We start from the raw sequence: 60,948 nt of genomic DNA, 5'->3' as shown, positions 1-60,948 counted from the left end.
GATTTATATAATTAGAAGTCATTATTAATTGCATCGTCCCTTCAGACACGTGCATACACTAGTTATAATATATGCATGAAAAGAGTCTTAAAACATACACTATGAATGGAACAAATACTTGATAGAATCGAGTTCTTTCAACTCACACCGTGCCATCAATCGAGTTCTTTCAACTCACACCATACCGTGCATACACTAGTGATTAATTTGATGAAAAGAGTCTTAAAACATACACCGTGCCATCAATCGAGTTCTTTCAACTCAATGGAACAAATATTTAATTATCTACAAAACTTACACTATGATTTAAGATGTTTGTATGACTTGTCCAATTTTGTCCAGTCTCACTGAATGAGAAAAATACTTGATAGAATGAAGCGTTTTTTAAATGTGTGATATATCTGTCTACTTTATCAAAATACTAAAAAATAGATCAAGATTTATGAAAAGAAAACAAAATATGTGTTTTTAAAATTGGTCCCGCTTACATGCGCACGATTAAATCATTGCCTAAATTAATGATTGTGTAGAATCATTATTATTTATTTATTTTGAGTGAATGCCTTTTAAAAATTGATCATATTGAGGGAGGGAGGCCCTTGCCGCAATAGTAAGGTTGTTTTATTATGCTGATAATAATATAAAATAAAATAAATCTATTATAATTCGAGTGTTATGGATTCAAATCATAGAAATAATGGGCTTGTTTGGTTTGTTTTTCATATAAAATGTTGGGAAAATTTCTCTACGAACAAATTTATAGATTCATCAAACCAAACAAAAATTTTATTTAGTTGCCTACTTTCCAAAATAACTTTCTCTCTCATACACATCAAATTAATCACTTTTTGTAAAACTCTCTTCCCAAAATAATTTTCCACAACCATTTCTGAAAGAAGGCAAACCAAATAAGTTTTCGTACTTTTTATCTCAAAAACACTCTAGAAACACAAACCCAACACACCTCTTTAAATACTTAATAATACGCATGCATATATCTAATCTTTCTATAAACTCTGCCATGATTGTAATCTTTGGAATTGTCACAAACATTGGTGGCCAAGTACTCCTACCTAACCCACGTTTCACTCACAAGATCCACCATTATTTTAAAGTTGATTTCAAAAGTTGAGATGTAAACGTTTCCCCAAATATTACAAATTGAATATTCAAAAGTTGATTTTAAAATAATTCCAAATGACAACAAAAATTCAAATAGTCATAATTTTCAATGAAATACAAATAGTTGGTCGTAACAACGAATGATGCATAGCTAAATGAAACACAACATTGCCTACATAAGCTTCCTTTTTTATTACAGTGACAATTCAGAAAGTCACATGGCAACAGTGAATTCACTGATTTACCTTACAGTGAGCATGCCCTTATTTTGTCCGTATATGCAGATGGATTGTCAAATCATGTGACTTGGTGCACAAGCTTTGGTTTTCTCGATTTTTTTATTACAGTGACAACTCATCTCTTATTGATATATGTGAGATTCTCAATTCAAAAAGTCACATGGCAACAGTGAATTCACTGATTTACCTTACAGTGAGCATGCCCTTATTTTGTCCGTATATGCAGATGGATTGTCAAGTCATGTGACTTGGTGCACAGGCTTTGGTTTTCTCGATTTTTTGCTCGATTTTTTTATTACAATGACAACTCATCTCTTACTGATATATGTGGGATTCTCAATTCAGAAAGTCACATGGCAACAGTGAATTCACTGATTTACCTTACAGTGAGTATGCCCTTATTTTGTCCGTATATGCAGATAGATTGTTAAGTTATGTGACTTGGTGCACAGGCTTTGGTTTTCTCGATTTTTTGCTCGATTTTTTTATTACAGTGATGTTAGAATTCAATGTATAAAAAGAAATAGAGAATTGTATATTGATTGTTGAATGTTATTTATTACAAATGGTGAGGGGCTCCTTATATAGGAGATGTAGTGGAGTAGGTGGTAGTAGGTGGTAGTGGTAGGTGTGTAGTAGGTGGTAGTAGGTGGTGGTAGGTGTAGTAGGTGGAGTAGGTGATGGTAGGTTTTAACAGCCCCCCGCAAACTCAAGGGGGATAGAAACTAACCAACTTGAGTTTGGAGAGAGTAACAAAACAAGAAAATAATCTGAAAAATAAAAAATGGATAGGAGACACTGTATGGTCGTGTCAGACCGTTGTAGAAGACTGTATGGTTATGGCAGACCGATGTAGAAGACAGTTTATGGGGTCATGTCGGACCGTTGTAGCAGACAAAGTTGTGACAGCTGTTGTGGCAGTTTACGGAGTCTTGCTGGACCCTTGTAGAAACTAACCGGAATCAATGTCGGGACAGTTTACAGAGTCTTGTCGGACCCATGAAGGAGCTAACCGGAATCAATGTCGGGACATTTTACAGAGTCTTGTCGAACCCCTAAAAAAGTCGCACCCTCAAAAGGTGTTGTGACAGTTGTTGTGACAGTTTACGGAGTCTTGCTGGACCCTTGTAAAAACTAACCAGAATCAATGTCGGGACAGTTTACAGAGTCTTGTCGGACCCTTAAAAAGTCGCACCCTCAAAAGGTGTGCCCAATCTGTCAAAAGGCGTGCCATCAAAAGGCGTGCCCAATCTATAAAAAGGCGTGCCATCAAAAGGCGTGCCTATCAAAAGGAGCACCCATGTTGTCGGCGAGCGCCGAGAGGCGCATGATGCGCGTGTCTGCCTCGGCTATTTAACCAAGGTTGAGGCGGAGGCTGTGCAAACCAGTCTGAAACCGCCGAAAATCCTTTGAAAAAACTCTTCCGTTTCTGAGAAAGAGATTCTGGAACACTCTGTTGCCATTTTGTAACCAACCCTTCTCTGAAACACTCAGTAACCCATAACATGGCCTCGTCTTCCCGTTCAGCTACCTAGAATATGGCCTCTTCGTCCCGTGGTCTGCTCACTCTCTTTCCCGACCTCAACGAGTCAACAAGAGAGATAACTGGTGCGGTGGCCAGTGAATCTCAACCAAGCGCCTCTGGTTTTGCTCCGTTGAACTTTCCGATGTGGTCGGTGGAGCAAAAAATGGCGGTGCAAACTGATATTGAGGCCAATCAGTATACTTTGAAGTCATGTGTGGAGACCATGACGGCGGTCACAAACCTGTCGCACCGGCTGCAGAGTAGGACAAATGAGGTGCAGCAGTTAAACGCCCAACTGGCTCTGCTCCAGCGCATGTATAAGGATGCACGAGCAGAGATAAGTGTGCTAAAGGCTGAAAATAAGGAGCTGAAGCGGAAGGCCACCGTTATGTTCCGATTTGGAGGTCCGCCATATGCTGGAGTGGAGGAGCAGGGTGGAGTGATCGTGCCCAGTGGAGTGGGAAACACGGAGGCAACACTGTCAAGGGCCGCCCAGGACAAAGGCAAGAAGAAGAGACCGGCGGCAGAGTAGAGAAGAAAAATCCCGCCGGTGGATGTGGTTTTGGTTGTTTGTTTGTTTGGTTGTTTTTTTTTTTTTATGTAAAATTGTGATCGGGGTGGATCCCTGAGATGAATAAAATATGGTTTGTTGTGCAAATCTATATGGTATAAATGGAATTTGAAAAAGATTAAAAATAATGTGAAAGAAAAATGAAAGAGTGGGAAAATAAGGAAAGTGGGTCACGTGGTTTCGGGGCCCACGGTTTTGTTAAATCCAGGAATGGTGTTTGAAGTATTTGTTTGTTTTTTTTTTTTTTTTTATATATATATAAAAAAAAATATATATATATTGTATATATTCTAGTGGGATGAATGATGGGTTGTATGAAAAGATGGGAACAAGCCCATGTGGGTTAGGGAATTGCGATGATAATGTTTTGTGGGTGGTGGAAAAAGTAAAGTGAAAGAGTGAGATGTGTGGGTGTTTCCGAGAGATGAAGAGAGGTCTAGCTTGTCTGTGTGTGTCTTCAAGAGGGAGTTTACTCTCTCTTACCCTCCATCTCACAGCAGCCATGATAATTCCAGAGAAGAACCGTAAAGAGATCTGCAAATACCTCTTCCAAGAGGGAGTTTGCTATGCGAAGAAGGACTTCAACCTTGCAAAGCACCCAGAGATCGATGTTCCAAATCTGCAGGTGATTAAGCTGATGCAGAGCTTCAAGTCGAAGGAGTACGTGCGCGAGACCTTCGCTTGGATGCACTATTACTGGTACCTCACAAATGATGGGATCGAATTCCTCAGGACTTACCTCAACCTTCCTTCTGAGATTGTGCCCGCTACTTTGAAGAAGTCTTCACCATGTTGAAGAACACCGTCCTCTGGTGCAAAGATTTCGGAATCGAGTCCCTGGTTGAAGAAGATCTGGGGACTGAGCTCGATAAGGTGGTTTTCATGCATGGATTTGACAAAGAAGGACACCCAGTTTGCTACAACGCTTATGGGGAGTTTCAGAACAAGGATTTGTATCACAACACCTTTTCTGATGAAGAAAAGAGACAGAAGTTCATCCGATGGAGGATTCAGTTCTTGGAGAAGAGCATCAGGAAGCTTGATTTCAGCCAGCTGGGCTAGTGATAGCGTGAGCTGGTGGCGCAAGGCAGCAGCGACAGCGGTGTTGAAAATGAGTTGGTGTCGGTGTATGTGTAGAGTTTGTCAATAGTGGGAGAGGAAGATGAAGTTACAGCAATATTCTTCAAGCAGTATTCTTCAAGAGGGGTTTAGTAGCAACGGAGTCAGGGTATGTGTAGAGAATTTTAGCGGACTAGGTTGAGGTCTGCCGGGCGGCCAAGGCGAGGTTGCCGCCCGCCGGTGAAACGAAAAATACTAAGTGCTTAACCTTGCTCTGATACCATGTTAGAATTCAATGTATAAAAAGAAATAGAGAATTGTATATTGATTGTTGAATGTTATTTATTACAAATGGTGAGGGGCTCCTTATATAGGAGATGTAGTGGAGTAGGTGGTAGTAGGTGGTAGTGGTAGGTGTGTAGTAGGTGGTAGTAGGTGGTGGTAGGTGTAGTAGGTGGAGTAGGTGATGGTAGGTTTTAACAAGTGACAACTCATCTCTTATTGATATATGTGGGATTCTCAATTCAGAAAGTCACATGGCAACAGTGAATTCATTGATTTACCTTATAGTGAGCATGCCCTTATTTTGTCGGTATATGCAGATGGATTATCAAGTCATGTGACTTGGTACACAGTTTTTGCTTTTCTCTATTTTTTCATTCTAGTGACAATTCATACCTTGTTCGTATATGTGGGATTGTCATGCAGAGGCATCTTTCTAAAGCCGTTCATAACCAACTATATAAACAACTAAAGGTGAAGACACAATCTTACAACTCATTTCGCCCTACGAAATTATCATTCATTTGTTTTAAAAAATTAGCATGGCTACACGATTCATGGGAGGGAGTGGGAATCGCAAAGGTGGTAGGAACTTGCAAAGGGATGACAGTTCACGACGAGGAGGGGGAAGGGGACGTGGCGATGCTGAAGGCAATTCATGGGAGGGAGTGGGAATACCTGTTTTAGATTATGCTTTGTGGTTATCGTGATAGGTTTGGGAAGCGACATTTTTTGATGCCCAAGTATTATCTAGTTCAAGGAGGTTCATGTATGGATCCATCAGATAATCAAACAAGATATGGTTTAGCAGATGCTAGACTTCTGAAGTGGCCCGCACTATTTATAGAGCGAGTGCAAATGGAAAGATTATGTCGGGAAAATTGACTGAGGGTGCCAAAAGCATGTTCTGTTGAGATCCAAAAGGAAGATCCTGATAATGTTGATCGACTATGTGAAAGACTGCAACGTGAGATTTCTCAAATGCGCTGTAGGTTAGCCCGCGATATGCAGCTATACATAGTTAAGAAGGATGCCCAGAAGAACAGAACAGAGCCAAATGTTGCGGCTATCAAGGGTATCATGGAGGATCCTGAACTTGTCTCTGACGTTAAGCTTTCGGATTATTCAGACTCTGAGCAACCTGCCGATTTAAGTGCGAATTAGGTGTTAATGTCTACACTTCGGCAATATTAGGTCATGTATTAATATGTAATGTCTGTGTTAGACTAAGTGTTTCCGTAATGAGTTTGTCAGATTGTCTGCCTAATATTTGTCTGTCTAAGTATTATGTTTATGTATTGTGTGTTCAGTTTAGGGTGTCTAGGATGTATGTATTGTGTGTTCAGTTCATAGTGTCCAGAATGTATTTTTGTGGGAGACTTATGTCTGTACTACCTATGTAACTGAAAACTGTTACATTTGCAACTTCAGTTATGTTGTTTTCATGCCTGTATGAGTATTTAGTAAATTAGTGACTTCGTATATTATGTATTAAGTTTTATTACAAAAATGTTGATAAAATTTATTTTAGGAGAAATACACATTCTCTTAACTTGTTCATCTTCTCAATCGTGAGAACCCAATAATGTAACCATTATTCATTGACAAAAGGATTTTTTTTTTTTTTTAATGAAAACGGCTAGAAAATGGTTTTACTAAACCGGTTTTCTGAATTACATTATCACCTTCTAACCCAAAACAAAGATAAAATAAAAAATATATATATTTAAATGAAAACGGCTTTAGTAAAGCCAAAATAAATTTCTGAATAACACCTTCTAACCCAAAACAAAGACAAAAGAAAAAAATTAAAATTTAACATGAAAACGCCTTTAGTAAAGCCAAAAAAAATTTATGAATTACATTATCACCTTCTAACCCAAAACAAAAAAAAATTTACATGAAATCGGCTTTAGTAAAGACAAAAAAAAATTCTGAATTACACCTTTTAACCCAAAACAAAGACAAGAAAAAAAAAATTAATGAATTACATTATCACCAAAACAATGACAATAGAAAAAAAAAATTAACAAAAAAAAAAAAAAATTAAATGAACACTGAAAGCGTGGTTTCAATCCACGCTTGTTGTAGTGAACAGTGAAAGCGTGGTTTCAATCCACGCTTCTTTTAGTGAACAGTGAAAGCGTGATTGTAAATCACGTTTTCTTCAGAAAATGAATATGCACAGTGAAAGCGTGGTTCTAAACCACGCTTTCTTCAGAAAACAAATTACACGACATGCACAGTGAAAGCGTAGTTTGGAACCACGTTTTCTTCAGAATTTTTTTTTAATAAAAAGCGTGATTTCTAATAGCGCTTTCACTGTTCAACAAATTTTCGGCCCCAAACAGTGAAAGCGTGATTTGTAATAGCGCTTTAGCCTAGTTTGGGAATTCCGTCCAAACTAGGCCTAGTTTGGGAATTAAGATGATAAATTGGCTTAATATGGGAAAAGCCCCTTCGATAAGGCTTTATTTGTTTTGATTTAAAATATTTTATATAATTTTCCCAAAATTAAATTAAAATTTGGAATTTTTTTTTAAGATCCTTAATATTGAGATTTTATAAGATAAATGATATACAATATTTTCATAATAATTAAGATCCTTCAACATATCTACAGGAAAATTCGATTCAAAGAAATTTTGTCTGACTCGGAAAAATTTTGTCCTGACTCAGAAAAATTTTGATTTTCACAGGGGCCGAAATTTCTCTGAGTTGAGTGAAATTTCTCTAAGTTGGACAAAATTTTTTCAAGTCGAATTTTCTCTATGAAAATGTTGACGAACTTTAGTTAATAAAAAAAATATTTTAGACCTCTCCTATTACATAAAGTTAGAGAAAGATGTTTTACTAATTTTTCCTTAAAAATTTTGATATTCGATTGATAGTTGAAATAATTTATTTTATTTTATTTTATTATATGCATTGTGCATAAGTAAATACAAAATTACCATTTCACCTATGAAAAGATTAGGGGAGAGTATGAGCATAGTCCGGTTTAGATCAGTTTGGAATGAAATTAGAAAATGAGAACCAATTTCATAAAAATTAGAATCAAATCAAACCATTAAAATCATGAAATTAATCCGAACCAACCTATTTAAATACGGTTTAATTCAGTTTGGAACCACGGTTTCACTTCACAAAAAAAATAAAAATAAACAAATAAATATATAGCATTATCAAAACACAAAAAAAGAAGTCAACTTATCATAAATTTTAAAAATAATAAAAATGTATCCATCAAATAAACTACTTTCATAATATTCACTAGTTACGCAAAAAAATAATATTAAACAAATATTGTTCAATATTAATCTATCATGATTTTTCAAAACATAAAAACATGTATATTATTCTACCATTAACTTAACAAACATAATATTTAACAAATAAACATATATGATTTAAGTTATACGGTTTAGTTCAGTTCAAATTTGAAATCCTGGACCTAAGTCCAAAACCAATCCGCGGAGATTGGTTCTCCAATTTTTCAAATCAAAACCGAATCACAAATTAAAAATAACAAAACCAAACCTACTGAATTGGTCAACTGGTTCAATTTGTGGATTTTTTCAATTTCCTTACTCAACCCTGGGAAAGATTAGTGTGCTTAAAGAGTCAAACTGAAATTGAACTTCTTAAAAATTAACTTACGAAAATTATGAGAGTAATACTATACAAATAAAAAATTCATACATAATGCTATGACTTATTGTGGACTTTTTACTTCAAACAAAACATCATTAAAAATAAATTTATTTATAATAATGGTATTGCCACATCATTTTTGTCAAGTTTTTTGTATGAATTTTATGTAAAAATATAATTTTTCAAATTATAACAGTAAATCATTTTAAAAACTATGGCGAAAAATGTTTTACTTATATTTTTTTAACTAAATAATAAAAATTTTAAAAAATTATTTTAAGAATACTTTACATTGAAATAAATGAAACTTAAATAACAAATTATTATGTAGTTATAATCAATTTCAGCATGTGTATATACATATATAGTAATTATAAAGTATCTTGAAATAAGTAATTATATTTGATATCATTGTTATTGATAATTTTCAAATATATATATATATATATATATATGTTACGCAAAAGTATCACTTAATCGGGCAGTAGAATTCCTCTTTTTTTAACTAGTAAAATTTAGCATAATGGTAACACTATATGATTACTAGAAATGAAATATAAAAACAATACATGGGTTAATATATCTTATACTGGTAATGATATACATTTAACAATCATTAAACTTATAAAAGCAAATGATAAGTTTTATATTATTAATCTTTTTCTTACTAACATAAATTGTTGATTTTAGAAGGAAATTAATTTTCCCATTCTTCCACTTTTAAATTGAATTCACTAATTTTAATTTTCTTGAGAAACTAAAATTTTTTCAACTTCCTCTCCAATTATCTTAATTCAAATAATTTGAAAGCATCTTCTTCTATAAATATGTAGAGAGTTTGAAGTCAAATTTTTAATATATTTACCCATACATATATAAAAAGAAGAAGTTAAAAATAAATAAATAAATTATAGAATAGGAATTGTAATGTGATTTTATATGATTTTCTAGTCAAAATTATAACCCATTCAAAATTTTATAAAATCTTAAATCCGAATGCAATCCATGTCGAAATTAACCATGCTCACAATTAGCGTTGCATACTCCATGGTAACATCCAATTAATGTTTAACTAATACTTTACTATAATTGATTCCATTTTTACTTGATATTATAACTTTTGATTTGATTTGATTTGATTTATTTATTTTACTGGGTGGGTGGTGTTGTTTCTTCTTGTAAATTGAATCTGTTAAAAATTCCTCATGATCTATAAGTAAATTTATTAGTATATAACTTTAGCAATTAAACATGCAAACAAAATATATGTGAGAATTAGCAAATAAAAAAATAATAACCTGTTTAAGTACTAGCCAAAAAATCAAATCAAATTGTGATTATATATATAAAAGGCCTTGTTTCAAATTGTCTGAGTCCTGATAACCCTCCTACTCAAGGCACACAAAAATGACAAGTTAAGAGCAAACCACAAACAGTATCCAAACTTAAAGCAAACAACAGAATACTACTATCAAGAGCAACACAGAACCACCACCAAACTCAAACCAAACAATAATATTAGGAAATGAAATTGCGGTCACCTGAATGAAGCCGCCAATGTTTGGCATAACAACTTCCAAAGCCTAGCAAAGCATTCATTCTAGACACGTAGACATACGCATAAAAGAAATGCTAAATATCGTCCTTCACTAAAGATACTAATTTTTTTTTTTCATTCGAAAATATTTCTGTTTACACAAAGAAAGCTATAACAACAAAACGCAGAAACAAAAGATTTAAAAAAAAGAAAGAAAGAAAGAAAGACAAAAAAAAAAAACTGCGCCTCATGCATGCATATTAAAATGTCAGAGCATGCGCCGTTGCTTGTGACATATACCTTTTCCCTCCCCTTTTTAGTTTTTACATGAACAAAAAGAAACCCTCAATCAGATTGCTGGCTGCAGACCAAAGAAAATAACAGCAATATTACATGAAGGAAAAAAAAAAATTCCTGCATTTCTAACTGAATTATATTTAGGAAACATGGGTCGTCGCTAATCTACTGTCTGCTGCACCTCCTTCTCTAACATTGACGTCCCCTTAAAAATCGTCAGCTGGAAGCGCCTTGTATAATCCAAAAACTGCTCCGGACAACATATTTATAATTGTTAGTACTTATTCACTGGTTGGCTGCCAATGTAAATATGGGACACAAAGAAGCAGTAATAAAGTCAATACTCAATTGGGCCTACAAAGTAATCATTTCTGTAACAGGCCCTTTTCCAGACAAGCAATCAAAGGATTAAGGTAAAAAAATATAAAGAATGGAAAATATCATTTTCATTTTTATAAATAAACACTATACTGAAAATCAACTATGAGATGCTGCTAGTTCTTTCATCTCTAGCCATTTTAAAGCTCAACAAAATCATGTCCCAACAGTTATATGAACTTCAGGCCCATTCTCATTACACTCGCCCATATCCTTCCCTGCAAATTTTTCTCCTGTCTTTCTCCCTGGGTTTCTCTTTTTTTCTTTATCTCCCGCGTATCTTCTCAGGTAGCTTGCTATATTTGGCCACCACATGTTTAACAAAATTATTATGAAGACTACACTAAATCAATTTGAAATCATGGAACAACCTTTGATTTAATGTTGTTGTATTTTCTTCTGTTTTTTAACGATTTTTAATGGCTTTAGTGATAAGATTTGATTTTCTTTGTTGAGTAGAATTGTTTTGAGAAGGTTTCCACAAGTTTTTAGGATTGTCTCTCTCTGGTTCTACGCCACAATCTTTAAAAAGTTCCGAAAAATTTCACTCTATGGAGTTTCCGTTATTAACCAACATGCTACATGTTAGGTACCTCCTCATGAGATGTATAGAACTGTAGAGAATCGATCATTAATTCCAGAGTTGAAGCAGTTGTGTCAAAAGGTTGTCAGAGTGCAAGGAAAGAATTCCAAACAATGTGAAGAGAGAAAGACAAGGCTTGGTAATTAACAGGATGCGATTTATCAATAACTTTTATAACTATCCTACGTCATCTGAAACCACAAAATCTTTGTCCAGCTCTTAGCCAATTATACAGTGGAAATGAATGGTCGTAGCCCCAAAGTTTATTGTCATTGTCAATGAATTGATGAAAGTAATTAATGTTTTCCAGTGCAGCTCAGAATTCATTTCTGTTTTGCTTTCAGTGGTTTTCAATCTCACATAGAACCAAGATTTTATGAGTATGAGATGAATGCCAAGAGAAACTAACTTTGACACATTTAAGTTGTAGAAGTGCCCTTACCCGTTCATCGCTCATCTTTCTGAAGCCTAACTTATTTTTCCAGATTGATTCAGCTTCCTCAGCAGCAGGAAGCACGATGTTTTCGACATTCAGCGAATACAATAGCCTCTCAATACACGAAAATAGTGCCAGGAAATAACCCTAAAGATAAAAAGATATCAAAATAACTTTGTGAGGCTTAAGGGATATACTATCTCAAAGATGGGAACATAAACAAGGAATGATTCCAGTTGCACAGACCCTTTAATGAATAAATATATAAATAAAAAGAAAATTATATATCTATAAAACTAAAGAAAAAGTAAAGACAAGAAAACCTCGCTAACACAAACAGCTAGACGAAGGACTTATATGCTCAGCATCAACACACTTACTTTTCCTTGATGTTCTCTACTTGTAGCTACCAGAGGAAGCTCAGCAACCTCTCGTCCAAAAATCCTCAGAAGGCCAGCAGATACAACAACTGACCTGCACATGCATTTAAGCATGAAATGATTAAAAACAATATTAGAATATAAAACTAATAACAAAACAGTGGAATAAAATAAAAAAGTAAAATTAATAAAACGCACAAAGCAACTTTAAAGGGGGGAACCTTACTTCACAATTAAAACGACACAATACATTCCACCAAATTCTTGCCCATAAATATTTCCCCTGCAAAAGTACAAGATATTGCATTTTAATAGGCTTGGTAGATTAACCAAAGACATGAAGATATCATGGACATTTAACAACAAAAGAGGGCATAGGAGCAAAATGACAACAAATTGTTATCAATACGTCAACAGCAAAGGTTTTTTCCGCCAGTTAGCTCAGGTCAACAGCAACAATACAGTATTTGTACAACAGCAATCAATGAAATAATAAACAATAGTAACTAAATATGGGTGATGTTATTATACATAGAATCCTATACATTATTAGTCCAGTGAAACAAACATATAATCCTAAACACGGTTAATCCACTTAAACAACAGTTCCATAATCTGAATTGGTATCTTAATGTTGATCATCTATTCATCTTACTGGCAAAATCAGATCCCCAGTGATGCAATAGAATAATCTTAAAATGAGTTAAAAAATTGAGTACCTATCAAAACTGCATATTTGTACAACTTTATAATCCTATGCTCACAACTAATCACTATTTTGTGAATCAGCTCTTATAACTACTGAAGAAAACAATCCACCCACATAGAACCTTCTTTTCCCTTATTTTTCACTTCCCAAATTTTATTAATTGTGGCCAATCCTTGCTTGCTCCAGATTTAACCATATGGTCAATCATGAAAAGAACATCAAACACATCATGTGAGTTCAACAATCAAAGGCCCATAAAAAAAAAGGTTTGTCTGATTTCATGAGCACAAAGCTCCTTTTTTTCCTCTCAAAAAATGTATTTCTTATGACAACTTGTTAACTGATTAAATCCTTCACCTTGTTTGACATCAATGCGTTAAAATAGGGAGATGAAGAAACTTTGCATCCAGCATTTGCTATATCATTAGGTATCTCCAGTACTGAATAAAGCATACATTAGGGCTGACAATGGGTTTGATTTAATCCGACCCCGACCCCGACCCAAAAATCCGAATCCATTTACAAAAAAGTGACCCAGTAATCCAATAATCCAAATAAGTTTAATCCAATTATTCAACAGATCGGATATGCAAAAATCTGATCCAATTATTCTCAATTTGAATGAAGAAAACACAAATTGAAAAATAAAATAAAATAAAATAATATAAAATTGTAGCTCAATAAATAAATAAATAAATGGATCAGATTGGATATCCGAAATTATCAGATTCGGATTTGGGTGATCTATAATTAGATATGGGATAAACGAGTTCATATCGGATTCTTTTTGTCTTAATCAGATCAGATTCAGATCTTGACAGATCCAATCCGAATCCGATCCATTTACATGCATACTCATATACATCATCACTCCTGAAAGAAGTTTATTTGTCAAAGGGCTTAACTATCTTCTATATGGCTTAAGTTTTGATAGATATACCCTTGAGATGAAGAGCTACAATAAATACAATGAGTGATGATGATGCCTTACCCATAGACCATGACAGGTATAAGATCCCGACCAGATTTTGCAACAATAGGATCAAAACATTCCTGCCGAAGATGGGACATGTAATTAGGTTTAACCCAAAAAAATAAAATAAAATAAAAGACAATATAGGATAGCAAAAGAGTTATATCTTCATACAACTGCCATCCAAATTAGAATGTCTAAGCAAAAGAGAGAGAGACAGAAAAAGAAAAAGTCTGGAACCAGACCATCCTTCGACAAAAGTCCATCTAAGAAAAAGCACTGAGAAATAAAATTATCTAAATGCCTCAAAGTGGTCCGTTTCTTCTAGCACGTCAATTAATCAAGTTCACAACTTTTACTCTAACATCATGCTCCTCTTCAAATACGAACATCATAAACAAAATTGTTCCAGAAGAAGCAATATGAAACAGCAGTAAGCAAAGACCAATGATTCACATCCATGAAATATGTCCACCCAATGAACCCTATCCCAAATAGTTGGAGTCAGCTAGATGAATCTGTTTCATCATTCTACCATGTCAAGGGTCATGAAGCAGTCGTTGGCTGCGTTTGATTTAAATGTAATACTTCGAAGATGTGGTTGTGATATGTCTTCGTAATTAAAATTGTCAGCTGCATTTGGCTTACATGTGATATTTTGAGGATGTGGTTGTGATATTTTCACGTTTATTGAGATAAAGGGGGTGTTTGGGAAGGATTTTTTTTTTGTTTTTTTCCACTAAAAGACAAATTGGTTACAAAACCAAAAAAAACAAATCCAAACAAAATATCATATCATACCCCATAATCATTTCACTTTTTTTCTCACAAACATCACATCCAACCATAAAAAAACCCAACTATCTTCCCAAACACAAAAAAAAATTTCTCTAATAATATCCTACAACTAAAAAAAGCTACAAAAAAACCCACTTCCCAAACACCTACATAATGAGTTTTGTCTTGATAATTAAAACTCGTTCGCTACGTTTGAATTAATTTTGAAAGATAAATTTTTAAAAGAATTTTTTAAATATGAAATTAAAAATAATTTTGTAGTTTTGATGGTTAGAGTTTGGGAACCCGGAAGGGTAGCTCAGTTGGTGAGGGGAGGAATTTTTGGGACGCGTTCGTAAATCCAGACGTCCTGAGTTCAAATCCCACTAAAATCACATGCTACCATGTTTTCCCTTAAACCAACATTAACTTTGATCTTCCCAGTTCCCCTTCCATTCAGCATTTCCCTCAAATAGTACAGTGCCACACTTCCTCACAGGTATAGTTATTGGTTTTAATTGCAGATGATCAAACCATCTGACACAGTTCTTTTCAATAACATCCCAAACTGGGCTACTTTCATCTTTCATCATCTCAAGAATGTGCTCGTGTCTGATTTTGTACGCTCTTGTCTTGCCATGCGACCATATCAATATCTCATTTCACACCATGTTAATTTTATAGATATGTTTGCCCAGCTTTATGTGCCTTAGAGCATGGTTAGCCTTTTCCTGAAGCAAAACAGTTTCTTAACCAATTGGAGACTACCCATGTGAAACCGTACACGTCAATCTACTACCCTATGCATGGGGCATTAAAAATAAGATGAAACTTTCCAAGAATCACACTCATTATGGTTAAACAAGAAGTCATATACTGGTGACTTTGTATTTCTTTAGGCAGACAACGAAAAGGACTAAATTTCAAAATAGCTTTGCATTGAACAGAAACAATGTCAACAGAATGACAGGGCTCACTTTTAGTAGCTGCATCAATGCAAACTATACTTGTCACAAAAAATTACAGAGGTATATCCAAAGTAAAAGAAAAGCTTGAATATGCAGTCCAATTATAAAAAGAGTGGGATACAACAAATGAGAGTTTCAACATGCAGAAAAAGCGGGTAAATGAGAAAAACAGAAATCTTTCTGACCCATCCCTGTCTATTCTCAGATTGAAAATAAACATCTAGTCAACAACCTAGCTTACTATCATCCGTAAATAAATTTAAGACAAAAGGAAAAAGCAGCTACATTATCCAAGTAAATATGATTGAAAATCATTAAAGCCGGACATTTCTTCCAAACACTCCTTTTAGTAAATTTGATTTCTGTGCATCATACAAGTCAAACAACTGGTATGGATTGAAAAATTGAGATTATATAAATACAAATAAAAGGGTACTAGACGAAAAACTTATGAAGACAAGCAACCAAAATCTAGATGGACAAGATAAGAAAGTAAATCAGACAGATTTTAACAACTTTCAAATCACATTTTACAGTTGCTCATAGCTGGCTGAAAAATTCTACATGGAATTAGCAAAAACTCACTCTAAAAATTGCAGCAGCCCTCGGTAGTAGTCGCAGATGTTTTGAATAACGACTTTTCCCACTTGAAATCCGCCACTGAACATCATTTGCAGCTCCATCAGCAAGTCCGTTCTCTACATGCTTCATGTTTATAGCATTTGAAACTGAAGCCGGAATCATCTCCGATCCACCTAAAACTAAATTCTGTAGTGCCACATGGATCCTATCACAGTCATTACAACAAAACCATTTACCCTTGGGCAGTTCCTGCACGAAATGTGAGAAATGAGATACTAAGTCACTGCATAAATAATTTTATATAAATGTCAAAAGCAAAAAAAGATTCAGAAACTTACTTTTAAATCGCATCGCCCACTTTCCCGCAAGCAAGCAACATGGTACTCCTTTTCACACTAAGCAAGAATAAACATTTAGATTAAGACAATAAGAAAGAAAACGCATATGGACAAAAAAGTGCAAGAAAAAAAAAATGCAAGCCTTACTTGGTCACAGATCATAACAGTCCGTTCATCAAATTTTGTAACACTAAAATCATGAGCCCTGTAAATGTAACAAAGAAGATCGGTGTTACTAAGACGTATAGAAGTGAACATTGTAGTATTACAGTATATGATAATTTGACAACAATGATGAGAAACCAATATTTTCAAATAACTGAAAAGAAACAACACTATATTCTACGGGCCGTTCTCAGGTTTTGAGGGCTAGGAAGCTCCTTTACTATAAACTTGCAGAGTAACTCCAAATCCCCAAAATAAATGAGAATATTTCATGCTATACACAGCACAAAATTTTGTCACTAACAAAATAAGTCCCATTGTTTCCATGAACCCATATGCTTATGCATTTCCTCCTCCAACGAACTCATTAACCAAATCTTCTCCATTCGTACTCTTTCCATTAAGTGGTTACTAAACTACTATAACTCTTGAGTCATTATAACTAATTCGACCTCATTGTTTCACTTCTACTATTATTGCGCTTCATCTCCATTATGTCCAAATCTTCATTATTGCTTCATCATCATATTCAATATCTACAAGGTCTTATAAGCTTGTGACCTTGAAGCCAGTAAGGTTGAGTCTTTGTAACAGCAGTGCTCAAGAAAAGAAACTCCAGAAAACAAAATAATTGAATACAAAAATGCAAGAAAATTCAAGGAGAAAAAGACAGTAATTGCTGGCCTTTGCCAATCCAAGCATGTTTTGAGTTGATTGAAAACCATGAATGTGAGTCTAAATGAACAGACAACAATAAAATGGACCAGAAATGAAATTAATCCCCAGCAGACATCACCTACACGAAAAACTAATCTTGATAAACTAGACTTTACATTATGTAAATCTGTATATATTTACAAATCAATGAAGCCATGGGAAAAAGCCTCGCAAAGGAGGACATCAAACACATAAAACTGCAAATAGATTTCTTAGGATAACAATAGGGGTGCAACTTGGGTGGACTCAACCCGAGTCCAACCCAATTTTTTTTAGGTCTTCGGAAATATATTTTTGAATTCAGTGCGAGCTTAGACAGAAATTCATAAGCCCAAATTAAATTCGGATAGGGCTTGGACACTGGGCAACCCAATGCCTGAATTATATATTTCAAATACATAAAAATTATTAGCTATTAAATGATGTTAAAATTTTATGGACCATTACATCATACTCACTATATATTGTTAGAATTTACCATCACCTACCACCAATTTACCATCACCTACCACCACCTACTCCTCACCTACTACACTCACCCTCTCCTATATAATGAGCCACTCACCATTTGTAATAGATCATCACACAACATACTATAACATTATATCAATCAATAATACATCTATTGTAACATGGTATCAGAGCAGGTTTAAGAATCTAGTATTTTCGCTTTCCCGGCGGGCGGCAACCTCACCTTAGCCGCCCGCCGGACCTCAACCTAGTCTGCTTGTTTTTTTTTACACATACCTTCTTCCATAATTAAGCTCTTCTCTGCCTTTACAATGGCTGCCAACGAAGACCAAGCTTTTCCAGACCCATCCTCCACACAGACCACAGACCAGCTCATATACACAAGAGATGCTTGATATCTCTCTCTCTCGGGGTTGGGCTCGGAGAATCATCCACTCTATTATTTCCACCATCCACATCCATCTTTTCCTCCATTTTCCTTTCCCTGTGTTCAATATATTCAACATATTTTGGAGCTGAAACTTCAATTGGTTTCTTGATTTGTACACCATCTGCCCATCTGTACTCATACTTGGGGCCTGCAGTCATTGTAGGACAGTTTTCTGGAGTGCAGAACTCTGTGAGGGTACCATACAGCAAGTTCACCTGGTTGAAGAAGTCCACAGTGTTGACAGCCAGCCATTCATTAGCGTCCTCCCCTGGAGGAAGTCTTACTGCTTCTCTCAGATTTCCACTACCTAATGTTGCATCAATGTGCTTTCTCAGCTGTGCCCCCTTACTCCGGGCGAAATGTCCTTTGGTTCCTGCCCAGACCGAAGAGACTCGTGGATCTAGAGAGAGAGAGAGAGAGATGCATGTGTGTATGCGTGTGATCTCTTCATCTCCGAACCAGTTCATGCCAGAGAGAGAGAGACCAGGTGCAGAGAGAGAGAGAGATGACTAGCTTTTCACTTTTCAAAGAGACAGAGGTAGTGGTTGAAGAGACCAATATAACTCTGGAACCAACCCATGTGCACTTTCTTTTATTCTACTTTTTGATCCATCATTCCACCACCTCCCTTCTTCTTCTTTTTTTTCTACACCATCTTTTTGTCCCACCGCCCAAATTTTATTTTTTAATTGGTGCTCTATTTTTATTCATTATTAATATTCATCATCACCATGCTTATCATTTCATCACTATCTCCATATTTTTTTTTATTATTCGATTCCCTTACTTTTCACCAAAAAAAAAAAAAAAAAAAAAAAAAAAACATTCATCATTCCACAAACTCATTTTATTCATGTCGGGGCTCACCCCGATCCCCATTTTACATAAAAAAAAAAAACAAAAAACAAAAAACAAAAAAACAACAAAAAAAAAAAAAACCAAAACAAAAACAACAAAACAACCACACCCACAGTGGGATTTTTCTTCTCTACTCTGCAGCCGGTCTCTTCTTCTTGCCTCCGTCTTGGACGGCCCTTGACGGTATTGCCTCCGTGCTTCCTAGACCACCAAGCAAGTTGCCTCCTCCCTGCTCCTCCACTGCAGCATATGGCGGCCCTCCAAATCGGAACATCACGGTGGCCTTCCGCTTTAGCTCCTTGTTTTCTGTCTTTAGCACACTTATCTCTGCTCGCGCATCCTTATACATGCGTTGGAGCAGAGCCAGCTGGGAGTTTAACTGTTGCACCTCATTTGTCCTGCTCTGCAGCCGGTGCGACAAGTTTGTGACCGCAGTCATGGTTTCCACACATGACTTCAGAGTATACTGATTGGCCTCAATATCAGTTTGCACCGCCATTTTTTGCTCCACCGACCGCATCGGAAAGTTCAACGGAGCAAAACCAGAGGTGTTTGGTTGGGGTTCACTGGCCACCGCACCAGTTATTTCTCTTATGGACTCGTTCAGTTTTGGAAAGAGCGTAAGCAGACCACGGGAAGAGGAGGCCATGTTCTGGGTAGCTGGACGGGAAGAAGAGGCCATGTTATGGTTGCTGAGTGTTTCAGAGATGGGTTGGTTACAGAGTGTTTACAGAGTGTTACCAGTGTATCTCTCTCAGCCCACGAAGAGTTTTTCAGAGGTTTCAGACTGGTTTGATTTCCACATGTTCTCTCAGCCTCCGCCTTCATTTATATAGCACATGACGAAGAGGCCGACACGCGCACTGTCGATCACGTGCATCGCCGCGTGTCTGGCGCGCCTTTTGATGGCACGTCTTTTTATGGATTGGGCACGCCTTTTGATGGCACGCCTTTTTATGGATTGGGCACGCCTTTTGATGGCACGCCTTTTGAAAGATTGGGCACACCTTTTGAGGGTGCGACTTTTTAAGGGTCCGACAAGACTCTGTAAACTGTCCCGACATTGATTCCGGTTAGCTCCTTTATGGGTCCGACAAGACTCTGTAAACTGTCCCGACATTGATTCCGGTTAGCTCCTTCAAGGGTCCGACAAGACTCTGTAAACTGTCCCGACATTGATTCTGGTTAGTTTCTACAAGGGTCCAGCAAGACTCTGTAAACTGTCACAACAACTGTCACAACATTGTCTGCTACAACGGTCCGACATGACCCCATAAACTGTCTTCTACATCGGTCTGACACCGCCATCCAGTGTCCTCTACACCGTTATGACACCACCATACAGTGTCCTCTACAACGTTATGACACCCCCATACAGTGTCCTCTACAACGTTATGACACCACCATTCAGTGTCTTCACCAATGGTCTGACACGACCATACAGTGTCTCCTATCCTTTTTTATTTTTATGTATTTTCTTGTTTTGTTGCTCTCTTCAAACTCAAGTTGGTTAGTTTCTATCCTCCTTGAGTTTGCGGGGGCTGTTAGAATTTACCATCACCTACCACCAATTTACCATCACCTACCACCACCTACTCCTCACCTACTCCTCACCTACTACACTCACCCTCTCCTATATAATGAGCCACTCACCATTTGTAATGGATCATCACACAACATACTATAACATTATATCAATCAATAATACATCTATTGTAACATATATCATATATACAAGTTTATTGATGCTTTTTCAATGAAGTTAGCTTATTTACCACCAAAAAAAAAATCATATATTCAAGTCATATAACACAAAACCCTATGCTTTCAATCTCTCACTCAGAAATGGCAAAGACAGCGACACATCAGTTCTTCAATTCTCATCCATCCCCTCTCTGTCTCTCTCTCATCATATAAATTATCTGTTTTGATGTTATTAATGACTTTACCCCCAAAAAAATGTTAATACGGTCTAACTTTAACAAATTAATCAGCCTAGCTGCCCAAAAAAAAAAAAACTCAAATTTGTGGGTAGTTCGTTCAGACCCATCCCAAGTTCAATTTATTATGCTCAGGTTGGACTTGGGCAAACAAGTTCGGATTGCAAGTCGGGCTTGGGCAACTTTTAGCACAACTCGGACTCGACTTGGGGAACCTCTCACCTGATCAAACCAGCCCAAGTTGCACCCGTAGATAATAGCACTATACAAAATAAATTAAAGAAAATGTAATCATTTTCATAGATTACAAGAAGAAAAAATTAACCAGCATTCAATTGAATGGCTACATTTATAGCAACCAACCTGCAAATAGCACAACCACCACATATTTCAGTTTCTGGTGCTTTAACAACTCGTCTCAAACGAATTATAATAGATTTTCCCATGTTTGAGGACTCCCCTGCACATTTTTTACCCGAACCACATTGATCTGTACAATAAGGACAGTGCCAATCGCCTTTAGGGGCACATTGTAGATCCAAACAAACTGCAAAAAGCCACAATGGGACCCAAAAAAGAAAAAAGAAAAAGAAGAGTTACACATTAATAAGAGAAACATTTTATATCACTATAGGCCAGAAACAAAAACTTATATCAGATAAAACATTACCCATAAGTTGGATACACAACTATAACAATTTATAAACATAAATTTTAAGCATAGCATTTGCTATTTAACTCTTTCAGGTCGGGTAATATGAAAACAATAAATTGATCTAACCAGCTTGCCAATCATTAATTGACTACTAAAAATAAAGGATAAATTACAGCCAGCAGTGCTCTTCAAAGAATAGTTATCAGACCCACATCAAAGCATAACCAATCAAAAAACAACTCATTTGTTCAACTATAGGGACCATAGGGTCTTGCAACCAAATGAACCTTCTAAGAAAAGCTATGACACCGACACTGACGTGTAAAACTAATCAACAGCCAGGTCACCGGCTCAACTATAGGGTCACACAACCAAACTGTTACATGCTCTATGTGCAATGTTTCACTTTTGATCGTTTCAATAAAAACAAAATAAGGTTATTTTTTATTCTAGTTTTGGTGTATAATCACTACAATGGTGCAATAAAATTCTAATAACTTCAACTTATAAACAAATTAGATATCCCTGTGGTGCAATATAAAGATGAAACCACAAAGTACGGAATGTAAAAAATAAATAAATAAATAAAGCATCAACCATAACAGTACAAAGTATATCTACCTCCATGAAAAGCCCGAGGGCATCCATCACAAATAATCAGATCCCCTCTATCTCCACATACAGTACACATATCATCACTGCTGCCAGTGGCCAGATTTTGTCCATTTGCCAATGACAAGGCTATATCATGAAGTGTCAATCCACTAGAAGTATAGATGTTCCGATATCTGGAAATAAACAACAGAAAAATGTTAACTCATCATATTATAATAACAAAGACCAATCCAATGACAAGTTTTTAGAGTCTACTCACGGTTGACGTCTAGCAGACCATCCAGCATGAGCTTCAAACTGTGAAGGACTAATCTGCGCACAAATAAATTAATCTTATAAATGTGACACACATGAAGGAAGGGATCCTAGAACTTAAGTGGTATGTAGGCATCAGGCCAACAATTTTACCTCAGTGTCACAACAACTACAGACAATTCCATTTCCTTGTTTGTAGCCCCCAAGTATTCTCTGCAATGAAAAAGAAAGTATATTTAAAAATAATAATAATAAAATAAATGAAACTATCCAACAAAATAGAAACGTATCACCAAAAGAAAACATATTGTAAAGACAACCTGTCCTTTTGAATAGTAAGCCAATTCATCCCCATCTGGTAGTCCATTAGGCTTGAAAAGTAATCGATGCAGATCATTATCCCTACCATCAATGTGTGAAGATTTCAATAAGACTTCAAGGTGAGCCCCAAAAAATCAAATAATTATAAGCAGAAGCTACCAAGAAAATCTATACAGTTGATTGGGGGGAAAGGAGAACAGCGAGAGAAAATCTACCTCTTCTTAGTGCGACCTTCAGCAGTTTTTTTCTGTTGCATGCTTGGCCTGCACAAGACATTTTGAAATCACTGATAAAGAGAGAATGATGCATTTTGTTTTTCAATAATCAATTCAATGATGAACAATCTTGAGTGCTTCAAAATATGAAGTTGTTAAAACCTACGTTACCTAGAGCATGGATCGTTCCGGTACGTGGAACGGGAATGAGAACATGGTATGCCACATGCTAAAAAATGTAGTACGATAGGGGTAGACTTGTATATATCACGCTTAAGAATTTAAGTTACTTTAGAGTACTTTTCATTTAATTATTAGGCATCCAAGAAGTATAGTTTTTTTTTTTTATTATTATTTTTTTCATATAACAAAACATTTGTATGAGCATTATGACTCATTTTTTTATGTTTTTGTCTTGTCAAAACTTAACTCACCTTATATTATAGTTCATTATGTTTTATTTTTTTCCTCCTAACGTAACATTTAAGGAAATATATTAGTTAAATTTATGGGATCGCTTCGGATCACTAAATTTATCATTTTGAAACGGAGGTGTACCATGGTTTGGAACGTGTGTACCAATACGTTATTCGCTGAGGTATTAGCATTTTCTACTAACATAGGTTAAAACAAAGAAGAAATAAAGAAAAACAAATTGAAAGAGAACCAACTTTTTAGCCACCCGTTTCCGCCCTGCTGGTGTCACCATTATGCAGGTTTGCTGTTTAAAAGTGATATTCTGAACGTAGGAACATGAAGTAGGGCTAAGGCTGTCTTCTATCAATTGACCACTGCAATTAAAAGATTTAGTTTAGTGATGCTGTTAGCTTTGAAATGATAATCTACAAATTAATGGCTTAAGAGTTGAGCGATTCATCAAGCAGAAGGGTTCTGTATGATTTTATGAAGCATAGTCTTTAATGGCCTCTAATAGTTCCCCCACAAACCATATTCTCTAAAGCCTTGTTTGATTGCCAGAATAATTTGGAAGGGGATAATTGAATACCATGAGATTGTGGTCGGGATTGGGGAGATAAGTAATACCATGGGATAATGGATGAGATTATATATGTATATGGAATTAGTTGTAATATGTTTGGTTAGGGTGGGATAAAGAGATAATAAGATTATCCTAACCATTGGATGAAGGAGGGAAATAATCCAGAGGGGCTAAACCAGCCGTTTGGGGTAGTATTAGTTATCGCCCCATTTAATCCGCTATATTGGGGATAAGAAAATCCAAAGAAGCTCATCCTTGGACAGCAAAAGGCGAAGCAAACTGTCACGCCCCAATTTTCTAAGATTAATTAGGCGGAAACTAATTAACCTAAGCGTGAGGTTTGGTAAGAAATCTCATTCTTATTCATTAAATTACCAGAAAGTCCTTTTCCTTAACAATTTTCTTTACTTTCCTAAAGTTCACACGAAGCCTTTATTTCAAGAGATCGTATAACTGAAGAAAAAAATGATAATACCAATGATAGAAACCACAAACCCGCTCTCTGTGTATTGCATTCAATATAACATGTTTTTTTTACAAACAAAACACCCCATGGGCTTACAATAATAATGAGGGGGCTGCTCTTTTACAAAAGAAAGATGTTCAGTCAAAGAAAACAAATAAGGCCGAAGCCAAATGTGCTCACCAAATAATTTCATAACATTACTTTAAAAGACATGTAGGTACAGTGATACTATATACATAATATAATGCCATGCCAAGTTTTTCTTATTTAATTACCTAATCCCTTAAGTCTGATTTATTTAATTAACCTCAACAGTCAACTTAAATAAATAATTAAATCGAAATATCGCAAGACTGCCAACCGGGTATCCATTCCAACTTATTTAATTAACCCATCCTCATTCGATTAAATAATTAAACAAACTACAGTCACTGTAATAAAGCATCAATTCCATTTCATTTAAGTGACTCATGCCAGTTAACTTAAATGAATAAACAAATTGCAATGATTATCAACAGGACATCAATTCTATTTTTATTTAATTAACTCATACTAGTTAATGTAAATAAATAAACCTTTCAACCTGGTCTAAATCTCATTTTATTTAATTACTCACACCAGTTAACTTAAATAAATAAACCAGATACGATGACTCCCAACAGAGCATAAATCTCATTTTATTTAATTAACTCACTCTAGTTAACTTAAATAAATGAATAAAACTCAAAACATAGTAACCGCCAAGCACACAGCAACACCGGCCCAACATACATTGTTTGGAACTCAAACCCACTTAAAAGCTTAAGCCTACAAGTGAAGAGCCCATCTAATATATATTAAGAGCTATCTCTTTTACTCTTTATCCGATGTGGAACTCTACCTTCACACATGCTCTAACAATTTTCCCTTCATGTGTGAACCAAACATCGAGTCTCACCTTGCTCCCCCTTGAGTTTGATTCATTATCAGTAGGTTCATCATAGATCATACACACTCCCCTTTAATCTTGATCTATAACTCTCCAACATCGAGTCCAGTTTGGGCCACCCACACACATTCTATCGTGAGCCACCATACTCCATTGAGAGCCACCTCATCGCAGTCCAACCTTGCCACGTGCACCAGGAATTTTCTTCGCTCCATCAAGAGTCGTCATGGATTTTACTTGCTTCGTTGACAGTCTGCATGCAAACCCAAGGCCAACAATATCGATGTTAAGGAAAGCCCACCAATAGATCGCTAGTCGTTGGCTTTGATACCTGTTGTAGGATCAAGCACTTGCCATCTCACCAAAACCCATAGGCAGTGGTGAAGGCGCAATTTTATTTCTTTAAAGGGTACAACACTAAGCTCCACAAGTCGATTGTGACTCGGCCTCACCTCAAACCTTCGCCACGACAGAATGTTGGCCCCAACCAAGGCTAACAATCCCCCCTCCACTCGGCACCTGCCTACAGCAGCATGCCCTCCAAGGGAATCGAACTTGAGACCTCGCTTTGATACCAATTGTAGGATCAAGCGCTTACCATCTCGCTTTGATTTTGTGTAGTGGCTTAAGAATTGGCTTCTAGTAATTTCACTATAAAATGAATCAACATGGTTTGAATTCTCACTGACGGCTCAGGCACTGGGCTCCCACCTCTCTAGCTTTTTTAATTACTATGTGAGAGTAAGATTGATCCGGATTTGTTCTCATCACCAATATTATATCCAAACCATAAAATCAATAATAGGTCCTACCATGATCACACTCCAGGCTCACTCCAAGCTGTGTCAGAAAAAATAACTCCATCTACAACCATAGAGGTTACTATTCCTCTCAACTGCAGTGTCTGGAAGTCTATACCGCAGATAGTTAGTACCACTATCTTCCACAACCTAGATCAATAATACCAGCTACAAGCCTATCACCCGGGCCATGTTTGTAAAATACCGGCACAAAATCCGAAAATCAATAGTAAACACACACCTGGTTACTACATAGTTAAAGCAATTTTTCATATAGTTCCCAGTACTTAGACAATTATATCCAAATCCTTTATTGACTATAATTATAAAATATACAAGTATTTTTTTAACATTTTATTAATATTAATCCCATCCAGTTAATCCAAAGAGACAAAGTCAATCATTATTTTCAGTTTAATCCAAAACGTCCATTTACCCAAACGAGCTAAAATCATCGTTTTTCATTTTCTCATCAAAAGTCACCAAACAATTCAGATATCTCATGTATGAATTTAAGGTATGAAAATAACACATTAAAATCCGTCAACTAGTAAAACTAGTAATCAAATATTCAACCACTTCGACTAGAACAATTCTTTTAAATCAAACTTTGTTCCACACCAAACAAACTAACCATAATGATTTTTTCCAAATCTCATACTTGTCAAATCTTATCATTTTATTCCTACTATATTAAAAGTCATGGTACAATCCCAATAACATAATTTTAATCACATAGGATCTAAGATAACAGCAAAACTAAATGAATACACAAATTAATAAGCTCGTCATATCTAAAAATTCTAAGAAAAATATCCAATGTAATCTAGAATTTCACATCCTTCAAACCTAATCACATTTAATGTCAAACTACTCAAATAATTAAATTTTCCCCAAATTTTCTAAACTTGGCAATTTTCACAACTTTTCAAAAGTTAACTAATCAACATGATGTTTACATCAAAAATCATAAAATATATCAAAGAGTACACTTTTTAAGGTTTGAAGTTCAAAATCTCAAATATTGTATTTTCTATTTTCACAAAAATGAACAAAGTATAACAATATACATACCAATATTCATTAAATGTCATGAACATAACACCTTTAGAATTTTTAATCCCAAAACACACCCTAATTTCAACTTGATAGTTTAGACATGTGTTCATTAACATAAATTGATTTTCTCAAATAAATTGCAAGATCAAAGATGGAATAACATTCAACATGATTTTTCTCAAACATAATATCCAATCATAAACCCGAGAAACATACATTCAATACAACTCCTATCATGCCATTTTTCCTCCCAAAAAAAAAAACCCTAAAATGGATTTTAAAGCAATAAAATGGAAAAAATAAATAAATAAAAATAAAAATCCTACCTTAAATAGTGATGATGAAGAAACCCTAAAATCTCATATTTGACGAATCAAAAATCGGAGATGGTAGTCGCGTAGCTCTCGACGTGATCTACAACTTTCCTTCTCAGTAAATTTGCAAACTCAAACTCTAAGACACTCCGATTGAGCAAAATAGTTACTAACCACACTAGAGAGAGAGAGCTCTATCTCTCTCCCCCACTCTCTGTTGACAACAAGAAAAGAAGGAAAGACAAGAAGAAAGGAAATGGGGGAAGGAAAGGGGGGGGGGGTAGCCCCACGTGGGTTGATTCTCCTTTTCTTTAATTAATTTTTTTGTTTTCTTGTTCCATCCAACTCACCAATTAATCAAATATATATACATCTATATATAGTGATGTGTGTGTGTGTGTTTTCAAAATTTGGTAATATAAATTATAAAATGATATAATTTTTCTTCAATATACTCCCTTCGTTCCATTTTATTTGTCTATTATTCTATTTTTTGTTGTCCCAAAATGTAAGTCCACTTTGAAAAGTCAAAACTTTAAATTTAAATTTTTCCAAAATTGCCCTTTGTAAATAATTATAAATATATTTTACAATGAGAATAGAAGGGTATTTTGGAAATTAATGCTTTAAAATCTGAATTTAAGTGTAATGATTGCATGTCTCCTTAAAAAGTTAAAATTTTCATAAAGGACTAACAAAATGGGATAGAGGGAGTATCATTTTCACGTTATGGTACACACCATAAATTCGTCATTCAAATACACAACAAATCACCTCTCAAAGTGGTCTCTACCATTCACATAATTAAAAAAGAGCAAACAGTTAAGCATGGGTTACACATAAATCACAATGATTTCAAGTCACGGGCCTTGAATTAAATTCCCACCAATGAGCCAAACATGGCCCAAATATACATCAAACTAAACCCAACAAACTTTATCTCAAGTCATGGTCTTAACACCCAAAACCAACACAAAAAATTGAAATTGTAGAACACAAAATTCTGCTATGATAATTTACTAAATACCGATCAGTCCGGGAATTTTTTCAAGATTAAATACTCATCCTTTCACTTTGAAAATTTTACCCAATATAATAGACTTGTATGGGAAACATATAAAAAATTCATAAGCTTCTGAGTTGTGAAACAATTTTTAATAATTCATAAAATGTGATAGTGCAAGATGAGAATCATACTAACTGTTTATAATTTAAAAACTTAAATTGTAAGCTAATACCAAAGGTGAAGGGCTGATCCCTTACAACTAAATAAGAATTATCACTTCCTTTATATTGGTACTATGTGCATGCCATGCAACTTGCAAGCTTTCTCTATTCTAGACCAACTTTCAATCCACTTGGACCAAACTGAGTAATTAAGATCAAGGACAGAAATTTTCAAATTGTTTAAAAATGAAGTTTTCAAACAATACAGTCCTTAGTCACTTGAGTTATTGTTACTTTATCACAACAAGCATAAACATATTCAAAACAAGATAACCCATTACTCATAAGGAAGTTGAATAGTTTACACAAGGCAGCATCACAAGTTTGAGTTACACAATATACATGTCTGTTAGCACCAAATTTTTTCTTCCTCTTCTTTACGTCCAAACTCTCTCTCAAAGAAGACAAATGGGCCAAAGGTTAAATTTTATTCTCGAAGGCAGAAAGTTCTCCATTTTATGTTTTGACCCCTCACTAAAAACATTGCCAAATTATAAACTAACCTCCACTATGTTCAATCTATGGACAAGCCAAAATGTGCATGTAACATGTCCAACAAAAAATAACAAAAAACTGGAAGCCTAGTAAAATTGGGAGAGCCAGAAGCCTATAAATATATCATCCACATAATTCTTTTGCTCTATGGAGTTATAAACATTTTAGGTTCTGTTTCTATGGATTCACATAACCCTTGGAAAGGTGAAATGCATCTTTCCTTCTTCTTCTTCTGCATATTACCCAAGTACTACTCTTGGCTTAGTTTCCAAACCCTAAAAAGTCTGTTTTTAAGGACCAAAACCATACCTGTCGATCCCCAATCAACCCTAAGTTCCTAACCAATTCCTATACCTTCAGGCCTTAATAACACCTAAAATCCTCATAACAGTGGCTGTTTGGGAAATACCGGCAACTAATTCTAGAAATCCAGCAAGCTGCCATTTCAGAAATCAAGCAAAATTTCAGCACTATTTCTTTCAACACAAATTCTTTCTTCCCCTTTTTAGAAACCTAATAACCCTAGAAACTTCCCATAACCAAAACTCAACATAATTCCTACTGTAGGCAGCCTTAGGCCCTAGTTTCCTAATATGTCCTACATCTCAAAAGCTAGACAAGTTGAAAACAAACGCTTGTTTCATTCAGGGGTCAGTTTCCTGTCAATGAGTATGATTTCTAAAGAAACTTTCAATCTTTGTTTTCTATGCTACAAGCATTCTCATGTAAAAACATGATGTCAGTGACAAGGCATTTAGTGAATGACAGCGGATCCTTATAGAATTACTCCCATATCACATCGCAAAGCACCACTGAGAAAACTTTGTAGAATTGTCCACAAAATACTTAACTTCAAATGCTCAGCCTTAGATAGATTTATATCTGATCCCCAAAGTTATATAGCAAGAATCTGCAACATGGTGTCAAAAAGGACCCAGGACATCTTCATACTTACAAAATATGCTGACATAGACATGGTGCACGAACAGACTACCAGTATATGATGACACACACATATTCAAGTTCACTATCTTGTTTTTATTTGATTCCCACCAAACAAGTTTTATAAGCAAATCGACTTGAGAAATGCAGAACAGATGAAATGTTATTAATGGTTTAAACTAATATTTAAAGAATCTGAAAAGAACCTCAACAACATAATAAAAGGCCCAATCTTAAATTATAACCAGCACTACCAAACACAAGCATCTCTTCTCTGCCTTGAGTGTAATGGCCAACAATACTTTCATTTTTGGAAAGACTGGACACCAAAAATTGGGGAGGGGGCTTAAAAGTTCAGAGCCAAACAGCACATGAATGAGGTGATACCAAAATTAAAAGTTCCATTCTATACATAAAGAAACATTAAAATCCCGGAACAGCACTTTATACATATTAACAGTTTTAAACAAGTATTCGAAGAATCTGAAAAGAACCCAGCCAGCCAAAAAGGCACAATCTTAAATGAAGACCAGCAGTTTCTCTCCCTCCATAATTCAAACACTTCCTTTTTTGAAAAACTAAACAATAAATATTTTAAGGGGATTAGACATTAAGTGCCAAATATAAAATATTTAAATGAGTTAGTCCTAAAAAAGAGAAACAAAATTATTTTCTTTACCTTACTGTAGAATAATGCATGGCAGCAGCCTTGAAGTGATGTTTCTTTTCTGCTTTAACGATATCACTGCTTTGTTGGAGACTTGCTGCAGATAAAAGTGAATATCAAAATCTATACAATGGCCAAAGTGGAGCATCTGCAAAACAAACAACTTAAATGCCAATTACACTCCCTTCCAATACGTATAAAGCACTGGAAGTATGTGAAATTATTGGCATCAGCATCACCTTTCCAAACCTGAAAAGACTCCTCATTGACAGATGACCCGGCAATGTTCTTTACCACTTCATCTACTACACTGAGTGGTGTAGTTTTAAGTTCTTGAATTATACTATAAATTGGCTTCCCATTCTCCAAGTATATGTGATTATTTGGGTGTCTGGTTTTGCCACCAGCATGCAGCTCAAACTCATAGGCACTGAGAATCTGCTTATATCATTCAATTATATAGTAAGCAAAGCAAATTGCAAAAAAATCCAAACGATGAGAACAATTTGAGAAAGAAACAATTGACGTACTTCAGAGAAATTGCACAATGAACATCCACACAAATATCCAGAGCCTTTTACGATTCCAGAAAGCTCTCTCTGACAATCATATGAAACAGGGTAAGAGTTCCACATATTCAAAACACCAAGTGAAAATTCAAGAAATGATCATTCGAACAAGAGCATACCTCCCGTGAGGTAGAAATATACTTCACTCGAGCTCCTTCTAAAATCCCAGTTGATAAAAGCTTTTTAACATTTGTAGGGTAGCTATCCGAAAAAACCTTCTTGGACAAACTCAATTCCATATTAGGATTATAAAAGCCATCACAAACAACATTAGTCACAGGTGGCACAGCTGAAGGAGATAACTCATCATAATCCTCCTTGCGCTTGCTAAATTTGAAGGTAATTTTCCTGATACCGGTGGAGCTAACATGTTTCGGTATCTCGAGCACGAAATCGGACGTAGAAACTGGTCCAGATGTATCATTTTTAATCTGCTCCTCTCCGCTCTCTTCGGTACTTGAATTCCCAGAACAAGCAGACGAGATTTCGCCCGAGCCCACTTGATTAGCGCTCAGCAACTCCGCAGGTTGACTACTAATAGTCTGAAAGCTACAAGCATTATCTGTTGGAGACAAATTTGGGTTTGAAACTTCTGAGCGTATCTCATCATTTGAAGTTTCTTTAACCTGTTTCTCAACACAAGACTCCAATCCAGTATCAGTTAAAGCTTCCTTCACCTGCTTCTTAGCACAAGGCTCTGCGTCGGCATCGTCCCCGATCAATTCATGGTCGCGCTTCGATTCAATTCTCGGGGAAGTCTCATCTTTCATTGTTTCATCGTTCAATAATTCAACACAAATTTCACCTTCTCCCATCCAAACACACCAGTTCTCAACTCCAAATCATTCAAAGAAGCAAAAACCCTAATCCAATAATGATTGAAATCGCCCCAATCGTAATTGGATTAGAATTTGAACCCTAAATCAACGATTATTAGACCAAAAAACAAATCAAGAACCACATAAACCTCGATTCAATTCGAGATGCTGGAGAGAAGATTCGGGACTTTATTTAACCTACCTTTTCCTGAATATTCAAAGACGAATCTGAACAAAACACGAACAGTTATTCGAAATCGAAAAATTATAAAGCACCAACAGCCTTCGAAGAAAGCTTCAATAGGTGCATAGATCTGGAAAATTCACAGAGAACACAAAATATATACGTATGGTCTTCGACTGAGATCCAATTGAAAGAAGAAGGAGAAAAAAATTGGGGGTTTTGTTTTTTGTTTTCGTATTTGGTAGCAACGAACGAATATGGCGGCAACAAACCAACTGCAATATTGGGTTCACGGTCGAGATTTGAGAGACGATGAGATTTGGGAAGAAACTGGAACAATGGATAAAAATAGATGGACCTGATTTTTATCTGTATCTTCTTCTGGCGGGACCCGTTTAAAGTATGACCTGTCATGACGTAACACGTGGCGACTGCAACCGTATATTTTCGAATTTTTCTTGTTTAATATTGCGTGGTTGAGTACGAATCGTTTCCATAATATAGAAGACAGCCAGTTTTAATTTATAAATTTATATTTTATTAAATTTTAATTGAGGAGTGATTTGAGATTGATAAATGTATTTTTTAATTTTTTATAAAATATGAATTGGGTATGGATTGAGTTGAATTGGATTTTAAGTGATGTGGTAAAGAGGTTAAATAAGATGTGATTTAAATAGAATAATGACTTTTTGATTTTTTTAAGTTATGACAAATAAGACCTAAGATTTTTTTAGATTTTTAAGAATTATTAAAATTTTAATAGTCAAAATTATCTTTTAAGTAATAATTATTTATCATTATAATTAATTGTACATAACATGATAGTTTGGCATTTATTTTAATTTTTAAAACTTTAAAATATTAATTTTCAAATTAAAAAAAATTAAAAAAATTATGTACAAAAAAAATAATTTTTTTTGAAAAAATTAAATTATTTTTTGTACAAAACTAAAAATTTTGTATCTATAAAGAAGTATGATGATGGAACATTGATGTGCAGAACTGGAAAAAAAAAAAAAAAAAAAAAAAACTGATAATGTTCTCAATTTTAAAATTGAAGAAAACTTACAATATTCTCTGTTTTATTGGATAACAAATAAGTAAAAGGGTAAAAACGTTTAATCTCATACTCTGTTTTGTTTCATCAGTTAGTAAAACAATTATCTGCACATTATTATGCAAAATTGATAATGTTCTTAATTTTTAAAATTGAAAAGAAAAACTAATAATATTCTCAATTTTACTAAATAGGACTTATTAGTTCAAAAAATCTTAAATAGGACCTGAGTTACCATACCATTTGTAAATAAGACTTTTAGGTAATTAATTCTAATTTAAATTGTTTATTTTATAATATATATATATATATATATATTTATTTAATAAAATAGGTAAATTATAAATATAATTTTGAAATTTATTTAAAATATAAATTATTTTTTATGATTTGAAAAATACAACACCATTTGTCAGATTTTTTATTTAGCAGAATTAACAAAAAAATAAATTATAATTTCAATAACATAATAAAATTATCAAAATTTTTAATATATTTCTAACATTATTAAAAATTATTAATTGACTTGATAATTTTTTAATAAAATAGATAATTTATTATGTGATTATAAACTTGAATCAGATGGACGCAATTTTTAGAATCACATGAGACAATTTGTGTTTTAAACAAATCTTGTGGGACGTATTTATAATTTACTGAAAAAAAAAATTAAATCAATTTGATAATTGTAACATATTCAATTTATCACATTTGCTTAAAAAATAAACAATAAATATTTGTTTTTTAAAATAGATTATTCTCCTTTTTTTGGGATAAATTACAAATACACCTCCTGAGTTTTGATTAAAATACAAATTATCCTCTGTGGTTTTAGAAATTACATCTCGCCCCTTAAAGTTTATAATTTCATAACAAATGACCCATTTTAGTTATAATTCATCAAATCAATTAATAGTTTTTAATGATTTTATAAATATATTTCAATTAATAATTCAAGTAATTTTATTATTGTATAGGAGAGCAGTTAGAAATTTTATTTTTCTAGTTAATTCTATTATAAAAAAATATCTTAAAATAAGGTATTTGTAACTACATAGGGAAATTTGTATTTTAAGGCCTATTTTGGCAACCAAAAAAAAAAAAAACTCTTTTTTCGAATTTTTTTGTCTTCGATATTTTTTTTTAAATTATGTTAAATTTTTTTACTTTTTCAGTCCGTTTTATTGAAACGAATCTAAAAAGTATATTTTTTTAAAAAAAATTCCGAAACAAAATTACTAAAGACAAAAAAAAATAAAAAAAAAATATTGCTTATTTTATTTTTGTCTTTTATGGAATTTTTTTGAATTTTTTTTAAAAATTTCCAGTTCCACCTAAAAACCTAAAACTTTTTGAGAATTTTTTTTTTTAAAAAAAAAAGTTCACTAAAAATGAAAAAAACCAACAAACAAAAAAAAAAAAAAACAAAAAATGCACTTCCCAAAACCCCCTCAGAGAGTATTAATTTACAACCCTTTTTTTTTTTTTTTTTTAGAGATTGACGCAATAACTAATTTACACTAATTTCATAGAAATATTAATGTCTTTATCATTAATTCTACTAATCAAATGGGATCTCAAAGTATCCTCAAGGAGAGGCGAGAAATTTAGGCTTAGTTTGGGAAGACTAAATAAGTGTACTTTTTGACTTTTTATGAAATATGGGTTGGGAAGGGTAAATTACACTTAACTCTTTGAAGATTTCTAGTAAATTACACTTAACTCTTTGAAGATTTCTAATAATTATAGTGACTTTTTTTGTGATTTTAATAATTACACTTATCTCCCTTATTTTTGAAATTATTATGAATATTCTCCTACTGTTAGACTATTTAACAAAATTTGCTGGTGTCATGCTGATGAGAGACAAAAAATGACAAAATTACTCATTAATTATTTTATTTATTCAAATGAGAAATTTCACTTATCTCTCCTGAGATTTTCCATGTATATTATCAAAAATCAATACATATTTTACCATTGTTTAATAAAATTCTTAAATTTCATGCAATATTAAATAAAATCTAAATTATTAAGACATTATTAAATCATTTAATACAAAAAAAAACTTAATTTTTATTGATAAAACACTTTAAAATAAATAAACTCTCTAATATTAATGTTAGATAACATCCCAATAATTTAATATAAGACTTATTTCACACTACATAAATAACCTAAAATTTATTATTTTAAGTAATGCATTTATTATTTGAATTTTTTTTAAGTCAAAATAAATAGATTTATTTTTTTTCCCAACAATTTGCATAACTTATTTATTCATACGTAAAAAAATTATTATGTCATCTTTTCTCAATCATATATTATTTTCAAATTTTAATTTTTATCTTTAAATCATTAAATTTATAGTCAATACATATAGAGATGTAATCGGTTTGATACAGGTGGTATTTAGGTAAAAAATTTCACTTAATCAATAATGTCGATTGTATTATTTTGAGTACCGATACAGACTGCTTGTCTCGTCAAACTGCGCTGAACTGAACCGATTGAAACGATTCGATTTGGTTCAATTTAATCGGTTTAGAACCGTTTATCACTTCTTAATATAGTCACTATTTTTTATAAAAACATTGAACACCACTTCAAACATATCTCATCCATCCATTTAATAAATACTTTTCAATTATTAAATTACCAAAAATACAAAAACAAAAGTTAAAAAATACTAAAGTTTCAAGAATAATGAGTTAGAGTTAAACTTATATATAATAAGAGTTTACAAACTTAGGTTATGGAGATGATAAGGTTAATTATTTAAGATTAATAATTTATTATACTTATTAATATCATTATTGTAACAACCCTCGTCACTGTTTACCGATTAACCACTGATTACTACTGAACTGAGACTGATTATGATTGGTAACTGAATTGATTGAAGTACTGAACTGACTGACTGAAATCTGGAATTGAATTGATTAAGTATATCTGTTTAATTGTATGTCTATCTGTTGACTGTTTGATTATCTGTTCATGCCCTTGTGTTTAAATTGCGAATTGAAGGCCTTATCGGCGGCCGAATCTGAAACTGATTAATGTTCTGTGTTCGTTAGAATTTATAGGATTTTATGGTATGTTTATTTGAAAACTGTTTTGGTATGATTAAATTAGATTAAAATAGGTTAAATTGCATTGTTGACTTAATTACTATTTTGCCATTGTGAGTGGCCACTATCTAAGACCACCTTTGAGCCTCATTACATTTAGATCAAACATTTGCTCAGCTCATTTCCCTTGTTATTGCCGACTAGAGAGTGAGAATAGGGAGATTGGGTGATTTCATCTAGAATTGCTTGGAGATTGGAGGGATTGAAAGGAGTTCTTGCTGGATTGAACCTCAAGACTAGTAATTAAGGAACCTAGGTATGAATTTCATCCTCTTGATTGTGTCTTTAAGTTGATTCATGCATGCATGTTTGGATTGTTGAGTTTTGAGTTGTTTTCATGGCAAAATGTTACATGCATGCTCATAATATGTTAAGTCCATGATTTCATCTTGTTTTGAAAAGAATTGGCTCATTGGAGCATGCTTTGGAAGCTTAGAAGCTAGCTAAACTCATGCATGTCATGCTTGGATTATGTTCTTGAAAGATGGTTTGAAATTGTGTTTAATTGATCTTCCCTTGGGCTTTGATTTTACAAATTGAGTTTTGAATCATGTTAAACTATGAGTTTTGAGGAGTTTTCTGGAAAATTAGCCCAAGAGGATTGGTTTTGATGCGTTTGAACTTGGTTTTGAGCTTGAAGTGCAAATCTGGAAATTCTAGATTTTGAACTCACGCTCGAGCGGGGTGACTGGCGCTCGAGCGTGTAATTCGTGCTCCCAGTACTTTGCACTGTTTTGAAGTCCGCTCGAGCGGAATAATTGACTCTCGAGCGGGACATTGTGTCTCATGCTCGAACGGGTGTCCAGCGCCCAATCGAGCATGATTTTCACCTATCCAGCACTTTTGACTGTTTTTCAGAATGCTCGAGCGGGTAAGTGTAACAACCCTCATACTGTTTACTGATTAAGGACTGATTGATTACCGATAATCACCGATTACTGTTAAACGAAACGGATAATGACTGATAACTGACTGATAATTGAACTGAGTAAAGTACTGAACTAACTGATTGAAATTGGAATCTGAATTAACTGAGTATATGATGGTTAATTGCATTCTATCTGTTTGATTGTCTGATTATCTGTTCATGTTTATATGTTTAAACTGCTAATTGAAGGCCTTATCGGCGGCCGAATTAGAAACCGATTGATGTTCCGTGACCCTCATAATTAATGTGATTTTATGGTATATTTATCTGAAAATTGATTAGGTATGATTAAATTAGATTAAATAAGCTAATTAAAGAGTTCGGTTTATTTACCATATTGCCACCCTTAGTGGCACACTACCTAGTGATGCTAGAGCCTTGCACATTGAATCAAAACATTTCATCAGCCATTTCCCCTCCTTATTGCCGACCATAGAGAGAGTTAGGGAGGGAGAGAAGTGTTCTTGTTGATTTAGCTTGTGAATCTTGAAGAATTGAAAGTGTATTTGCATGTTTGAGCTCCCTCACCTCTAATTCTACACCCAAGGTAGGACATCCATCTTCTTGTTGCTGTTCTTGAGTTCATTCTTGCACAATTCATGCCTCATTTGTAGAGCTAAGCCATGATTTGGTCCATTAATGATGGATTGAAGATCATTTCTTGCATGCATGTTGGTATTGTTGCAATTTGAGGTTGATTACATAGACATTAGTGCATGCATGCTCATATTGTTGTTATAGACCATGTTTCCATCTGATTTGAAAAGAAATGAGCTCATTTGATCAAGCTTTGGAGCTTTGAAAAGGATTTAAGATCATGCATGTCATGTTTGAGGAAATGGTTTGAAATTGGGTTTGAATAAAACACCCTTGGGCTTTGATTTCTCAAATTGAACCTTGATTCATGTTATTCTATGTGTTTATAAATGTTTTCCAGAATTTGGGCCCAAGAGGTCGAGTTTGGAGTGGTTGAATGCTTGGTTTGAGCTTGGGAGGCAAATCTGGAAATTCCAGATTTGGCTTCCTCGCTCGAGCGAAGGATTCCCCGCTCGAGCGAGCACCTTTGTCCAGGGCTCCGCTCGAGCGACCATCGAGCGACCATCGCGCGTAAAATTTCAACATCCAGTACTTTTACTGTTTTGCAGACCGCTCGAGCGAAGGATTCCTCGCTCGAGCGAAGCCTTTGATTTTGGACTTACGCTCGAGCGTAGAAAGTCTCGCTCGAGCGAGGCTCCTATTTTCAGCAAACTTTGCGAAATGTTTTCTAAGTGTATTTTTGCATCCTCATCCCATCCTAGGCATTCTTAGGCCTAGTTTAAGGCACCTTGATGAGGATATCATTGTAGAACACACCAAGGCAAATTAGGGATTAAGTTATGAGATTTCCCAACTGTGTAGCTTAGTGTGTTCAACCTGTGAACTGTGTAGGGTTGGCAACTAGGGAGACACGCTCTAGCATACTGTAGCCCAGAACTCTGTGAGTAACAATTGTGTAAAGATATGTTCAACTGATATCTTTTGAATACTGAACTGAACTGTTTACTGAACTGGTATTAATTACTGAATGAATGTATGTCCTTTATTTCTGAACTGTACTGTGGCATCCTTAGTACTTACTGTTTACTGTTACTGTTACTGCGACAGAATTCTCTGTCGGTTCCCTCGTGGAACCACTACTGTTTACTGACTGATGGCCATCATTACTGTTCGGTCTTTCAAGACCTACTGTTACTGTTATGCTAATGGATGTACCACATATGACTGTTTACTGTACTGAGCAACTGAATTACTGATTGAAATGAACTGTTTTCATTACTGTAAGGACATTCATTCTAAACCCCTTTACGCTTTATGTTATTCACTGGGCTTTAGCTCACTGCTCATATATATATGTAGGTGTTCAGGCACCAGACCGCAGCTAGAGGCGTCAGGGTTACTCCAGTTTTGTCAAGCCAGCCTTTGTGCCTCACTGTGAGGTTCCGAGTTGCCATGCTATGGCTTGGGGGTGTTTTGTCTGTTTTTCCCCCTTCTGTACTGTTTTACTGTTTTGTATAGACCGTACTGTTTTGTACAGACGGAATGTTTTCTGTACTGTTATGTGGGGTTGAGTCCCTAGTTAAGTGGATGTGAATATTGTGTATACTGTTCTGTACTGTTTTTGTATAATGTATGAAAAGCCTTTTTGCATACAGACTGTCACAGCTCAATGGACACTATTTATTTACTGTATTGGCTTCCGCCAGGCCCTGTACTCTGTTTCACTGTATTACTGTTCTGCAGGCCTTCGGTAATCTCAGATTACTGGCCGGTTACGGTGCTAAACCCATAGGGCCGGGTTTGGGTCGTGACAGAGTGGTATCAGAGCGATACTTACCACGAGTTATACCGCACACACGTGTCCAAATGAGCTATAGGGTGTCCTAGAGAAGTAATTAGGGCATCTCGTGAGCATGATAAGTGTGTGGTTATGTTATGACTGAATATCTGTTAATGTGTTAAACTGTGAAACAAATGACTGCTTATGTTTAAAACCGTTATAACTGCTTATAGTGAAATGGACAATGCAAATGAACCTGAGTCCTCATCTACTGAGGCAAGAATGGAAAGAATGGAAAGAATGATAGAACTGATAACTGCTAGACTTGAACAACAACAGAACCAACTGCCTCCTCCTCCTCCTCCGGTACAGCCGGAACCTAATGTTAACGTGGATGATGGGGATATTATTGCTCTCACCCATAAATTCAGCAAGATGAAACCGCCATCCTTTCAGGGAGGCCTTGAACCGTTAAAAGCTGAAGCTTGGGTTCTGGAAACGGAAAAATTGTTCGAAGTGTTTCCGTGCTCAGAAGCAAACAAAGTATTGTTAGCTACCTTCACCCTACAAGAAGAGGCTAGAAGGTGGTGGGTGTTAATCCGTGAAACAAACACTGTTATGACTTGGGCTCAGTTTAAGGAGTCCTTCTTTGAAAAGTACTTCCCTCAGTGTGTTAGGGATAGAAAAGTGACCGAATTTGAACAGCTGAAGCAGGGCACAATGTCCGTTGCAGAATATGAAACCAAATTTACTGAACTTGCCCGTTATGCACCGCACATGGTGGATACTGAGTATAAGAAGGCCAGAAAATTTGAAGGTGGCCTTAATGTGGCAATACTTGACCGGATAAATGTTTTGAAATTACCGACTTTTGTGGGTGTTCTTGACCGGGCATTGATGGCCGAGTCGAACATTGCAGCGGTGAAACAATCTGAAACACCAACAACTGAATGGCATGGAAAAAGGCAGAGTTTCAAATTTAAGAAAGGCAAGCACAACCCAGCCAATAAGAAACAGAATACGGGGTTGACAACTAGCCCCAGCCAAGGGAGTGGTTTCATACCACCCTGTTCTGAATGTGGCAAGAAGCACAAGGGGGTCTGCTACAGAATATCTGGAGCCTGTTACAGGTGTGGCAAGGTGGGCCACATGGTTAAAGACTGCCCCTCTGCTCCACAAGTCAGTAGTAAAGCTGCACCAAGCGCAGCAGCATCAAATGCTCCACCAAAGCCTAACCCCAGAGCTACCGGGAAAGAGCCTGTGAGGCAAGGCCGAGTGTTCGCACTAGTACCGGGAGATGTGCAGAATACCGAGACCGTTGTGTCAGGTATTCTCTCTATTTGAGCACAAAATGCATATGTATTAATTGATTCGGGGTCTACGCATTCTTATGTATCGCATGCTTTCTCACGGAAATTGAATAGACCCTTAGAACCTATGAACTATCTGCTAGCCGTATCATCACCCGTAGGGGGATCCATGACATGTGCTTATATGTACCCCGCATGTGAAATTATTGTTGGGGATATGCATCTGTTTATTGATTTACTGCCATTGAACATTGATCATTTTGACGTAATATTGGGGATGGATTGGTTACAAAAATATCATGCCACTATTGACTGTGTGACCAAACAAGTTGTTTTCCGTCCACCTGGTTTGCCTGAATTTGTGTTTAATGGGAGTGGAGTAGTACCTCCTCCGTATTTGATTTCGTCAGTGAAAGCTGTTAAATTAATTAGAAAGGGGTGTAAAGGATATCTGTGTTCTGTACTGACTGTGTCTACTGATGATAGTGTTAAAACTGATGTGAATTGTATTCCTATAGTCAGGGAATTTCCAGATGTTTTTCCAGATAATCTTCCAGGAGATTTGACTGATAGGGAGATTGAATTTACTGTTGATGTGATTCCCGGAACACAACCAGTTTCTAAAGCTCCTTACAGAATGGCTCCAACTGAACTGAAGGAACTGAAAGTGCAACTGCAAGAACTGTTAGACAAAAAGTTTATCAGACCTAGCACTTCGCCATGGGGTGCTCCTGTTTTGTTTGTCAAGAAGAAAGATGGCTCACTGAGACTGTGCATCGACTACCGTGAACTGAATAAGGTAACTGTAAAGAACAAATACCCATTGCCACGCATTGATGATTTATTTGATCAGTTACAGGGTGCACAAGTGTTTTCTAAGATTGATCTCAGATCGGGGTATCATCAACTGAAGGTTAAACCGGAAGACATTGATAAAACTGCTTTTAGAACAAGGTATGGACATTATGAATTTCTAGTTATGCCTTTTGGAGTCACGAACGCACCAGCTGCTTTTATGGACCTCATGAACAGAATTTTTAAACCGTACCTTGATGACTTTATTGTTGTATTTATCGATGACATATTGATTTACTCCAAAAGCATAGAACAGCATGAACATCATCTGAGACTTGCCCTACAAACCTTAAGAGAACAGAAACTGTATGCTAAGCTGTCTAAATGTGAATTTTGGCTTGACCATGTTATGTTTTTGGGGCATGTTGTTAGCAAAGATGGAATTTCTGTTGATCCGCAGAAAATTGAAGCTGTAGTGAACTGGCCTAGACTAACAAATGTGACTGAAGTCCGAAGCTTTTTGGGACTGGCTGGATATTACAGAAGATTTGTCAAAGATTTCTCCAAAATTGCTCTACCATTGACTCAGTTAACTCAGAAGGGGACATCATTTGACTGGACTGACCAAAGGGAATCTGCCTTCCAGGAGTTGAAAACTCGATTAGTGACTGCACCAGTTCTTACCCTACCTTCAGGTACGGATGGTTATACTGTATTTAGTGATGCTTCTCATAAGGGTCTGGGGTGTGTTTTAATGCAGAATGGGAGAGTAATTGCTTATGCTTCCCGTCAACTGAGACCACATGAAAAGAACTACCCAACCCATGATCTAGAACTTGCTGCAGTAGTATTTGCACTGAAAATCTGGCGTCACTATCTGTACGGGGTGACATGTGAAGTATACACCGACCACAAGAGCTTAAAGTATTTCTTCACACAGAAAGAACTGAATATGAGACAGCGGAGATGGCTAGAACTGATAAAGGATTACGACCTACAGATCTTGTACCACCCAGGAAAAGCCAATACCGTTGCCGATGCATTGAGCCGGAAATCGATTGGAAACTTAGCATGTTTGCTTACAGGACAGAAAGAGTTGCTGTGTGACCTTGAAAAATCTGAAATAGAAGTTGTTTTGAGAGAACAAGGTGGAACCTTAGCTGCTATTTCTGCCCAACCGGCGCTGATTGAAGAGATTAAAGAGAAACAGCAACTGGATGACTTCTTGAAGAAGATCATCGAGGAAAGAGAATCCAAACAGAGACCGGGATTCAAATTTGAGAACAATGTACTGAAATTTCAAGAAAGACTGTGTGTACCGAATGATACTGAACTGAAAAGAAGAGTTCTGCAAGAAGGCCACAATTCGAAATTGTCTATCCATCCGGGGAATACGAAAATGTACCAAGATCTGAAACAGAATTTCTGGTGGCCGGGAATGAAGAAAGAAATTGCTGATTTTGTATCCAAATGTCTTCATTGCCAACAGGTCAAAGCTGAACATCAACGACCTGCCGGATTACTGCAACCCTTACCCATACCGGAATGGAAATGGGAGCACATCACGATGGATTTTATCGTTGGGTTACCTCGCTCCAGAAAAGGTATGGATTCAATTTGGGTTATTGTTGATAGACTAACCAAATCTGCTCACTTCTTGCCTGTCAAGACGATTTATAATGCGGACAAATTGGCTGTCATCTATATTGATGAAATTGTTAGACTGCATGGAGTGCCTGTGTCCATTGTTTCTGACAGGGATTCGAAGTTTACATCGACGTTTTGGCAGAGTCTACAAACTGCACTGGGTACTGAATTGAGACTGAGTAGTGCTTATCATCCTCAGACAGATGGCCAATCAGAAAGGACCATCCAAACTCTGGAGGATTTACTGAGAATCTGTGTCCTTGATTTTCAGGGAGACTGGGAAAGTCATCTGCCATTAGCTGAATTCGCCTACAACAACAGCTACCATTCGAGTATAGGTATGGCGCCTTTCGAGGCATTGTATGGCAGGAAATGTAGGTCTCCAATTTGCTGGGCAGAAGTTGGAGATGGGCCTTTGCTTGGGCCCGAGATTGTGTATGAAACAACTGAGAAAGTGAAACTGATACAGCAAAGACTGAAAACTGCACAGAGTAGACAGAAAAGTTATGCAGATGTCAGAAGACGGGACAGAGAGTATGAAGTGGGTGATCACGTTTTTGTGAAAGTGACACCAATGAAAGGCCAGACTCGTTTTGGAGTCAAAGGCAAGTTAGCACCGAGATACGTCGGACCTTATGAGATTATCGAGAAAATCAATCCGGTGGCGTATCAAGTTGCGCTCCCTCCTGAAATGGAGCATATGCATAACGTCTTCCACATTTCTATGTTAAGAGACTACCTTCGGGATCCCTTCCATGTAATAGAGCCTACCCACGTAGTGTTGAGTGATGACTACACTTACGAGGAACGGCCTATACAGATTGTAAACCGACGGATCAAGAAACTGAGGAACAAAGAGATCCCGTTAGTGAAAGTTGACTGGCAGAACCATGGTGGCGTGTACGCCACTTGGGAAAGGGAAGATGACATGGCTAAAAGATATCCTGAACTGTTTCCACTGAATCCTGTTTTCTTCCAGAATGAAGGTAACTCGAGTTTAGAGGACTAAACTCTTTATAAGGAGGGGAGACTGTAACAACCCTCATACTGTTTACTGATTAAGGACTGATTGATTACCGATAATCACCGATTACTGTTAAACGAAACGGATAATGACTGATAACTGACTGATAATTGAACTGAGTAAAGTACTGAACTAACTGATTGAAATTGGAATCTGAATTAACTGAGTATATGATGGTTAATTGCATTCTATCTGTTTGATTGTCTGATTATCTGTTCATGTTTATATGTTTAAACTGCTAATTGAAGGCCTTATCGGCGGCCGAATTAGAAACCGATTGATGTTCCGTGACCCTCATAATTAATGTGATTTTATGGTATATTTATCTGAAAATTGATTAGGTATGATTAAATTAGATTAAATAAGCTAATTAAAGAGTTCGGTTTATTTACCATATTGCCACCCTTAGTGGCACACTACCTAGTGATGCTAGAGCCTTGCACATTGAATCAAAACATTTCATCAGCCATTTCCCCTCCTTATTGCCGACCATGGAGAGAGTTAGGGAGGGAGAGAAGTGTTCTTGTTGATTTAGCTTGTGAATCTTGAAGAATTGAAAGTGTATTTGCATGTTTGAGCTCCCTCACCTCTAATTCTACACCCAAGGTAGGACATCCATCTTCTTGTTGCTGTTCTTGAGTTCATTCTTGCACAATTCATGCCTCATTTGTAGAGCTAAGCCATGATTTGGTCCATTAATGATGGATTGAAGATCATTTCTTGCATGCATGTTGGTATTGTTGCAATTTGAGGTTGATTACATAGACATTAGTGCATGCATGCTCATATTGTTGTTATAGACCATGTTTCCATCTGATTTGAAAAGAAATGAGCTCATTTGATCAAGCTTTGGAGCTTTGAAAAGGATTTAAGATCATGCATGTCATGTTTGAGGAAATGGTTTGAAATTGGGTTTGAATAAAACACCCTTGGGCTTTGATTTCTCAAATTGAACCTTGATTCATGTTATTCTATGTGTTTATAAATGTTTTCCAGAATTTGGGCCCAAGAGGTCGAGTTTGGAGTGGTTGAATGCTTGGTTTGAGCTTGGGAGACAAATCTGGAAATTCCAGATTTGGCTTCCTCGCTCGAGCGAAGGATTCCCCGCTCGAGCGAGCACCTTTGTCCAGGGCTCCGCTCGAGCGACCATCGAGCGACCATCGCGCGTAAAATTTCAGCATCCAGTACTTTTACTGTTTTGCAGACCGCTCGAGCGAAGGATTCCTCGCTCGAGCGAAGCCTTTGATTTTGGACTTACGCTCGAGCGTAGAAAGTCTCGCTCGAGCGAGGCTCCTATTTTCAGCAAACTTTGCGAAATGTTTTCTAAGTGTATTTTTGCATCCTCATCCCATCCTAGGCATTCTTAGGCCTAGTTTAAGGCACCTTGATGAGGATATCATTGTAGAACACACCAAGGCAAATTAGGGATTAAGTTATGAGATTTCCCAACTGTGTAGCTTAGTGTGTTCAACCTGTGAACTGTGTAGGGTTGGCAACTGGGGAGACACGCTCTAGCATACTGTAGCCCAGAACTCTGTGAGTAACAATTGTGTAAAGATATGTTCAACTGATATCTTTTGAATACTGAACTGAACTGTTTACTGAACTGGTATTAATTACTGAATGAATGTATGTCCTTTATTTCTGAACTGTACTGTGGCATCCTTAGTACTTACTGTTTACTGTTACTGTTACTGCGACAGAATTCTCTGTCGGTTCCCTCGTGGAACCACTACTGTTTACTGACTGATGGCCATCATTACTGTTCGGTCTTTCAAGACCTACTGTTACTGTTATGCTAATGGATGTACCACATATGACTGTTTACTGTACTGAGCAACTGAATTACTGATTGAAATGAACTGTTTTCATTACTGTAAGGACATTCATTCTAAACCCCTTTACGCTTTATGTTATTCACTGGGCTTTAGCTCACTGCTCATATATATATGTAGGTGTTCAGGCACCAGACCGCAGCTAGAGGCGTCAGGGTTACTCCAGTTTTGTCAAGCCAGCCTTTGTGCCTCACTGTGAGGTTCCGAGTTGCCATGCTATGGCTTGGGGGTGTTTTGTCTGTTTTTCCCCCTTCTGTACTGTTTTACTGTTTTGTATAGACCGTACTGTTTTGTACAGACGGAATGTTTTCTGTACTGTTATGTGGGGTTGAGTCCCTAGTTAAGTGGATGTGAATATTGTGTATACTGTTCTGTACTGTTTTTGTATAATGTATGAAAAGCCTTTTTGCATACAGACTGTCACAGCTCAATGGACACTATTTATTTACTGTATTGGCTTCCGCCAGGCCCTGTACTCTGTTTCACTGTATTACTGTTCAGCAGGCCTTCGGTAATCTCGGATTACTGGCCGGTTACGGTGCTAAACCCATAGGGCCGGGTTTGGGTCGTGACAGTAAGTCTACGCTCCAGCGGAGTAACATACGCTCGAGCGTGACCCCTGTTTTCTGAAAATTCTGAAAATGCTTTTAAAGTGCATATTTGCATTCTCATTTCATCATAGACATTATTAGGCCTAGTTTAAGACATCTTAATGAGGATATAGATGTAGAACACACCGAGGCAAATTAGGGTTTAAGCTATTATCTTTCCAAACTTTGTAGCTTAGTGTGTGTTCAATCTGTAAACTGTGTAGGGTCGGCGACTGGGGACGCGCTCTAGCTTTACTGTAACCCAGAACTCTGTGAGTAACAACTGTGTAAAGATATGTTCAAAATGATTATCTTCTGAACAATTGAACTGTACTGCTTTCTGAACTGATACTGTTAATTGAATGAATGTATGTCTTATATTCTGAACTGTATTGTAGCATCCTTAGCAACTACTGTTTACTGTTACTGTTACAGAGATCTCTGTCAGTTCCCTTGTTGGAACCACTACTGTTACTGATTGATGGCCATCATTTACTGTTCGGTCTTTTAAGACCTACTGTTTACTGTACTATTATGCTAATGGATGTACCACATATGACTGTTATGACTGAATGACTGATATACTGAATCAACCAACTGTTTTCAATACTGAAAGGACATTCATTCTTAGCCTCTTTATGCATTACGTTATTCACTGGGTTTTATCTCACTGCTCATATATATATGTAGGTGTTTAGGCACCAGACCGCAGTTAGAAGCGTCGGGGTAAACTCCAGTTTTGTCAAGCCAACCTATGTGCCTCACTGCGAGGTTCCGAGCCCGTCAAGTTATGGCTTAGGAGTGTTTTAGTTCCCCCTTCTGTCTCTGTAACCGTTTTGTTTACTGTACTGTACTGTTTAATAGGGATTGGGTCCCTGAACTGAGTGATTGTATATATGTATATACTATTTTGTCTGACTGTATATTTGTGTATGAAAGTCTTTTGGCATACAGACTGTCACAGCTCATTGGACATTGTTTATTTACTGTATTGGCCTCCGCCAGGTCCCTGTACTCTATTTTACTGTATTACTGTTAAGCAGGCCTTCGGTAATCTCGGATTACTGGCCGGTTACGATGCTAAACCCATAGGGGCGGGTTTGGGCCGTGGCAGCTCATTGGACATTATTTTATTTACTGTATTGGCTTCCGCCAGACCCCTGTACTTTGTTTTACTGTATTACTGTTAAGCAGACCTTCTGTAATCTCGGATTACTGGCCGGTTATGGTGCTAAACCCATAGGGGCGGGTTTGGGTCGTGACAATTATATTATTAAATATAATATATATTGAATCGGTTGATTTGGTTTAGTTCGATGCACAAAGTGTATGAATCAATACCGAACCAAAAATCGAAAAAAATTAAATTTAAAAATCATACAGTCCGATTCTTATTAAAAAACAAATCAAATATAGTCGATTTGGTTTAGTTCAATTGGTTTGATCAGTTTTTTTTCGATTTTTCTTACATCTATAGATGCATATTTAAAAAAACGCAAATTAACATTTCTTATACGATTAAAAAAATAAAAATAGAAGTAAAAAAAATTAATCGCTACACAGTAAATTAAAATTAGTTAATAGAGAATGAAAGAGCAAGAAATTATTTAAGAATAATAAATAATTCAAAAAATTTGTCATTTCTTACACCCAAAATAAAAATCGATCTTTACTTTAATGGATAAATTATTTGAGAATATTAAAAGACTCAATTAATTTGTTATGTATAATACTTAAAATCTATTCCTCCATATTTATTTATATCATTTAAACTATTTTTATTAAATTAAATCTTAAAACTTATTTCTCACCTGTTAGTGGTTGAATTTTTATTTTATTTTTTATTTATAAAAGTTCAAAAACTTATTGTGGAAAAAAAATGAGTCAATAAATTACATTTAAATTTTAAAAAAATTATGAAAAATAAATACTAATTTCATATATATTTAACAGGGTAAATTAAATTACATTTATATTTTTTTCTTTAGAAAGTGTGTTTATTTAGTTGTGTGTTTAAATTAGTATTAGAGTTTAATTTCCCAGACTTGTTAATAAAATTATATAAGTATTAGATACATGAAAGAAGTAAAATTAGATAATTTAAATAATAATACTTTGCTATAAATAATAAAAAAACAAAATAATGGTGAGAAATTAAAAAATAAAGTAAAAATTTAACCATTAATGAATGTGAGAAATTAATTTTAAACTTTGATTTAATAAAAATAGTTTAAATGAGGAAGATAAAGATGAAAAAATATATTTAAGTATCATACAACAAATTAATTGAGTATTTGGTATTCTAAAATAGTTTCTCCATTCAAGCATGGATTAATTTTATTTTTAGGTATAAGAAATGAGAAATTATTTGACTTGTTTATTATTCTCAAATTATTTTTTGATCTTTCATTTCCTACTAACTAATTTTAATTTATTGTGAGACAATTAGATTTTTTTTACTTTTATATTTTTTTTTAATTTTTTTAATCATGTAAGAATAACTTGCGTTTTATTTAAATATATATGCATCGATTAGAAATTTAAAGACTCAAAGATAAAAATTAAAATTTGTTAATAATATCTTAACAATTTAGGGATAAACAATTTTCTTACATATGAATAAATAAGTAGGACAAATTGCTGGAAAAAAAAAATTAATCCATTTGTTTCAACTTGCAAAAAGAAAATAAAAAAAGAAATTTAAATAATAAATACATTAATTAAAATTGATAAATATTTCATTGTTTATATAATGTGAAATAAGTCTTATAAGTATTGTATTAACTATTAAAATCTTATATTAAACTATTAGAGTGTTAAGTTAAAATATGCATAGATTTTTAATAATATATATGTAAAACCTTAGAGGAAGTGAGTGAATTTTTTTATTTAAATAACTTATTAGTTCAAAAGGGTAATATGGTCATTTTAAATAGAAAATTAAGGGAGTTTGTGCTAAATTAGCGGTTTGAGAGAATCTTAATATTATCAGCAAAAGTAGAGGATGTTTTTATAATTATTGAAACTACAAGGAATGTATTAGAAATCTCAGGAGAGGTAAATATAATTTACCTATTTATCTCGCATTTAAACATATGTTTCAAGTATTAGCAATAGTTTTGTTAGTTTTTTTTTTTAAATATTTTAAAAAACTACTTATCCGTGAGTAGAATAGTTAGTTTTTTTTTAACTAATAACAAATAATTTTTTAATTTTTTTGACTTATTTAATCAAATAATATAAAAAATAAACTTATTTAACCGACCCCAACCCAAGTGAGGAAGAAAGTACATAACAATTACTCCACGTCGAAGAAAGTACATAACAATTACTCCACGTCGCTTAGGCTATGTTTGACATAAGTTACTTTAGCTATTTTAGTGCGTGTTTGGAAAGTGAATTTGGAGGTTTTTTTGGGCTAAAATAGTTACAAAAAATAAAATAGACTTTTTAATCTAATAAGATAAAATATCACATTTAATTCATAATCATTACATTCTTTCTCTCACAAAAAAATTAAAAAAACCAAAAAAACCAAAAGTCTTTCCCAAACCAAACTTTTTAGCCCTAGGTTAAAATAGTCAAAAAACCAACCCACTTAGTCACAAAAAAATAAAGTCAATAAGATAAAGTGTCACATCCAAACCATAATCATTTCATTTTTTCTCTCATAAAAGTCAAAAAAAATCAAAAAACTCATCCCTAATTTTTAGCCTCACGCTAAAATAACTAAAAAATTAAAAAGGCAATCCACATCCCAAACAAAGGCTTAGACAATGTGGTATACCATACCATACTGCTAATAATGTGGATGTTTGGGAAGTTGCTATTTTAGTTTTTGACTATTGTAGTATGCTAAATTTTTTGTGTTTGAAAAGATAGTTAGATTTTTTTGTAATTGGATGTGATGTTTGTGAGAGAAAAAGTGAAATGATTATAGATTTGATATGGCATTTTATTTTACAGAAATGATAGAGATCCTCTTTTTTCTTAACCCTTACAATCCTCACAAACACATGTTAGTGAGTGATAGGAGAAAAAAAATAAAAATAAAAAAGCAAAAAGTTAACCAATCCCAATACATTAGGGGTGGTGGGGTTCAAGGAAAAAGGGGGTCTGAACCTTTTTCTTTTATCTTATTGACTATTTTAGCATATTTTATCTCTTTTTTTTTTGTAAATTTTAATCCAAAAAACAAAAAATAACCTTTATAGATAAGCTTGGGCTGAGCTGATTTGTCGTATAGCGTTGGCTGAAATGATTTGTCTGACCACTTTCTGTCTAATAATGCAGGTTGCTCCACGTGTCCTGAATAAGGTTGGAGTCGATCTGGAGACAGGTGCATTTGATAGTGGGGTTTACTATGCTTCCATGCTGTTGATGAGATTGTGATATTCTTCATCAGTCTCTGATGGAGGGGAATTCGGATCCTGGCTGTATTGCTCATTCCGAAAATGTTCTACATCATCCACGGTTATGGCTAGTTCTAATGGAAGATCCAAATTATTTCTCCTTTTGAGATTTAATAACATGCCAAGAGCCTCATTAATTTGTGTAGGAGACCTTTGATATGTTATGAGAAAAGAGGTTACAAATAGTATTTGTGGGGATATAATTTCTGAGTACCAACACGTGGCAAGGTGACGCCGACATGTCAGCCGAGGTGCCACGTGTTGTCGTTGTGCCGAGGTCATCTCGGCTAGGCCGAGGTTGCCTCCGAAGATATCGGAATCCGAGATAAGCGAATAAGGGACAAGAGTACTAGAATAAAGAGGGAACTCAACTTGGATATGGACAAGAGTCCTAGATTGGGAGAAGGCTTCAGTTTGGGTAAAGATAAGACTCTTATAGAGTTTATCCTAATCTCACTGGGAGTCTCAGATTAGCAGTAATCCTAAGTCCATTAGGGCCAGGCTCCTTTTGGGACTAGGATTGTATTGGCTATAAAAGAGAGGCACCCCCATGGGTCTAAGGTATGCTTTTGATACTCAAGCTTGTGAGTTTAATACTTGATTTATCTTTGAGAGATATACTGACTTGATCGTCGGAGTGCCCCCGGGTGGTCGAAACCACCGCGGGATTCTTATATTTCTGTTGCAGGTCAGTTAGGTGCCATCTATTCTGCCAGTGCTCTCCAGCTGGTTACTAAGCGGGCAGTGTGGTCGAAAAATCACCCACACAATTTGGCGCCGTCTGTGGGAAAGAAAGAAGAATAGATGGCCAATGACGGACAGAAGGATCAGATTAGAGACAATGCTCCTACTGGGAGTGGGAGACCTATCGATCTCGACATTGAAGGGGACGATCGCAACACAGAAACTCGTGACCAGAGTCACGGAGTGAAAGATGTCGGCCAGGAAGGTGACGCACCAAAGACAACAGATCGAAGCGGATACTACAACGAGGATAACCTCCAGGTATGGAAGGATAGATACCTGCAGAGGAACGAAGACCCTTCTAGAAGGGATGCAAAGACAGGGGCATAAGCGCTCCCAAGGAGATAACATTCAAATATAGAAGAGCTCAACCTGAGTGAGCAAATCTCGAATTCCAGATCCCAGAAGACATGATCTCGGCCTAGATGAGTAGGTCCGAGAAAAAAAGAGCTCAACCTGAGTGGGTAGATCCAAGATTCCAGAAGATAAGATCTCGGCACTTGAGTCCGAGAAGAGAAGAGCACAATGAGCAGATCTCAGATCCCAGAAGATAAAAAGAAAACACGCAAGATCAGACTAAAGTTGGCAAGAATTGAGAAGTATGCTAGGGCTGAGGAGGACATGCCGAGAACAAAGACGTCGGAACAAGAAAAGAGAAACGGCTCGCCGATGCGAGGCCGAAAATCAAACTCAGGTTGGAGCCAAGTAAGATCAATAAAGAAACCAAGGCCGACAACCTCGGCTTGAATTAAACCTCGGCGACAAGGTCGAAGCTACATGTATGATAAGAACCCAAGTGGATTTTAAGTTCACACTGGGGGGCAGAGAGAAGAAGAATGCGTTTACCACTTGTTGAAATTTGTAGCAATTTACAAGTTGGTTAAACCAATATGATGCTTAACCGAAGTTAAGCCGAGATGATACTTAACCGAAGCTAAACCGAAATAATGCCTAACCGAAGTTAAGCCCAGATGATGTTTAACCGAAGTTAAACCGAGACGATGCTTAACTGAAGTTAAGCCGAGATGATGCTTAACTGAAGTTAAGCCGAGATAATGCTTAACCGAAGTTAAGCCCAGATGATGTTTAACCGAAGTTAAACCGAGACGATGCTTAACAAAAGTTAAGCCGAGATGATGCTTAACCGAAGTTAAGCCCAGATGATGTTTAACCGAAGTTAAACCGAGACGATGCTTAACTGAAGTTAAGCTGAAGATGATGCTTAACCGAAGTTAAGCTGAGATGATGCTTAACTGAAATTAAGCCGAGATTATTCCTTAATTCACTTGTTGAAATTTGTAGCAATTTACAAGTTGGAGTTAAGCCGATTCCTTATCTTCACTTGTTGAAATTTGTAGCAATTTACAAGTTGGAATTAAGCTGATTCCTTATCTTCACTTGTTGAAATTTGTAGCAATTTACAAGTTGGAGTTAAGCCGATTCCTTATTTTCACTAGTTGAAATTTGTAGCAATTTACAAGTCAAAGTTAAGTTGAGATTATTCCTTAATTCACTTGTTGAAATTTGTAGCAATTTACAAGTTGAAGTTAAGCCGAGATGGTTCCTTACCTCCACTTGTTGAAATTTGTAGCAATTTACAAGTTGAAGTTAAGCTGAGATGGTTCCTTATCTTCACTTATTGAAATTTGTAGCAATTTACAAGTTGAAGTTAAGCCGAGATGATTCCTTATCTTCACTTGTTAAAATTTGTAGCAATTTACAAGTTGAAGTTAAGCCAAGATTACTGTTTCTCTTCGCTTGTTTAAATTCATAGCAATTTATGAGTTGAAGCAAAGCCGAGGTTATTGCTAAACACTTGTAGCAATCTACAGGTTGGTTAAACCAAAGAAGATGCTTAACACTTGTTGAAATTTGTAGCAATTTACCAGATAACGTTAAGCCGACATATGATCATCTGTTGAAATTTGCAGCAATTTACAGGTTGAGGAAAAAGCTAAGTATGTTGTTTAAACACTTGTTGAAATTCGTAGCAATTTACAAATAGATTATTGTTTAACACTTGTTATGTTAATCCTTGTTGATCCCTATTACAGTATATGTTAACCCTTGTTGAAGTTTATAGCAATTTACAAGTAGGCTAGACCAAGATCACCGTTTAAACACTGGTTGAAACTTGAGAAAAAGTTTGCAAAGTTAACATTGAGTAGTATATGTTTCACACTTGTTAGAATTATGAAAAGTTTGCAGGTCAGTATCTTGCCGAAGTAAAAGTTTTGTAGCTATTATACCCGAGGTATGTAACCCCGAGAAGATTGCACAAAGGAGGCAAAGTATGAAAGGCATGCAAAATATTCTAAGTATAGAATCATGCAAGAGCAGTTAGAAGAAGATCAAGACAGAATTCATGGTGATTAAAACGTCCTCACCATATAATATCATCTTGGGAAGGCCATGGTTGCATGCAATGGGGGCAGTTCCCTCAACATTGCATCAACTACTGCGGTTCCCAACAAAACATGGGATTGAAGAAGTCAGAGGGGATCAACTGCAGGCGAAGAATTGCTCCATGGCAGCAATGAAAACTACCTGCAACTTTCGAGAACCAGGGAAGGCAGAGATTGAAGACAAGGACATAAAGGTCCTAGATGATGTCGACAAGGAACCATCCGAGAAGAGTGAAGAAGCACTAAAGAAAGCCCTCGTCCAGGAGGATGATCAAGAAACGCTTATTTCTTATCGGCTTGGGCTTAGCCGAAGAAGAAGAAAGAAAACTGGAAACTTTTTCTAAGAGCAAATATAGAGGTGTTCGCTTGGACACCTTATGAAATGCTTGGCATTGACCCCGAGGTCACATGCCACAAATTGAACGTCGATAGGTCGGCCAAACCTGTACTCCAACGAGTAAGAGGGCCAACGTTGATGCACGTCGAAGCAGTAGAGGAAGAAGTAGACAGACTTCTGGAGCTTAGGGCCATCCGAGAAGTCAGTTACTTGACATGACTATCAAATACAGTGGAGGAGAGGAACGAAGACAGTTGCAGAAGCTTGAAAGTTTGGAACAATGACAGATTTAAGCAAAAAATCTAGAAAGAGAAAAAGGCAGAGGATTGAATGAAAAAAGAGAAAAATAGAGTCAAGAAATAATAAAGCCAAGTGCACAGGCGCTAAGTAAGTATGTGAAGAACAAGAAAGTAATGACCCAGACATGATGCTAGCAACAGAAAGCGGATATGACAAGAACAAGTGCCAGGCATTCAAACAATTCAAGACTTGAAGACAGACGAAAATAGAAGGCCACAGATAGAAAATAAACAGATTCAAAGTAAATCAGAAGAGTTATGAAAGATTGAGCTTAATAGCAAGTAAAGAGTTTATGAACCTACAAAGTGAAATGAACGCTGATATGAAAATCGCTGGAGTCAAATAAGTGACTGGAAAATCGGGAACTCACCAGAGAGTGTGAGTAGAGCAGTTGCAAAGCTCTTGGAGTTTACGAATTAATGGAACCAGAACCTCGGCTAGGAGGTGCGATTTCAAGCAGCTTGGAAAGCAAGAAACTTGATTCTTGATACCAGTGGACAATAAAGTCCATAGAACTTTGAGGTCAGCGAGTTTGATCTCAGACAGAGGGGCACAGATGAACGAACAGTGTAGGTTCCATCACCTCAGAATGCCGAGGTAATATAACCTAGGGGGCAGTTATAGGGATATATTTTCTGAGTACCAACACGTGGCAAGGTGACGCCGACATGTCAGCCGAGGTGCCACGTGTCGTCGTTGTGCCGAGGTCATCTCGGCTAGGCCGAGGTTGCCTCCGAAGATATCGGAATCCGAGATAAGCAAATAAGGGACAAGAGTACTAGAATGAAGAGGGAACTCAACTTGGATATGGACAAGAGTCCTAGATTGGGAGAAGACTTCAGTTTGGGTAAAGATAAGACTCTTAGAGAGTTTATCCTAATCCCACTAGGAGTCCCAGATTAGCAGTAATCCTAAGTCCATTAGGGCCAGGCTCTTTTTGGGACTAGGATTGTATTGGCTATAAAAGAGAGGCACCCCCATGGGTCTAAGGTATGCTTTTGATACTCAAGCTTGTGAGTTTAATACTTGATTTATCTTTGAGAGATATACTAACTTGATCGTCGGAGTGCCCTCGGGTGGTCGAAACCACCGCGGGATTCTTATATTTCTGTTGCAGGTCAGTCAGGTGCCATCTATTCTGCCAGTGCTCTCCAGCTGGTTACTAAGCGGGCAGTGTGGTCGGAAAATCACCCACACAATATTCTTCCATCTGTGACCATGAATGGCAATTTTGCTGAGCCATAAATATTGGACGCTGCTTGTGAAATAGATATTGGACTGTCTATCCAATATTCTGTCAAATAAAGTTTTTGGATGTTTTCTAATCACTCTCTCCGGTGATCTTCATCTAAATAATTATCTTCAAATTCAAAATCTTCAATTTCTTTAAGATACCAAATCTGGTATGGTTGGAAAAAATGTTCTCATTCTCACCAACCAACAGTGCTAGAGATCCAGAAAGTAAAATATTTGCTCCATCAGAAGCCTTTTACTATCCATGAGAGAATTGCTTTGATGATCATTGGATAATTTATCCATTGGATTGGATCTAAAATTTGAAAAATAACTTGATTAGTTATTCCCCAGTTTATATCTTCAAAAAACCACATGTCATGGTTTGCCATGATGGTTATTTTGAGAATTTCATCTTTCAAATTTAATTTATCATAAGATCATTCTAAGATTTGTCTAATCTTATCATGATGGTCTTCAACTCGATTTTTGATTAACATAAAAATTTCTTTTGGAAGCAAAATTCTTGCTTTTTCAAAAAGACAAATTCTTTTCATTTGTTCAAAAACTGGATCAGGAAACTCATCTGATATGAGGTCTGATAGCTGAAGAAAATTGTTTACTTTTTCAAAATTAAAATCTTCATTCCAATTCATTTGTTTAATGATATTGAAACAAAGATTTTGCAAATCTTTTAATTTTGCTGTTTGCTTAGCTAATTTGTTGGCCAGAACTCCCATGTGTTTTCGAAATTTCACTTTGTTGTCTACAATGTGAGTTTTCCAAACTCCATTGTGTTCTGTATAAATTTCTCTGGATATATCAGGGTTGAAAAAATATTTTATCTCAAATTCATCTGGTTTAGATGTCTGAATATTAGTTGGAACTAGGTTAGTTCTCATTTGACAATAATTCTTTTGATAAACCGACATAGCTGGTGAACTGTAAAAAACTTTTTTAGCTTTGGTCATGCTATCATATGATTTATGACTGGCTCCTGTAAATCTGCAAACTTGTTGATTGGTTTCATTCCAGTCTGTGTAAATTCCAGATTGTTTTCCTGAGAATACAACATAAATCTTTTCTTATCTGGGGATTGCTTTTTTAGCAATTGTCATCCAATCTCCTTGAGCGGATTATTTACCTTTATTCATTGTTTCCTCTTGGTCTAGAGGTCTTCTGCAAAAATTAAAATTACTTGTTTAATAATTTAATTTTCTGAAACAATTCCTACTAAGAAAATCTGCAAGAAAATTGTTAGTATTTTTATGATGTTCTACCTCAAAAGTATATTCAAAATTTTTTTTATACTAGACTAATTGTCTTCCGTACTCAATAGGTTTCTTATTGATTAAGAAATCTCTTACAGCCTTATTATCAGTGCGTATAATAAAATTTTCTGGGGCTAAATAAATATGAAAGCTTTTTATTGCTAATTTTATTGCAAGTAATTCTTTTTCGAAAATAATATATTTTTATTCATTTGGTTTAAATGTTCTAGAATTATATCCACAAATTAATTCTTTTTTTTTTGTAATTTTATGGGTATTGAATTTTTTCTTGATTTAATCCTATTTTCTGATAAAGGTATCTCTTTATCATGCCATAAATTACTTAGTATTGATTTAAAAACACATCCCCAGCATGCTTCTGAGGCATCTGTTTCTACAATTAATTTATCACCTAGTTTAGGAAGATAAACATCTGGTAAAGTTTTAACATTTTTTTTAATTTGTTTAATTAAAACAACATCTTCTGTTGTCCATTCAAAAATAACATTTTCCTTTAATTTGATTAACCAAGGAATTTATATTTTTGAAAGATTTTTAATAAAATCTCACCCATAATTTAAAATGCCTAATAAATTCTGTAATTGTGTTATATTTTCAAGAGTATCAGGAAAATTTCGTACTTTTGACAAAATATGTTCTTGTAATTTTAAACTTTTTTTGTTTAAAATTATTTCCAAAAATTCAATTGATTCTTTTTCTAATTCAATCTTTTTTGGAGACAAAATAATTCCATGTTTTTGAAATTTTTCACAAAGCAATTTTAAATGTTTCTTATGCTCCTCCTTAGTTTTGGAGAAGATAAGTATATCATTAATATAAACTACACAACAATCTTTAAGATCTTTAAAAATTGTATCAATACACCGTTGAAATACCTGTGGTGCTATATTTAATCCAAAAAGCCTAACATTCCAGTGGTAATGTCCTCTAGGTGTACTGAAAGCTGTCAATTTTTTTGACTCTTCAGTCAATTGAATTTGCCAAAATCCACTTTTACAATCAAATTTGCTAAAGATTTTTTATCCTTTGGTTAAGTTAATCAAAATATCTTTTCGTGGAATAAAATATCCATTAAATTCTGAATTTTTATTTAGTCATTTATAGTTGACTACCATTTGGGTTTTGCCTCTTTTAATTTCAGCATGATTTCTTACCATCAAAACTGGGTTAGAGTGAGGGCTTCTAGTTTCTTTAATTAACTTTTTGTCTAAAAGTTCCTGGAGTTGAATATCAAATTCATCTATATCTTGTCTAGTATGGATCATTGGTCTTACTCTAATGATAATATTAGGGTCTTTCAATTTTAAACTATAATAATGTGGACTATGTTGCCATAGTTTTAATGGATGTCCACTAAAAAAAATTTCTAAAATTTTTATAAATCCAATGTGATTCATCAATGGTTTTGATGATGGGAGTTAAATCACTACGCGGCACGGGTGCAAGCTCTTTATCACAAATATATTTATGTTGTTCTAAAAAGGAAATATGAATTAAGACATTGTTTATGTTTAATGAAATAGATTTTTCATGTATTTGCATTGGAAGGTATTTATATATAAAATTATTGCCAAGAAGGAAATCTCCATGCATATACGAAAAATATAAAATTTTCGGTATAATGAACTTGCTATCATTTAACCAAATAGCTGTATTTTAACCTTGAATTGTATGGAAGTATGGTTGCCATCAATTCCAATAATCAAAATTGGATGTTTCATTAATGTCCACTTTTATTTGGTATGGCATTCCATTTACATGAGCTGACTATAGCTTATGTATCTATGAGAACACTGAAGCTATAGGGTTTATTGTCACGACCCGCTCCCCGTACCCAAGGATTAAGTATCGTGGTGGCCAGTAACTGAAGTTACCTCCGGCCAATTCATAAACAAATCAATAAATGCGAGCGAAAGTAATATTTAAATAAGGGTACCAAAATAATTATCGGAGTTTCTATTTTTATTACAAAATTTACTGACCAAAAAGGTCGATATTTACATAGAAAAATATCATAAAAGTGTTGTATGTGTCTATTCCGCAGCCTCGCATCTAACACTTTCCAAAAGTTATTTTTGAATTGCATGTTTCCTGAAAATTGGTAAACAACTATAAGCACATGGCAGAGTGAGAAATATTATACCAAAAGTATAAGGGACACGAAATAACCATGGATAGTTATGTAGCCAAAATATTTACATAAACAAATCATTTGAGTAGCAGAAATCATTTAAATAGCAGAAACTGAAATACAGATATTATGTAAATATATCACCATAACCACGGTACAGAACAGAGATCACAGAAGTGACAGTCAGAACAGAGGTACGGATTCAAGAGGTGACTCCTACAATAGTGTAGCACTTAACTCCGCACAGCACTTTGGTCCGCACAAAACAGAGGTCAATGGATCCATGACAAACAGAGGACCACAAAGTGGTCAACAGAAGTCAATGGTTATTTAAGTCCCCCAAGGCGTGGGACTCCCGTGGTGGTACTTACAAAACATAATTGTTTATAAGGTTATAGTCAAATATTCTTTAAAATATAAACAGGCATATCCATGGGTTTCCTTTTGAGCAAATAGAGTTCAAAAATAAAACCACGTAACTGAAACTTTTATAAAACATAACTTTTATTAAAAACATAACTTGTATAAACAGATTTTGGTAAGTCAAAACATATGTAAAATACATTTTAATAACATAAGATATAATATAACTCAACTTATCTTTAATACCTTACTCTTTCTTTTCACTATTAAAAATTCTTTCAACTTCCTTATCTTTTTTTTCATTTCTTTCCTTTCCTTCTTTCTTTTCTTTTCTTTTCTTTTCTTTCTCTCTTCCAGATTGATCACTCTCCCTGTTTATAGGGAGGTGACGCCACTCCTTGGCCAACACGTGGCCGAGCATCTCTTTCCCCTCCAGATTCGTCATAAATATATATAGGTTCAATCTTATCATAAATAAATATTTAACATAATTACCCTTTGACTCAATATTTTAATATAATTATATAAATTAATTAATTCTTAATTAAATTACACATTATCACATACTAACAG

General features: G+C 35.3%; 1 protein-coding gene across 2 annotated transcripts; it reads right to left on the bottom strand.

Moving 5' to 3' along the window:
- Window positions 1-10,097: 10,097 nt before the first annotated feature.
- LOC114306117 (Acyl-CoA N-acyltransferase with RING/FYVE/PHD-type zinc finger domain-containing protein) lies at window positions 10,098-32,990 on the bottom strand. Of its 2 annotated transcripts, XM_028251291.2 has the most exons (19): window positions 31,639-32,988; window positions 31,481-31,549; window positions 31,190-31,388; window positions 30,963-31,047; window positions 23,724-23,843; window positions 23,053-23,100; window positions 22,837-22,918; window positions 22,670-22,729; window positions 22,521-22,573; window positions 22,268-22,434; window positions 21,355-21,538; window positions 16,558-16,615; window positions 16,411-16,467; window positions 16,076-16,321; window positions 13,764-13,825; window positions 12,290-12,346; window positions 12,064-12,157; window positions 11,690-11,830; window positions 10,098-10,533 (listed from the first exon to the last, which is right to left on the bottom strand). In XM_028251291.2, exons 1-19 carry the CDS (start codon window positions 32,332-32,334, stop codon window positions 10,447-10,449), a joined length of 2,565 nt encoding a protein of 854 aa, XP_028107092.2. In that variant the 5' UTR covers window positions 32,335-32,988; the 3' UTR covers window positions 10,098-10,446. The 2 variants fall into 2 exon arrangements, with proteins under 2 accessions (XP_028107092.2, XP_028107103.2); XM_028251302.2 differs by lacking the exon at window positions 23,724-23,843 and having other exon boundaries at window positions 31,639-32,990.
- Between the last annotated feature and the right edge of the window lie 27,958 nt (window positions 32,991-60,948).

The sequence above is a fragment of the Camellia sinensis genome, chromosome 10, assembly GCF_055761805.1.
Source record: "Camellia sinensis isolate YWXY chromosome 10, ASM5576180v1, whole genome shotgun sequence".
NCBI classification, from domain to species: Eukaryota; Viridiplantae; Streptophyta; class Magnoliopsida; order Ericales; family Theaceae; genus Camellia; species Camellia sinensis.
The sequence above is the reverse complement of the archived record's forward strand: the minus strand, read 5'-3'. Positions and strand labels throughout refer to the sequence as shown.

Excerpts from the sequence above, each read along its gene's own strand:
- LOC114306117 (XM_028251291.2), bottom strand. The coding sequence starts at position 32,334 with ATGGGAGAAGGTGAAATTTGTGTTGAATTATTGAACGATGAAACAATG. Across the intron at positions 16,468-16,557 it reads CTGTTATGATCTGTGACCAA|TGTGAAAAGGAGTACCATGT; the intron begins GTAAGGCTTGCA and ends ATTCTTGCTTAG. Across the intron at positions 11,831-12,063 it reads GTAGAGAACATCAAGGAAAA|GGTTATTTCCTGGCACTATT; the intron begins GTAAGTGTGTTG and ends TTTTATCTTTAG.